The 71,780-nt window shown below is 36.3% G+C and overlaps 7 protein-coding genes and 1 long non-coding RNA gene across 8 annotated transcripts; 7 read left to right on the plus strand and 1 right to left on the minus strand.

The window, feature by feature from the left end:
• The first annotated feature begins 2,728 nt into the window (after positions 1–2,728).
• Positions 2,729–6,645, plus strand: LOC108197307 (protein NDL1). The gene is made up of 11 exons (XM_017364889.2): positions 2,729–2,919; positions 3,944–4,043; positions 4,163–4,260; positions 4,396–4,484; positions 4,656–4,716; positions 4,818–4,904; positions 4,987–5,064; positions 5,160–5,216; positions 5,339–5,394; positions 5,508–5,643; positions 6,079–6,645. The coding sequence occupies exons 1-11, from the start codon at positions 2,860–2,862 to the stop codon at positions 6,307–6,309; spliced, it is 1,053 nt and encodes a 350-aa protein (XP_017220378.1). The 5' UTR covers positions 2,729–2,859; the 3' UTR covers positions 6,310–6,645.
• Positions 6,646–8,673: 2,028 nt separating this feature from the next.
• On the plus strand, positions 8,674–19,073 carry LOC108197306 (wall-associated receptor kinase-like 8). Its single transcript, XM_017364888.2, has 4 exons — positions 8,674–9,395; positions 10,480–10,703; positions 11,367–11,555; positions 17,739–19,073. Exons 1-4 carry the CDS (start codon positions 8,719–8,721, stop codon positions 18,938–18,940), a joined length of 2,292 nt encoding a protein of 763 aa, XP_017220377.1. The 5' UTR covers positions 8,674–8,718; the 3' UTR covers positions 18,941–19,073.
• Positions 19,074–22,910: 3,837 nt separating this feature from the next.
• On the plus strand, positions 22,911–23,303 carry LOC108198038 (uncharacterized). Its single transcript, XM_017365818.1, has one exon. The coding sequence runs from the start codon at positions 22,911–22,913 to the stop codon at positions 23,301–23,303; it is 393 nt and encodes a 130-aa protein (XP_017221307.1).
• A 1,219-nt stretch (positions 23,304–24,522) lies between these two features.
• LOC135148427 (uncharacterized) lies at positions 24,523–27,184 on the plus strand. Its single transcript, XM_064083643.1, has 3 exons — positions 24,523–25,366; positions 25,821–26,203; positions 26,291–27,184. The coding sequence occupies exons 1-3, from the start codon at positions 24,523–24,525 to the stop codon at positions 27,182–27,184; spliced, it is 2,121 nt and encodes a 706-aa protein (XP_063939713.1).
• A 1,969-nt stretch (positions 27,185–29,153) lies between these two features.
• On the plus strand, positions 29,154–33,287 carry LOC108199022 (uncharacterized). Its single transcript, XM_017366787.2, has 6 exons — positions 29,154–29,363; positions 29,452–29,579; positions 29,667–29,993; positions 31,234–31,326; positions 31,560–32,057; positions 33,066–33,287. Exons 2-6 carry the CDS (start codon positions 29,508–29,510, stop codon positions 33,159–33,161), a joined length of 1,086 nt encoding a protein of 361 aa, XP_017222276.2. The 5' UTR covers positions 29,154–29,363; positions 29,452–29,507; the 3' UTR covers positions 33,162–33,287.
• LOC135148372 (uncharacterized) lies at positions 30,405–31,313 on the minus strand. Its single transcript, XR_010286510.1, has 3 exons — positions 30,876–31,313; positions 30,616–30,805; positions 30,405–30,514 (listed from the first exon to the last, which is right to left on the minus strand). It is a non-coding gene; the product is annotated as an uncharacterized LOC135148372 (long non-coding RNA).
• Positions 33,288–35,030: 1,743 nt separating the features above from the next.
• On the plus strand, positions 35,031–46,707 carry LOC108197509 (wall-associated receptor kinase-like 10). The gene is made up of 7 exons (XM_017365155.2): positions 35,031–35,161; positions 35,423–35,661; positions 35,991–36,188; positions 37,039–37,941; positions 43,446–43,968; positions 44,205–44,407; positions 45,081–46,707. Exons 2-7 carry the CDS (start codon positions 35,487–35,489, stop codon positions 46,382–46,384), a joined length of 3,306 nt encoding a protein of 1,101 aa, XP_017220644.2. The 5' UTR covers positions 35,031–35,161; positions 35,423–35,486; the 3' UTR covers positions 46,385–46,707.
• A 5,139-nt stretch (positions 46,708–51,846) lies between these two features.
• LOC135148428 (uncharacterized) lies at positions 51,847–52,695 on the plus strand. The gene has a single exon (XM_064083644.1). The coding sequence runs from the start codon at positions 51,847–51,849 to the stop codon at positions 52,693–52,695; it is 849 nt and encodes a 282-aa protein (XP_063939714.1).
• Positions 52,696–71,780: the final 19,085 nt, after the last annotated feature.

The following is a 71,780-nucleotide window of genomic DNA, read 5'->3' on the forward strand; positions in this document are numbered from 1 at the left end:
CTCTTTTGGGTTTAAATATTTGTAAATTATTCGGGTCAAAATGGATCGAATATTTATTGGGCCTTTTTTTTTTTGCCATCCCTACAACTCACACTAATAATAATACGACTCTATGCACAAATCAAGCACCCAATAAACTTAGACATCTATTTTCCACGTTATTTGATTAAAAGAAATAGAAAACAAAATTTGAGTTACATAGCACTAGTATTTCTAAATTAACAAATAAACACAAATTGATTAAATATCACCATCAAACTACAGGTACATCAAACATCCAAAAGCATTTACTTTTACTTTTTAAACAACAAAAAAGAGCCATGTGTGTTGGCTGATATCATATCATATTTTTTTATTTCTTCTGTTCCAACCATTTTACACTTTTCTTCTTGGGGATTTTCGTCTAATTATTTATCTTTCAAAACTTACTAAATATAGTTAATAGGTCTCATTATTTCCACACTTTTCATCCTTTTTCACACTACTTTTAATCCACCATTTCCCTTTTAAATACTAAAAATTTATGGGTCTCACCATTTCACCCATATTTACTTTTGTTTTCCACTATTTTATATATATTTTTTATCCTCCATGCCGAAACCATTTGTAAACAAATAGCTGGGACTGAAGGGAGTAATAATCTTAATTTTAACTCTTCAAGAGCATCTCCAAGAGGCTCTTCATTTAGGCTCCTAACTTGAGATTTGAGGAGGGAGAAGCAAAATGTTGCTCCAAGAGACTCTTAAGTGGCTCTTAAATCTTAAGAGCCTCTTGTTTCTCTCTCCTCTCTCCTCAAAGTTAAAAGCCACCACATGGCTCCTAACTTATTTTTTCACAATAAAAAAATTCTTCCCTCCAATCAACCTCCATCTTTCCCTCTCTTTTGTTATAGTGGAGCCCAATATATGAATAAAATATGAAATAGAGAAGAGATGTAGAGAGTATTGTTGGAGTTTACACTCTTAACTTTGTCCTAAATTACTAAGAGCCACATTTTTTATATTATATTTAGGAGCCAACAAATATGCTCTTGGAGATGCTCTTATAAATTAAATAAATTTACTAAATTTGTACCGATAAATAATGTACACACATTTAATTCACAACAAACTGGAAAGCTGTTGTCGGTACCTCGTGAACCTGTCCATAGATAGAAGTAAGTGAACAAATGAGAAATACAAAAATCACAAACAAAAGACAACCTCTATCAAATAATGTAAGGTGCCGGTCATCAATCATGGTATAACACGAGAACAATTTTTTACGACCATAATTAATATGGCAAGTATAAACTGATTTTCAACCATATCGCCATGCATAACAAACACCTTTTTGTTACCGAATAAATTTTTATTAACTCTTATTTCATTAACAATAATGTCCTCTTACATATATATAAAAAATCACAATCAATAAAAATCATTCAATAAAAATTAGTTGTTAATATATACTCATGTACATATTAGAATTGACCAAAAATATAAAACAATATTATTAATATAGTAAAATTGAAATTGAACATGGGGCGTTTAATCCCTTCAACTAATTAAATGCTACAATAGTTCGCGTTAATGTCGATTATTTCAAATTTTAGTGAAATTTAAATAAGTGCCATCAATCTTTTCCAAAATAAAAATCAATGCCACCAAAAAAATCCCCATAATGGCAGACTTTTCTTTGCCAATTAAAAAAAAAACTCATGCATTCAGCTTTTTCTAAACAATATTGGATTCTTATGATATATTATCACTCAATCATAAATTATATAGTAAAACTATTCATTTGGATAATATATAAAATATATTTTATTATCGATTATGATATTACAAAAGATGATTTTCCATATATTTTTAAATCCAACATTTTGAAAACACGTGCATCAATAAGCTCTCTCAACATACAAAATTAATTTACGTTTAGTTTACTTTAATCAAATTGCTCAAATTATTTAAAAAATATAAATCATTTTATTTATAAAACGGTTTGGCTAGTGTGTTCCCATGTGCACATGCTAAGCGCGGAAATTTTTGTATTTGGAAGATTTTGATTGATGTGGTTGGTGTATTTGTAGGGGGTCCACCATTATCATGAGATAAGAGCCAATCAAAATGATCCAAGCACAAAATTTTCCGCGATTAGCATGTGCCCATGGGCACACCATAGAAAAATCATTTATAAAATATGAATTAAGTAGATAAAGCAAAATTACAAAATTTAAAAGTTTGTTAAGACAATGTGGGTGTTTGTTTCAAACTTATAAGTCCGGCTTCTGGATTATAAGTTAAGAGCACTTATTCGTACCGTTTGTGTAATAAGTCAAGAAGCACTTATAAAAAGCTAGGAATGCTAGCTTTTGTTTCAGGACTTCTACTTATTTCCCAAACACTTTAATCACTTATAAGTCTTATCTTGCTTCTAACTTCTACTCTACTTATTTATTTTAAGCAAGAAGCACTTATTTTAAGCTCACCCAAACAGCCCCAATAACAGCCCTTGTAGACACATCTTTATACTCATAATGTTATATCTATGTTCACTCTTGCAGTGATGGAGAGTCGCACGCCGTTGTTTAATGACAAGAAAATAGTCGGTGGAGTTTCAAACAATATTATTCCACAATCTCTACATACAGTTGTCTCTACCTATATTTTCTAGAGAGAGAAACAAAGGAGAGAGAATGCATGGCTTTGTATATAAGCCATTGAAACTCAAGCCTTATTTCTAGCACCTTTCCAGAGAGAGAAAACAAAACATATCAACACGAAACAAAGAAGAGAAAGGAGAAAGTCTAGAGAGAGAAAAGTTTAAAGAGAGAAACGCCAGGCTTCGGCTGCATTCCGACACGAAGAGCCGACGGCCATGGCGGAGTCAAGAGATTCGGTTTCTGTTGATATGGAAACTATCTACCTTGGCGGAAAGGTATAAACCATTTGTTATTTTCTTGTATGTTGGTCGGTATTTGGGCCGAGTTAAAATAATACATATATGTTGGTATGTTTATGGGAATGTATGCATTATATATAGTATGTTGTGTTGATTGTGCAATGAATGTTTGTTATATTTTGATTTTAATTTGTAGAAATGATGAATTTTACAACATTGCATTTGGAAAGTTGTGTGTATGTTTCTTGATAACTAGCTTTGAGGAACGTAATGGCCTTGTTTTGATATAATCTTAGTAAGTTAGGGGTAGAATTATAGTTTTTGCTCCTTTTTTTGTTTTTCTCGAGTAGTAATTTGAAGTTAAATAGTGTATGTGGAATTAAGTTATCGAGTATTTGTTTTTTGATTCAGAATCATATTGCAGTTTGTGATCGAGTATTTGAGAATAGAGAGTTTTACCGAATTGATTGAATATGTTCTTTTTTGCTTGTTTTGTAACTTGTTGTGTTTACTGGTGATGTTTCCAGTCATGAATATGTAGTACTTGTCATTTACTTGTTCCTTCCTTTATGGTTGAAGAAGCCATCAGTTATTTTATTTGGTTATGTGTCGTTGTCGTTTTAGTAATTGGAAGATAATCTTATTGTTAAAGTGAAACTAACTTGTTAAGAATATAATGATTGAAAAGTTGGAAACATGAACATTTACTTATCATACTGTTTAAAAGCAGAGATTTCTTTGACTTAATCACCTGCTATAAGTTAGCAATATATTCTTACTTGATGGAGTAAGCTCCTCAATAAGGGATAAAGTCCAAATGGCATGTTTATTTCTGAAATTATATTTTGTCATCAGTTACTGTATTTTTCTAGCCTTTTTTACAAAGCAAAAATTAATTAGGCTAGTATAAATTAAAAATTAATTAGGCTTAAAATATGTTTCTTTACTAATACAGTTTTCATTAAGAATATCCTAACACATGGGCTATTAAAATGCAGCTTGGAATTGTATTTTTTCCGATGAATTTTTTTAAAATGTGTATTGTGCAATGTTTATCCAGGAGCATATTGTACGAACTGGCCGCGGCTCTGTGTCTGTTATTGTGTATGGAGACCCGGATAAACCTGCTTTGCTTACCTATCCTGATATAGCTCTTAATCGTAAGTGGTAATTTCCTTTATCGGATTTGGTAGTTTTCTTTTATGATTTTCCCAATATTATAAAAATTATATTTTGTTTTCATCAGTCGAATTTGCTTCAACTACATAAATGTATGCAGATATGTCGTGTTTCCAAGGATTATTCTTTTGTCCGGAAGCAGCTTCTTTGTTGCTTCACAATTTTTGCATCTACCATATTAGTCCTCCAGGGCACGAGGTCTGCATATTGCTTGCTTCCGAAATCCTTGTTACCCTTGACCTTTTCTACCTTGTTTTTAGTCATTTTCTTCATTCCTTGCTACTGAATGCCATTATTTACATTTTATATGCGCTTTTACAAGAGTTCTTGCAGTTGGGAGCTGCAGCAATATGTCAAGAAGAACCTGTTCCTTGTGTTGATGATTTAGCAGATCAAATCCTTGAAGTACTAAATCATTTTAGGTAACTAAATGACACCTTACTTTTGCTACCTTGTTAATGTATGTGTATTATTTTACTCCCTCAAAATCATCTAAGCATATTGGTTTTACACTTCAAAAATGCTATTTCTACTAGTGGAATTTGATATGTTTTGCTTGGTGTAACTTATTTGTTGAATCTCATATTGTTTAGGCTTGGTGCAGTAATGTGCATGGGAGCAATGGCAGGAGCTTATATCCTCACCCTATTTGCCGTATGTTTTTGTACACTGTAGTTGTAATCACCCATTTTTGTCTTTGTTTCCTCATCCTATATATGACTCTTTATTGACTAGTGCAAGGTTCAAAATTACAGATAAAGTACAGGGATCGGGTGCTTGGTTTAATACTTGTTTCCCCCTTATGTAAGGCACCTTCTTGGACGGAATGGTTATGTAACAAGGTATCGATTCAGAGTTCCGTCTATTGTAATTAGATTAGATTACAAAATCATATTAGTACTTCAAAAAAATTTGTGCATGTAGGTGATGTCGAATCTGCTATATTTCTATGGAATGTCTCATATGTTAAAGGAGTGTCTGCTCTACCGGTACTTCTGCAAAGTAATTTACTACTTGACAATTGTGTTCTATATCCTTATTTATTTTGATCTGTTCATTTGTGAATGGTGTGATTAACACGACCTTAATACGGCCAGGAACTTCGTGGTAATGCAGAAGTCCCAGAGTCCGATATAGTTCAAGCATGCAGAAGAGTTAGTGCTGGCCTCTTTAAACTCTTTTCATTTGAACTTAAATTCTTTTCTTAGTGTAAAACTTGTAAAGATTTTTTCTTTTGGTTACTTATATCATTTTTCTTGTTGATCTCTCTACCCAGTTGCTGGATGAGAGGCAGAGTGGAAATGTTTTGCGGTATCTTAAAGCAATTGATGGGTAAGATATCATTTTAGGTTGAATATCCCTTTTGCATCACTCTTTGAAGGGAGGACACCCACTTCTGTAGTCATGTTTCTTCTTTCCTAAACCTTCATTTTGTTAATGAGCAGGAGACCAGACATTACTGAAGGATTAAAGAGGCTAAGATGTCGAACTCTCATCTTTGTGGGAGACAGTTCTCCTTTCCATTCAGAAGCTGTCCATATGATTGCAAAGCTGGATAGAAGATACAGTGCGCTAGTTGAGGTATGTAATATTTAATGTCCATTACCATTCGTAATACATATATTTATTGTCCAATATATTTCAGATGAAGATAATACTACTCCCTCCGTCCCAAATTATATGTCCTTTTTGGGTTTCAAGAAGTCAAATGAACTAATTATTAAAAAAAAATTATTAATTATTTTAAAAAATTGAAAGGTACATTTAAAAATATATTAAATGTACTTTTCAGTGGTATAATTTTTTTTTAATTTTTTCCAGTTATATAATATATATAAATTTGGTCAAAATATAGTCAATTTCACTCGTCATAAGTCAAAAATTGACATGTAAAATGAGACGGAGGTGTATGGCATATCTTTAATTTCGTAAAAGAATTTATTATAGTAACTCATGAACTTGATGAAATATGAGTAAATGTGTGTATTTTAACCACTCCAGAACTGGTTTATGCAGGTACAAGCCTGTGGATCAATGGTGACAGAAGAGCAGCCACATGCAATGTTGATTCCTATGGAGTATTTCCTTATGGGTTATGGCATGTACAGGCCAAGCCAACTCAGTGGCAGTCCCCGGAGCCCCCTAAGCCCATCATGCATTGCTCCAGAGCTTCTATCCCCCGAAAGCATGGGCTTGAAGCTGAAACCTATCAAGACCAGGGTATCTGCCCACAATGCAGACAGATAAATGCATTAGTATTTATTCCCTCATCTAAAAGCTCTCAAATTCTTTTGGTACATATATATATACTGTCTTCATTCCTTAATCTTTTTCATTTATTGTATTGGTCACAAAGGGTAGATACTGTTGTAGATAAAAAGGGGGCTGAACATTCTTTAAACGTACATAGGAAGGGGATCGGGCTTCATTATTCGCAGTCAACAGTAAATATGTCACAGAGGCTGTCTGTAAAATCCTAATAAGACATTTGTTTATGATGTTGATGAGAGATTAATAATGCACAATAGCCATGTGATGCAGTTGACCTTATCTTGATCTATTGAAGCATTGAACTTTTGAACTACATACTATATTCACATATGTATAGAGCATGGATGTTGAACTGTCATGATTCTTCCTAAAGATAGAAGTATGGGGTAGTGGAAAATAGGGGCGGCGAAATCCGACACGACCCGAAACCTGACACGAACCCGACTCGAAAAAATACGAATTAGGGTCGGGGTTTTTACATTTCGGGTCGGGTTCGGGTCGGGTAATATATTACCCGAAAGACTTGGGTCGGGTTCGGGTTGATCCAGTGTACCCGAACCCGACCCGAAATATTTATATATGAAATATATTATATTAATTATATATATATATATATATTTAAAATTACATATATTTATATTTTATTAAGAATATTTTTTTTGAAACAATTTATTAAGAATAATTTTTTTCACACATAATCTCATTAAATTATTATTTATATATATATTTAATATATTATAATAAATATAATTAAATTTTAATAAATTTCAAGTCAAAACAGGTCATTTTCGTGTCAATCGGGTACTAAACAGGTCGGGTTCGGGTTGAAATTTTCAACCCGTTTCGGGTTCGGGTCGGATTCGGGTTGACCCAAAAATTGAATCGGGTAAGACAATCCGACCCGAACCCGACCTATTGCCCGAAATTGTCACTAGTGGAAAATATGAGGTGAAAGTTACAACTGTATTTGCAAGGCTAACCAGGTGAACTAGAGAACCTGTGAAGACAACAAGAATATTGTATATTTGTGGTCTGAGGTGCCATAGAATATTGACACCCCATTTTTGAAACCTTCATCAATAGAAACAACTTTCCAGGTGCACACTTTGGACTTTAGACGCAAGTAGAACTGAAAACTGAGATAATAATTCATAATTTTACAGAAAAAATGTATTTAATCCTTGCCAAAATCTATTTATAGATAAACTTGAAGAAATAAAAAAAAAGATCGATCTACTTTTTTTGAATTAATCCATTTTAAATTATCATGTGATCGTCTCGACTCTTGCCTTGGGTCTTGACATTCAAATTTAATATTCAGTTTTAATAAAATTATTTCAAGTTTTTTTGCAAACAGATACGAAGGAGGTCCTTATTTGCCGGACGGACGTCTCATTGAGTTTTTGCGATACATTTGCATAATTGCGCACACACATGTTAAGTTACAATAAGTCGATTTAAAATTGACTTAGAGCATCTCCAACCATTGAAAACCCTTGGGTAAAATGTGAGTTGGCATACTTAAAATAAAAAAATTTAGCCAACAGCTCGAAAAACACAACTCCAACCATGCTCAGCTGTTGTCTATAAATTTAGCCAACCTCTTGTGGATGGCTAAATTTGTCGAACCTCTACAGGTCTGTAAGAAATCTGTAGGAAGATTGCACATCATTTATTACTATATTGAACTGATATATTCTATTTTAACAATCTAAAATATTAATAACATACTATTTTTAAATTATAGCCAACTAATATAGCCAATACCTTTGAAGCAAAATGTCTTACAGGTTCGGCAAATTTTACATAATGTCTTACAGGTCCTATATAGCCAACGATTATAGCCAACGTCGTTGGAGATGCTCTTAGAGCCGAAAGTTAGTTTGAGATTTTTTTTTCTGAGTGACCTTATTTTTAAATTTTTTGTTGATAAAATTATGCATAAATTATAATTTACTCATAAATAACTTTTATTTTTATCGTTATATTTTTTATAACCCATAAACTATTATTAAAATAAATATTTTAACCTACTACTCCCTTTGCTCCAATCATTTCTTTAATATTTCCTTTTCGAGGGTATCTTATTCAATTATTAAAATTTCAGAAATTACCAAAAATATTTAATTGGTCCACCACAAACTCCACTATATCCATTTTATATACTAAAAATTAATGATCCCACCACTTGACCCATTTTCATTCTGTTTTCCATCCATTTTATATATTTCTCAACTCCTTTAAACAATTGACCGGGACGGAGGGGTAATAAGTCATAATCACAATCCGAAGCTCAGTCAATGGCTCATAGTGAATTGAGCATAGTTGACCGGAAGAGTTTTTGGTCTTTACGTACCAAAACTTGGTTACCACACACATTGTGAAATGGCTATCCATATATCCACACAAGTGATCGATATTTTCATGCATTATTCATCCAAAGACATGAGCATAAACTGGTCGCTACAGATGATGCTACTAGTCATGTTATTCATAAAGCAAGGATATGCGCAGAATATGCGGTCAGTAGCAAAGCCTGGATGTGAAGAACGATGCGGCAGCCTGTTAATCAGTTACCCTTTCGGAATGGGACCAAATTGTTCAGCTAATGAGGCAATGGAAATCTTTTGCAACAACGGAAAAGCTCATCTCAGGGACTATCACAATAACACACTGGAGGTGCTGGAAATATCAGTAAATAAGGGCACAATTCGCATCAAGCATACAATAACCACTGACTGTGCAAATAAGACGAATGGCTCAGATATTTATATACAATATCCATTTACATACTCGGCCACTGAAAATCGATTCGTTGCCATGGGCTGTGACAATCATGCTTTATTAGCATCAACTGAATCGGATTTTGTAGCTGGAGGGTGCGTGTCATTGTGCAATACTTCTTCAACAAAAAACGATAACACTTGTTTCGGAATAAACTGTTGTCAAACAAGTTTCAGGGAATTTTCAAATGGGAAAGACTTCATGCAGACTATACGGCCATTGTTAAATCCTGCCAGTTCCAGCCAAGCTTCAGCGAGATGCAGCAAGGGGCCGAGTAGGTAAGCCAGCCTGCTAAGTATTTGCTAAGGTTTCTAAACATTATAATCATTTGTATGTAATGAATTGATATACTTTGTGCCTATTTTATACTTATAACGTGTGTATATATATAAAGAGTTAAGTTCTATGTAGACAACAACATTGGATTGGAAAATTGGAAAAAGTATAATCTAGTCATCTAAATTTATTTATTTTTTGTCCTACCATATTTGTAAACATTCGACAACTTGGAGATTATGTTCTACAATATAAATATTGTAATCAAAATGTAGAATAATTAGTTTTATAAATTAAGCAGAACATTAATCTTAACACTTGTTAAAGTAGGAAAATATTATCGATTGATTGATAATTTTGTGCAAGACAACTTATAAATGATAAATTACATAAAAAATTGGATAATGAAAGATATTATTTTTGATTAAACTAAAAAATTGTAACTTGTACTCCAATACCCCAATGTTTTTGTTTACTCCATAGAATTTGACTCTATATATTAATAATTTTTTATATTGTTTACCTATTATAGCATATAAAGGTGGGTGTTATGGAATATTGATCAATATCTTGACCAGAAAACAATAAATATTACATAAATAATACAACTAACTTAATGTATAAAATAGTTTCCCGTGTCTTTCTTTTCCATGAAATATGCACCCGCTATCACTAAAAGTTTGAATAATAATAAAATTTGATTCAACAATTTTAGCATTATTATGTGGTTTACTTGAATAGAATGGAACAGAACGGAATGAGAAGAGAATAGAATGAAAAATTATATAAAAATTTTATGGATAAAAAAGAAAGTATGAGAAAACATTAATTAAATATGAGACTGAAAGCGCAAACATGAGAAGTGGAATGAACATTCCATTCCGTAGGTTGGAATTTTAGTTAAAATAGTAGCGGTGGAATGATTGAAGGAATTAAAATTATAGACATTTTCTCAAATCAACACCATGTTAGAGTACAAAATTCATTTCAATTTTTCTCCATTCCATTCCATGCAAATGAACACAACCTTATAATTTAATCTATATTTAATATGTGTATATATCATTCCTCCGCTCTTTGATGCAGGTATGGATTCATCGTTGATCAGGACTGGTTTGAACGGTTGAAAGATATCTATAGTGTGCAAATCAGGAAAACCGTTCCTGTGGTACTTGATTGGAAAAGATACTCAAATTGCCAGTTTCTCTTTCATCGAGATAAATGTGGACTACACACTTCATGCAAGGAACGCTTGTGTTCTTGTGATGAAGGATACGAAGGAAATCCTTATTTGCGGGAAGGATGTCAAGGTATTGCTTCATTATGTACAATTAATTTAATTCTAATCATAGGGTGGTACATCTAGAAGTTGATGATTACCGAAATATCATATTAAATGTGTATTTCATTGAGATCGTAAAAGTTTCTTTTTCATTTAAGAAATCGGAGTTTATTGATCAACTCGAATTTTCAAAAATTTATTTGAATCTTGAGGGCTCAATTAAGATTTTGAATTATATAACGAAATCTAGTGGTATTCAATCAGGATTTCAAACTATACTTAAAAATTTGATGAAATTCAATTGAGATTATTTGAAATTCATTAAAATATTATGGTATTCAAATGCTGATGGATTTTTTTGAACTTCATATAATGATGGACTTTGTGAGATTGTTCAGTGTCTTTTTAGTTTTTTAATATCCCAATAGAATTCATGAGATTTTGAAGAGTTGTACTTACATCCCAAAGCCTCTATATCAAATCTGCGATATTTTATCTAAAATCCGCATTGCATAAAATCAAAATCATATATAATCAATTAAAATTCATAGATTATATATAATCCATTAAAATTTATGTTTGAATAAAACCTCTAATTAACTAGTTTTTGTATAATCAATCTTTTTAGACCAGGATGTAATCAATTATTGCAAACTATATATGTAAGTCTGATAAGATTTTTTAATTTCAGATATCGATGAGTGCACAACATATATACCAGGATCCAACTTAAAAAGAAATAAATGTGAGCAGTCTTGTACCAATACACCAGGAAGCTACACTTGCTCATGCCATGATGGGTATGTTCTTGTTGGGAATATCAACTGCGTGAAATTAAAGGGTAATCATATTGTGAAGAAAGCTGCAATCATAGTAACAGGTACTTGCGCTTTACTAAATTTATAAAAATGTTCATGGTTTCATGTTGTAGGAAGATTTGGCACCGAAAAAGCGAACCATTGGAATTCTTCGTCTTAGCCTTTGAATTACCCTGGATCAGTCCTATACTAGGTCACAATCAACCTGTCCTTCTTTAGCAAATCAGTGAGGCTTTGCACAATTTTTTGAATACCTCATTATAAATATAAATAAAAATTACTTTCTGTAGTAATTAGCCAACCCAAGAAAGGATCTAAGTTCAGAAACTTTAGTGGGGGCAGGCCAATCAACAATGGCGATCTATATGAAACATACTTGTTTTTTAATTTCAGTTTCATTGATAACGTAATATCCTGACTCTATAGCGCGCTAGCGCGTAGAATAACTAACACGGTCAATTCTTATAGTACATTACCTCACTAAATTTTCAGATTTATTTTCACTATTTTTTTAAGAGTGATTGACACTTTGCACCCCTCATGTTTAGGCGCTTTTTCGATTTGGTCTCAAACAATTATTTTTGGCAGTATGCACCCCAAAGTTTGAAAAGCGCTTCGCTTTGCACCCCTTTGACCAATCTCCATTAATTGACCGTTAAATTTAACAGATTTCAGGTTTTCACTTTGCACCCCACAATTTTAAATTTTTTTCACGAGTGTTTTGAAATATTTTTTTTCAAAAAAAAAATATTTTCCTCAAGAGTGAAAAATATTTTCCTCAAGACGAGAAATTAGGTTGCCTTTGATCCTGTATATGCGGCTTTGGAGATGAAACAATGGTGGTTCCTGTGGTAAATTAGACGACGCAACTTTGACAAGCATGTAAAAGTTGTCAATGACACCATTAGGGTGTCCAGGGTTCCGCGGATGGAGGAGTGAATGGCAATAGTCAGGGGAGGACACTAATGCCATACTAATATTCCCAGAGAGGTTGGATCTAGTCATATCTGCCCATGCGACGAGAAATTTGTTGATTGAGTAAGCATCAGCTACGCAATGATCAAAGTTGCAGCCTGGCACTAATCCCCCACACTTCATCTTTGTCACCGGGTATTCATTGATTTAATTAGGAGCTGATAAAATGAATAATAAATTAGATCAGAAAAGAATAGAACGACACTAGTACGACACTAGTACTTGACTCAACCCATTCTTTACCATGCTTATCATCATCTCATTGACGTAATGGAGGGTACTAGATTAACTACTGTAGGTGGAAAGAAATTAAAATCATCACAAATCTCCCTTGCTTTTCTTTGCAATGAAGTAGAAAGAGAGATTGAAAATGACATGAAGGAGATGCATGAGGGATTTCACTTCAGATAAAACCATTTGAATCACACGCATTGTAAAAAGTCTGTTACAACTTACAATCACCTGTCGTGCTATTATCAGGCATTGTTTTGGTTGTTATATACTTATATCTTTTGCTTGTCGGAGTACCAAGTCGACCAGTTTGTCTGTCATGAGCTTCAGCTATGCAATCTTTGTAAATTGGTACTGAGTTTCTCGAACTGACAGGCACTTCCCCATGTCTTGTTACAACATTCTTCAGACCTTTTACCTTTATATACTTTAGTATTGTTCTTCACCAGGAGATTGTAGAATTTGAAGCCCTTTATTACGTGACAGGTCAAGGGATGTTCCAATTCTCAGAAGCCTAATTTGGGGGGAAAAGTTTTGAATACTAATTTATATTTAGATTACACTTTCATACTAATTTACATGGCAACTCAAGTAGCTTGACAATCCAAAAACATGTTATCGGTTTCAAGTGACCAATAACATTTTGGTATCTCAAGATGTGCTCATTATCCATCAGCCTTCACGTTCACTGACTGGGATACGTTTTCTTCCTCCTCAAATTGGGTGAAGAAAGATGATCCTGTTGTTAAGCTATCATAATTCAACTCACCTGGTTTTGCTATTTTCTGCATTCAGTTTTCACATGAAACAACACAGTAGTTAGCAACATAGTAAGTAGCTGTTAAATGAGAGTGTTGAGACTAGTGTGCAAATTTTCATACCATTCCTGGTCAGTTAACATTTCTTTTGTCAAGCCAAACTCCCATAGTTGTTCTTTTGTGTGATGCATTAATAAACTGTACCTGTTGTATATAAAATATTTCCTCAATACTGAAAAAAAATATTTCAAAACACTCATAAAAAAAAATTAAAATTGTGGGGTGCAAAGTGAAAACCTGAAATCTGTTAACTTTAACGGTCAATTAACGGAGATTGGTCAAAGGGGTGCAAAGCGAAGCGCTTTTCAAACTTTGGAGTGCATACTGCCAAAAAAAATTGTTTGAGACCAAATCGAAAAAGCGCCTAAACATAAGGGGTGCAAAGTGTCAATCACTCCTTTTTTAACGTAAAACATAAATCTCCAAACAGATAATAGCTTATTCAAGAAAATTTTAAATAATGCACCACTTATATTAATTCAATATGATAAGTGCATATCTTAAATATGTTTAAGTAATTTTATATAATAAATAAATTGCGAGTTATTGAAAATGTAATACAAGTGAATTTAATAATATTTTTCTTAAAACACATACAATTCTTGTTGAATACATGTCATGACTACATTATAATAACATTAAGTGTCATACTGAATCTCTTAGATATTTTACATGTTTGTCTCGAACATGTTAGGAAGTCGAAATATACTTGTAATAAAGCGACATGATACTATAATTATTTTTTTTTCTTACAACATCAACATCACCATCAAGGTTATAATAGATAATCAAGAATCATTTTAGTTGTTTTATATATCAGAATTCGAAGAAATTTTTTTGGAAGCTATGAAGTTAAAAATGTTATCAGTTCTATGTCAAAAAATGCGGATTTCTACCATCAAGGTTACAATAGATAATCAAGAAGCATTTTAGTTTGTTCATATATCAGAATTCGAAGAAATATTTTTGGAAGCTATGAAGTTAAAAATGTTATAAGTTCTATGTCGATAAATGCAAATTTCTTAAATATCGAAAAGTCAAAAATAGCTTACCACAAAATCAACAAAAATATTGTACCATAAACTTTGAAAGGTATTGTACATCAAAGTGGCTTTTCAACAAGTATTTATGTCCACCACAAAGTTCATAAAAAACTCACAACATCTTACTATACTCTATCGCAAACTCTCAAACCACATGACGCAAATTTAAGAAAGCTTGTACAGGACTCACCTATTGGAAACTCAATTACATTTATCGTAAAGTTTTGTAGCAAACTCAAAAAAGCTTGTAATGAAGAAGAACTATAGACCGGAAAATAACCCTACCGTTTAAATAATTTGTTGACAAGTCAAAAATCAAATTGTAGAGAAGAATCCACAACATAAATAATTAGTTTGATTTTGGACGATCACGGAGATAAACAACCGTAATATTTGTACGCATCATTGATCAACTTGAAAAGCACACAAAAGATGAACGATTAAGGATTAAAAATGGACAAAGAAAATAACCAAAAGATGTTGTGGTCAAAAGTAGAGACGTCCTAATCGGGTAAGGACAACATCAACATATCTATTTAGCCTAATTAGGAAAATGTATTGAAGGTGTGTACTGCTGTATGAAGAAACATTTCTCCATTCTTAATTTTTACATTATTTTTTAAGAACACCTCTTTATAAAACTCTTCAAGAAGTATAACTGAGAATACATATTTCTATGCTCAAATTTTAGCTTCTTGAACTTAATAAAATATTAATTTTAAGAGGACATTTGGATGGTGAGCGGGAATGATAATCGAGAATGGGAATGAGAGATATTGAAATGGATATCCCGGGGATGGTTAATGAATAATTTACCCATCAAATGGGAATGACGTTCCCATTTCATTCAGCAAAACTATTAAACCAAATACCAATACATGGGTTTGAGATTCCGATTACCGTTAATCAGACTCAGTAATCATGAACTAAACACCCCCCGAGTTTATGTTTTTGTGTTTTCAATTCTCTGAATTAGCATGCAAATATAAAATTATGTAACATACTTATTAAATTTCAAGTCAAAAATCAAGAAATCTTAAAAGTTAATACAATGCTAAACAATACATTCACCCTCTTTTATATTGTATACCATTTATAACAAGTGATATTAGAGTAGATGATGAACAAAGATAGGTCCAAGATCATGTAAACGATGAGTTCACGTTATAGAATTGGTTGAAGGACTCTCTCACAAGCTCATGGATTTGAGTCAATTTGTAGACATATATTTTAAAGTTTTTTTTAGCTAATATGTGTATTTGATCTCTTAAATGAAAATTAGGGGACTTGTATTTATAGAGTTAAGAGGAGGAATCGATATTCTCTAGAAATTATGAGTTAAAATTAAAGTTAATAAATGAGCAACTGGAACAACCTTTGATTGAAAGGTCAAAGAAGAAAGAAATGGAAATAGGATGATCACATAAACCTCACAAGTGTACTCCCAAAAAGACATAAGGTGATCACATAAACCTATATGCGTCTTCCCAAAAGAACATAGAGCCGTTGATATGGGAAACATTATTACTTAAAACAGGTATATAATTCTTTTAATACAGATTAGTAATAGTACAAAATAATGGAGTTTAGATATATTTGTTGCTTATAAGGTGGTTGATATTATTGCTTCTGTACAAATAAACTGTCATACTGTCATAGAGAAATGTAGATTAAAGGTTGAGAGTATTAAAATGTCAAAAAAATGTCAAGAGAGAAAAAGAAATTTAATGATTTATAGCAAGAAGAAAGAAATGATTAACTATACATATCGGAGATGATGATAGTGACTAGGATGGTGTTGAATATAAGGTGAAGATAATAAAAAATTACTCCTTCAGTCCCAAAATACATGTCACTTTTGACTTTTAACTAGTCAAATTGACTATAGTTTGACTGCAATTTATATGTATTATATAATTGCAAAAAATTAACAAAAAAATGTCATTAGAAAATATATCTAGTTTATTATAAGATATAACTTTTTATGTTTAAAAATAATAAAGAAATAATTTTTTATATATAGTCAAAGATGAGTCAATTTGACTAGGTAAAAGTTAAAAGTGACATGTATTTTGGGACGGAGGGAGTATTACATTACTCATAATAGGAATCCTTATATATATATATATATATATATATATATATATATATATGCACTTGCTCAAATAAGAACTTTTCTTAAAATCAGAACCGTGAGAACTTTCTTAATTTATCAAAATCTCATTCATTTGAAGGGCCCCGCCAGGGGCACCTTCACAAAAAATGTATATCATTAAGGTCTCCACCTAGCTAGCCGAAAAAAAAAATCAAAAAAAAAATCATTGATGACGTGGCAGTGGACTTTTTTTTTGATTTTTTTTTTACTAGCTAGGGAGAGACTAGTTTTATATACATTTTTTATATTGGGTACCCACTAGTTTGCTGTTTAGATTAGTCAAAATATGATAAATTAAGGAAGTTCTCACGGTTCTCATTTTAAGAAGTTCTCACTATAGTAACCCTCTATATATATATACCACCAAAAAAAAAAAAAAAACCCTCTATATATATATATATATATATATTGGCACGCACGTGTGATGACTTGTTAGTACTTGTGATTCATAGTATATATCTATATAAGCATAAGAATTAAGTCTTGTAACACAAGACCAGACTTGTTAGAATGTTTTCCACCTTATAAAGAGATACAACCAGTAACACTAAAATTTATAACTTAATACTCCCTCCGTTCCTTTTTAGTTGTCACATTTCTATTTATGTTGGTCAAATTGACTAAGTTTTGACCAAGGATTATAAGCCACTCTTTCATTATTTTAAAAAACTGAAAATTACATCTTAAAGTAGATTAAAAGTTATTTCCGTTGACATATTTTTTTATTTTTTCAATTGATAAAATATTAGTAAGTCAAACTTTGGTCAATTTGACCGACACGAAACCAAATGTGACAACTAAAAAGAGACAGGGGACGGAGGGAGTATCAAGCAGACAGTTGTTTATATTTGAGACCAGGAAGCTATGTTTGTAAAACTATTTTAATGTGCGCCTACATTTTACTCAAATATCCGAATGCAAAGATATTGTTGTAACTTGAATATATTCCTACAAATCTACAATCCCTGTACTCTGCTTTTGGATGTAATCTGACCTTAATCTCCATTATGATTGGTACTGCAGCCACTTGTGCTACTCTAGGGGTGTTGTTGGCTACTACATGGTGGTTGTACAAAGTAATAAGACGAAGAAAACTACGTAAACAGCTTAAGAAGAAGTTCTTTGAGAGAAATGGTGGTCTGCTATTGCGTCAACAAGTATCTTCTAGTGAAGGTAACATGGAGACAAGCAAATTATTTACTTCAAAGGAGTTAGAGAAGGCAACTGACCGCTATAATGTAGATCGGATCGTTGGACAAGGAGGACTGGGTACTGTCTATAAAGGAATGTTGACAGATGGAAGAATTGTTGCCGTGAAAAAATCCAAGATAGAAGATGAAAGCAAACTTGAACATTTCATTAACGAGGTTGTTATTTTATCACAAATAAATCACAGAAATATTGTAAAGCTATATGGATGCTGCTTGGAGACAGAGGTCCCTTTACTCGTTTATGAGTTCATCCCCAACGGAACACTTATGCAGTATATCCATGACGATAATGAGTACTTTCCTCTTACATGGGATGCCCGTGTACGTGTAGCCACAGAAGTTGCAGGAGCTTTATACTATTTACACTCTGTTGCATCAATTCCAATATATCATCGAGATATCAAGTCAACAAATATACTTTTGGATGAGAAGTACAGAGCAAAAGTGGCTGACTTTGGAACATCAAGATCAATTTCTATTGATCAGACTCACCTGACAACTAGAGTACAAGGCACATTCGGTTACTTGGATCCTGAATATTTCCAGTCAAGCCAATTTACAGATAAGAGTGACGTTTATAGTTTTGGAGTAGTTCTTGCGGAGCTTTTGACAGGAAAAAGACCAATTTTGGTAGCTAGACTTGACAATGAAGCACGAAGTCTAGCAACAATTTTTTTAATGGCAATGGAAGAAAATCGCCTAGAAAAAATTCTTGATTCGCGGATTACCGATGACGGAGCAAAGGAACAGATGATTGGATTTGCTAACATTGCATATAGATGCTTAAACTTGAATGGGAGGAGAAGGCCAACAATGAAAGAAGTTGTCGCTGAGCTTGAGAGTATCAAAAATACACATGGATCAGCAACTGTTCGACAACACTCTAAAGAATTTGAATATAAAATAAATGAACTAAGCGGGTCTTGGGTGTCGGACTTGACTTCAACTTCTTCTCGTTCCACTGTATATAAGAGTCTCTCTGTAGATACTGAGCCTCTGATGACAAACCAGTGATACCAAGATGCTGAATCGAAAGCATTTATAGCGACATCATGTTCTATTTGAACATTCGAATAATGTAAATCAAGTATTGATGTATGAACTGATTATGAGAATGAAGGTAATTAACTACACTTGGTTATCCTCACGCAACTTGTGTTTTGAGGGTTGCATAAAATCTTACAGTATGAAAATTGTAACTAATAAAAAAAAAAAGGAGACCTAAAACTCAAAGATCAAAAAAAGACTAACCTATAGATTCTAAAAGCTGCTTCCTCTGTGGCGGTACTCTCATATTTCAGCAGACGTTGCTGATCTCCAAAAGCATAAAATAAATCAAATGAAACTACAATTATTCGCTCTACCTGCTGATCTGGTAATGACTAACTGAAGCAAACTAACAGGTTCTGAAGGAAACTGAAATCGAGCCTTCTGCAGGGTGGAGCAGTGCTTAGAAAAGATAGAGTTAATATAACAGCAGGGTGCTAGTCTGCTAGACATCGGCAGACTAACAAAATTGATTGAGATTGAGCTAGACTAGCAGTCATCTTCTTAAGTAGCACCAATTTCTACTAATTTACTACCAATTTCTAGTTAAGTAGTACTTCCAAGGTGCTGGAGATGCCAGTTCCTCGCGATCCTTTCTGCTTGGCAATCTGAATTGAGCCTTTTTGAGCTCATTCACTGCTTGGCAATTTCATACGGTATGTGTAATGGATTTTATATCAAAGTGCCCACTATGCCAAAAACAACTATTATGTGACCACCGATCCCTAGGGGCACTCATTTTAGCTAATGGAATCATCATATATATCACTATTTTAAGTTTTGAGACATAATAAATCACAAAACATAACCGAATATGTGTGAGCCATATGGATGACAAAAATAAATAGCGATTATAGTGGTTTAACTTTTTCTAATTTATTATTCTCAAATACATGTTAATATAAATTTATTTCAGAATGATATGTTTTATTTTAATAAAATTGTTATGTTTTTATATAATTTTTAATGAAAAAGAAAAAATATCCAGTACCATCATATATAATTAGTTTGTTTGTAGGGTCTTTGAACTCATGAAAACTTAAAATTCTGAATTTATAATTATTTTAGACATTTAATAGATAAATGTTATATGTGTGACGCTAGTTGGAGTTCTTATATGTCTAAATATTTGACATATTAATATAAAAGTGTAATAAAACTTTTATGATAATCTTAATTCAAAATTAATTTGTTACTAAACTTTTTTCTACAATATGTTATTATTATGGTGCATTAGGCGGAGTTTGCCTTTGCCATAATCATGTTATCACGACCTTCTTCGTCTTTAATACAATCTTGTGAGCAACTCAACTCCGTATTTATATAAATTCTTAAATATGAAAGGAGTTTTTCAAAATTATTTTATAAATTAAATTATTTGTGTTTTAAAAATTAAAACGAATAGTTTGCCCGAGATGTAATATTTTGTTGACAGAATTGTGATTACATTGCAAAATCCTCGCCCATATAAGAGTATTCATAAGTTGTATGATAATTATTATCTAATAAATAAAATTATTATTAATAAAATACTTATATGATAATGATGAAATTTTGATATTTTGATAATTCTGGTGTTTCAGATATATATTCTGCTAATTGGTTTTGATTATTAGTAAAGAGCATGGATTAGGTGAAAGTATCTCTCTTTTCAAAATCATATTTCTATTTTATTTTATTTTTTGCAAGGATTTTCAAAATCATATTAGTTAGATAAAAATATAGATCAATTCAAGCACGCCCCAACATTCAAATAAATTCTTCCTTCACAGAATATCATAAAAATTCTTCCTTCGTAGAATATCATAAAGACGTTATTATGATAATAATTTATTCCCAGATCTTATTAAAATTGAAATAATATTAAATAAAAATAATAACAATTATAGAAAATTATTCAAAACACTATCTTCTTGAAAGTGTTTTAAAAATACTATCATTTTGAACTTATTTTCAAAATTACTACTTCTCAAATTTTATTTTCAAAAATAAGGTTTGCAACTTTCACTTAATTTAAAAAAAAAAATTGATTTATAGGATGAATTTAGTTGATTCGAGTTTATTCAGACAATGATAGACTTCTGTCTACGGTATAATCACAATCCATTGAAAATGAAGAAACAATTAATTGTTGTGTGTTGATGCAATGTAATGTAAGAGAAGCTTGGAAAGTGAAACTCTTGTATTAGTGTTCTTTGTTCTCTATTAATTGCATGCCCAAGAGCTAGATATATAGAGTAAGTAATGTACCAAAAGTCTATGTTACAAAAATAAACTGTCTGCTACTTATGGTATTGCTAAACTGCCAACTATAATTGTCACAAAAGTCTAGTATAGCTGTTAGTATAAAGTAAGAATATGAACATAACAATTGTCACAAAAGTCTAGTATAGCTATTAGTATAAAGTAAGGATATGAACATGACAATTGTCACAAAAGTCTAGTATAGCTGTTAGTACAATTGTCACAAAAGTCTAGTCTAGTATATTTCAACACCCCCTCAAATTGTGCTACCTCCAGATTCCGTTCCGGTGCCTCCTCCGTTGTGTACATGTGTCTTGCGGTGTTGCTGCTGGATGGGAGCCTACAAAACAACACGGAAGGGGGGTTTGAGCCCCGTGATGCCTCCAGCGTTAGAATAATTACGGGCATCGGAGTAATGGACGAAAAATAAGCTATCAGAGAATGTGAGGGTGAGTGTCTATGGTGGCTGCTGTGTATGGCTGCTGTAGTATTTAAGCTTTTTAAGTGAGTGCATGTTTGTAGAAATGAGTGTGTGGAGAGAGTAATCCTTAAACCTCTCTTCCTTGGTCTATTTTTAGGCCAACGATTAGGGTTTAAGATAGTGTACCTTGAATCCTGGTCATACACCTGTAGGGGTTGGACCCCCTACACGTGTCCTGGTGTCAGCGGGAGAATAGTATTTTGGAATGTTCCTGAATTTGTCTCAACCGTCCAATAGTTGACCGTTGGGTGCTATCCCTATCACCTGGGATGTCAGTCTGTTGCTTGTCCAGCAAGTGTCGGTTTGTACTCATATGGTCACCCGGGCGAGGGGGTCAATTGGATGTTTTGTGTCCGGGATTCTACCCAGGTTAGGATCTCTGTCCGAGTTAATATGTACCAGCCCTGGACCACTAGTCTACCCGGGTAGAAGCTGCTAGGGGGTCCGGATTCCTGGAATCCGGATTATATCCTATCATTTTCCCCCCACTCCCTTATACAGGTTTGCTGTGTGAGGGAGTAGAGTTTTTTCGTTTGCCCCTTAACCGGGTAAGTTGAAAAGTTGTGCTTTGCTCCCCTACCCGGGTAGGTTTGGGTGATGGGTGCATTTTTGCTTTTGCTCCCCTGTCCAGGTAGATCTGGACAAGAGGTGAAGCGTTTTTTTCCCCTGTCCGGGTGGATCCGGACAAGGGGTGAAGCTTTTTGCTTTTGCTCCTAGACTCGGGTTCATCCGAGTCGTGACGACCACTCGAGGATCTAGGGACGAACGTGATATGCCCATAACTAATTATGACTCTTCCGACTCGTAGCAAGATCGTGATACCCCTCCCCGGAGGAGAAGAGATACTGATCATAGCCGAGGCGACAGGCGTCGCTCGAGGCAACACAACCGTGAGTCTCATAGACCTACGAACCCAAGTTATGACGAACGGATCCGAACCTTTGACGAGGAAATTGCTTGAATGAAAAGGGAGATGGCAAATCACCAACCTCCTGAACCAAGGGACGAGAATCCCCATCGTTCAAGTATGAATCAAATCCACTTATTACCAGCAGGTGACCCCAACAACCCCGTTCCGCCGTATAATGAAGAAATCATGTGTGCAAGGATCTTCAAAAAGTTCAAGCTTCTAATTATTAAGGCTTATGATGGCACGGTGACCCCGCTAACAACGTTCGAATGTTTATGAACGTTTTGTTGCTCCAACCAGTCATGGAGGCAATCAAATCCCGAGCTTTTCCTCAGACCTTGAGCGGGATGGCACAACACTGGTACAGTCGCTTACCCCCAAATTCTATTCCTTGTTTTGGGGATTTGAGCAAGGCCTTCAAAGGACAGTTTGTTGGAAGGAAGACCCACATGAATCATTTCACCAAAGAGGCCTCGAAGGTCCCGGATCTAGATCAGAAGGTAGTTATGATTGCGCTCCAACAAGGTATTACAGATGACAACTTCCGTCAGTCTTTAGCCAAGAGGGCCCCTGACAATATGAATGATTTACAAGAGAGAGCTGAGAAGTATATTAAGGCGGATGAAAGTTTGAGGAAATCACAGAACAATGAGGGACCGAATACCAATTCCAAGAAACGTGGAAGTGATACGTAGTACAACGCAGATAATAAGTACTCCAAGACAGAAGACGGTGAAAAATCGCCTGCTAAAAAGAAACTAGGACCAAAGTTCGCTGAGTATGCTAGGCTTAATGCCCGAGGAGTCAAATCCTAATGGAGATCGAGAAGGATGAAAGTGTTAGATGGCCGAAGCCTATAAGAACCGACCTAGAGAAACGAAACAAAGATTTGTATTGTCGATTCCATAAAGATACGGGACATAAGACCAATGATTGCCGGCAATTAAAAGATGAAATTGAGTTCTTGTTTCGCAAAGGAAAGTTGTCCAAGTATACCAAGGACGGGGATAAGAATCATCGGGACAATGACAATCGCGAAAGAGACAATGATGACAGGAGAACTCAGCCTCGAGGGCCTGTGATTAATGTGATTTCTGGAGGACCTACAGCTGCCGGTACCTCCAGTAATTCAAGGAAGACATATGCAAGGGAAGTAATACGTATAGTTGGAGAGCCCTCGAAGAGGGAAAAGATTGAGTATGCTTTAGCATTCGAATATTTAGATCTTGAAAAGGTGAAATTCCCCCATGATGATCCTTTATTAATTACCACGGTCATTGGGAACTCATATGTGAAAAGGGTACTCCTCGGTGGACATTTTGTTCCATTATGCCTATGAAAAAATGGGGTATGCTGATCCCCAACTACACACCTTCAGATATGCCTATATACGGTTTTAATAACGCATAAATGAAAATCGAAGGTATGATCCAACTACCGGTGATAATGGGCACCGAGCCTAGACAGGCCACATGCATGTTGAACTTTTTGGTTGTTAAAGCTTTGTCAACCTACAGTGCTATCATTGGGAGGACATGGATACATGCTTTTATAGCAATTCCATCCACTTACCACTTGAAGATCAAGTTCCCGACTAGGAACAGAGTGGGAGAAGAAAAAGGAGACCAGAAAATGGGCAGAAGTTGTTATGTAGAGGCATTGAAATCTGGAGGAGCCGGGGGGCAAGTAGTACCCATAGAGGACCTCGATGTCCGAGGAGAGGAGGAAAGGAGAGGCAAGCCGGCCGAGGATTTAGTTCCTATCACGTTGTATGCCGAGGAGCCTGATAAGGTCACCTATGTTGGGGCATTACTCCAGGAAGACTTGAAACAAGAGCTTGTGAAATAATTAAGGAACAACCGAGATGTGTTTTCTTGGACAGCAGCTGATATGCCAGGGATCCATCCCCTATTCATGACTCATAAATTGAATGTGAACCCTGAGAGGAAACCTATTAAGCAAAAGAAAATAAATTTTGCTCCCGAAAGACAGGAAGCCATAAAAAAAGAAGTCGATAAGTTGTTGGAAGCAGGTTTCATTGAAGAAATTCAATTTCCAGAATGGTTGGCCAAACTGGTCATGGTAAAAAAGGCTAATGGGAGGTGGAGGATGTGTGCAGACTTCACCGACCTAAACGACGCTTGCCCAAAGGATTGCTTCTCACTTCCAAGTATAGACACGCTGATAGATGCTACCGCTAGTCTTGAGATGCTAAGCTCCATGGATGGTTTTAGTGGATACAATCAAATCCGGATGGACATGGACGACGTACCCAAGGTATCATTCATCACTTACTTTTGTGTATTATGTTATTTGGTTATGGCCTTTGGACTTAAGAATGCAGGAGCCACGTACCAATGCCCAACAAAGAAGATGTTTAAACATCTGATAGGTAAGACTATGGAGGTGTATGTAGATGATATGTTAGCGAAAAGCTTGAATAAAGCGGATCACCTTGAACATTTGAAAGAGGCTTTTGAAGTCCTGAGGACACATAAGATGATGCTAAACCCAGCCAAGTGTTCCTTTGGAGTTGGATCTGGGAAGTTTTTAGGTTTAATGGTCTCCAAGCGTGGGATCGAGGCCAACCCCGATAAGATAAAAGCTATCCTGGATATGGAACCACCCAAGAGCATAAGGGACGTACAGAAATTGACGAGAAGGATTGCAGCCTTGGGAAGGTTTGTGTCTAAGTTAGGTGATAAGTGCCTACCTTTCTTCAAAGCATTAAAGAAGGTTAAGGATTTCGAATGGACAGGTGAGAGCTAGGTGGCCTTCGATGAGTTAAAGAAATATATGGCAGAGCCACCTCTTCTATCGAAACCCATAGACGGTGAAGTCTTGTGTGTATACTTGGCCGTTTCTGAACAAGCACTGAGTGCTGTCTTGGTTCGAGACGAGTTAAAAATTCAGAAACCAGTAACGTTAGCAAGGTTCTACACGGAGCAGAGCTCAATTATTTGTTGATCAAAAAGTTTGCTTTAGCCATGATCACAGCCTCGAGGAAGTTAAGGCCTTACTTTTAGTCTCATAAGATAGAAGTTTTGACAGACCAACCGATTCGTAATGTTATACATAGCCCGAGGGCTAGTGGGACATTAATTAATTGGGCGGTTGAGCTTGGGGAGTTTGATAACCGATACAAGCCACGAACATCGATCAAAGTTTAGGCTCTAGCTGATTTCCTCGTTGAATGCACCATTGACAACCAGGAAGTCGGGGGCAGGAGGATAAGGTAGTGGAACCTACTAAGGAAGAGAAACCCAAAGAATATTGGCTACTATTTTTTGGCGGAGCTACAAAAAGAAAAGGTAGTAGTGCAAGACTTGTGCTTCAGAGCCCTGATGGCTTTATTGTGGAATACGCTATTAAGTTGGACTTCCCAACTACTAACAATGAAGCCGAGTATGAAGCATTGATAGTTGGACTTGGTTTGGAAAGAACCCTGAGGGTAAAGAATTTGAAAGTCTGTGGGGACTCAAAACTCGTGGTCTTTCAAGTGAATGGTGAGTTTGAAGCTCGTGAAGAAAGTATGTCAATAATACTTGAGATTTTTGAAGACTCAGATAGCGCAATTCGAAGAGTGTCTGGTAGAGTATATACCAAGGGAAGAAAATACAATGCCTTATCACAATTTGCATCCTCAGGCAATGAGGTTTGCTCATGAAGTGTTTATTATCAGGTTCTAAGAACCCCAAGCATCAATGCAAAGTTAGTTGCTCCGATCGACACAGGAGCCACATGGATGGATGGGATTAAGCTGTATTCTGAGAATGGTCACCTGCCACCAAATATCGATGAAGCACGGAAGTTGCAGGTAAGGGCCCTTAAGTACGTACTTATTGAGGGAATCTTGTATAGAAAGTCGTTTGTAATCCCTTATTTGAGATGTTTGAGGCCGGATGAGGCTCGGGAAGCCCTTAGAGAGGTTCATGAAGGTGTATGTGGTCAACACCTCGGAGGAAGGGCATTGGCTCATAAGGTCACTCGCCTTGGATTTTACTGGTCGGACATGCTAAAGCATGCTCAAGACTATGTGAAGAGGTTCAATCGCTGTCATAGGTTCGCCCCAAGTGTACGACAGCCGCCTGAGATGTTCACATCCATTTATACTCCGATCCCTTTTGCCATGTGGGGGATGGACATTCTTGGACCATTTCCGTTCGCTAGCGCACAAAGAAAGTTCTTGTTAGTAACAATCAACTATTTTACAAAGTGGATTGAGGCCAAGCCGCTGGCCAAGATAACCACCAAGCAAGTTGCACAGTTCGTATGGGAGAACATTATTTGCAGATATGGATTACCTCGAGTCATGATTGTGACGGATAATGGAACTCAATTCAACAATGTTGAGTATAAGAGTTACTGTGAAGATTACTCAATTGAACTTCGTTTTACCTCCGTTGCCCACCCTCAAGCTAATGGACAAGCTGAGGTTGCCAATAGGATAATCCTCAATGGACTAAAGAAAAGAGTTGAGAAAGCCCAGGGGTCATGGGCTGACGAGTTACTCTCTATACTTGGCGTATCGAACAACCTGGTAAGGTTTCGACTGGAGCGACTCCCTTCCAGTTAGCTTACAGAGTTGAGGCAGTGGTGCCACTTGAAATCACACATACTTCCTCCAGGGTCCAGCAATATGAGCCAGAGGCCAATGAAGAAGGTATGAGACTTGCACTCGATATGATTGATAGAATCCGTGACGAAGCTCATGCTAAAATCGTGGAAAATCAGAAGCGAGCTTCCTATTATTACAACCTTCGGGACAAAGAATGATTCTTTCGGGAAGGAGATCTTGTACTTCGAAAGATTGAAGCCTCGGGTGTGGGCCCTAAGTAAAAAATGGCCTCAAATTGGGAAGGCCCATATCAAGTCAAAAGTGTTACAGGCCATGGCTCGCATAAACTTCAGACTTTGGAAGGAGTCGAAGTTCCTCGAAGTTGGCATGCGACCAACTTAAAGATATATTATGTTTAATATCTATTCCAAGTTAGTAGAAGTAGTAGTTACCACAGAATGAAGGTCATGTAGACCACTGTCACTTAGTTGATTTCCGAAGATAGTTTATCCCTTTTACTATAGCAGTAATAAAGTCCCGAGGATTATTTTTCTACAACTTGATTATTCTCAAGTTTCATTTACTTGTGTTTTCTTTGAAGAATAGTCTATGAAATCCTAAGTTATGGACTAACATTTATAAAAAGCTCGAAGCTAATTAGCAAAAAAAAAAAAAAACTCGTAGCTAAGAAAAAAACTAAGTAAAAGCTAAGTTAAAAGCATGATATACGACAGGAATAAAACTTAACCTAAATAGATAAGTTAAAAAGTTAAAAGTTAACCCCGAAGGGCACTAAGTGAGAATTCAAATAAATACAAGCATGAGCCACGCATGGCGGAAAAATATCTAACTATCTAGGCCATCGTCAAAGATGTCCTCATCCACTTGATCCTTGCCCTGGAGTTGGCCCACTCCTTCAGCATCTTGGGCCTCCGCCCCAAGATCTTCCTTGTCTTTCCCGGGATCCTCGATCACGAGGTAAGGTTTTGAATCTCCCCATCTTGGGAGTCATTTGGATGCGAATCTAAAAGATCCTCGACACCCATCGGGGAAGAAACCTCTTTCCCGGGAAGCTGAGGAACTGGGAATCGCTCCAAAGTGACTCCATCGATTTGGGAGCCGAGTTCCTCGATAATATTCTTCCAGCAAGAATTGAAAGTCTCAAGGAAGCTTGCGTCGTACTCGTCAGACAGAAGGTCCTCGAACTCCTGCGAAGCTTTGTAGTTTGTAATTGCCTCTTTCTTGACCCTCTCCAACTCCGCCTCCAAGGTGCGGACCTTCTCCTGCTCGGCCACGAGCTCGGCCTCTACCTTCCTGAACCGCTCGAAGTTGGCGGTTGAAGACTCAAAGTAGCAATCGCGGTCATGCTCCGCGATCTTCTTCTCCGCCCTCACCGATTTCAAGTTTGAACGGCGGCTTGTAGGTAGGTGTTCATCTGCGAGATAAAGCCATAAGTAAAAATTTTAAGTAAAGAAGCTTAAAAACGGGAAAATGCAATATGCGAAAAGGGTTGGGCCTTACCGTAGCCACGGTCTGGGCCCCCAGCAACTCAGTTTAGAGGTAGTCTGAGGACTCCACCACTTGGGCTTTGTCCCTTTGGGTGACCACGTTTCTGTACCACTCCGCAGCGGCCCTAGAATCCCCCACCACTGTGTCCTTACACAAAAGGCCCCATCGGACCACATAGGGACTTGGGTCTTTTTCAACGGTAGTGGGCCGCGGGGTAAGAGGCCAGTGTCACTTATGTTCTGTGTTTGTGTAATTTTTACAATTTGTAGAAGGAGATTTATTAAGAATGTTGACCTGCTTACTTATTAAATATGCAGGTTGGCAGGTCAAGTTTTTTGTTAGTTGTATTCTGGGTTCTTATGGCAATGGGAGCTGGTACCAGCGGTGGTGGAGGGGGCAAGGGCGGGGGGAGTAAAGGGTGCAGGGGATGGGGAACCAGTAGTGGGGGTCGCGGGGCTGGTGGGAGGGGAAATGATAGTGCAGAAGGAAGGGATCATGGGGCTGGTAATGAGGGATCTGATAATGATGAGAAGAATTCGGGGGATAATGGTAGTGAAGGACAGGAGAGTCGTATCGTAGTACGAAATACATATGGGAGAGCCAAGCGTAGCTGCTCTGTTGGTGATTATGGTAAGGTACCAGCCACGGAGGCAGAAAAGCAGACCGTCCATTTCCTGAATGGCGCAAAGTATGTTATATTCCATCTCATTTATATGTAACACGCACACACTATACACTTGTTTAATATATTCTGATTGTAATGTTATATATTACAGTATTAGAGATAAAAGGAAGAAAAATACTTTACGTTATATTATGAAAGTGAAATGGAATGAAGATACACATGAAAAAAAAAGGAAAGGAACGTGAAGCCTTCTTTGACTCATGCCTCAAAAAATTCAAGGTTGTATTTACTCTCTATGTCTCAAACAATTAGAAGTTGTATTTAATTACATGAACTGCATGTGTGATCTTTACTGTTTTTTTCTAGGACTATTATGTCTATCAAAAGGGACTGAAGCCAGGAGAGGGGGATAGAGCTGCTAAAGAGTTCATGAGCAAGAAATTGAAGAGTATCCCTTATGAGGAAAAGAGTCGGGCTGATTTATCAGCTGAAAACGCAAGGAAAAGGGGACTGAAATCAGCTACTCGGCGTGATTTCAAGCCTCATTACTTCAACAAACGCACCTTGGATAAACTGTGTAATTATTGGGAGAGCGAAGAGTTTCAAATTAAGTCAAAAAATGGAAAAGAAGCCCGAAAGAAGATGCAACACATCCATCACAGCGGGGCCAAGTCTTTTGACGAGAGACGTGAGGTATGTTTTGCTTAACTTATCGTAGTTGATATTTATTGATTGCTATCCTGGAAAAATATTATCTTGTTTTTCTCTGTCTTATTTTGAAGATGTTCACTGCTCTGTTGAATCCTGTTTTGCGAATGTATTACAGAGTGTCCGAACTTCCTAGATAAACATTTTGTATGCTAATGAACCGTCTTAATCAGACCACTCTGATATTCTGGAATTCTGATCAAGAGTTGTTCAGTAGTCAAGCTTTATGTAATTGCTTATGTCTTGGAGCCTGTGTTCATCATCACTTATTTATTGTTCTATTTCTAGTTTTATCTTCTTCTCTGTGTACATTTTAATCATGTTGCTCTATGTCACTCTTTTTATTTCTCGTCCTACAGTATTCAATGCTGTGAACTGAAAACATTTTATTTCATCCGGTATCAATTTTGAACATAAATCACTCAATTCATTGAAGAGAAGCAATTCCCAGCTTCTGCAGTTTCTCTATCGTGGGCTTGAAATCGACTCCATTTCCAGCAGTAAAACTGTATAGATGATTGATAGAATTGAGGAAGTAGACTAAGAAAGAATTTTCTGTCATGCAAGTCCGTTGTGCATAATACTTATCAGAAAAATAGAGATTCACCTCTTTGGATAATTGTAGTTCGGATAAAGTTTCTTCACGAACTCCCCTAAATCCTGTTTATAGAATGAGTGAGCTGAGCATATGTATCTTCCTTCGGCTTCAGGCTTTTCATATGCCAATAATAATGCATCGGCAACATCACGCACATCTACATGCCACCCCATATTGTTTGCCATTTCGTTTGTCCCTTCTGTGATATCAAAAGGAGTCACGGTCAGCATTCTCATTATTAATAAATTTCATGTCTATGTATCTGTTACCTTTCATAAGACGAATGAGGCTTAAGCTACCGGCATTCGTTGTGCTCTGAAATAAATTTTATTTGTTAAACAGTTTTCTTTCTTCCCTGATTCAGAAACTTCTTTTATTTAACTGATTTATACTTTATCAGCTATAAATCTGTCAACTAACCGAACAAACAGAATCGGTCTTAGGTGGTAAGAAATTTGACGTTCTCAATTTACGCAAGGGATTGTTATTGAATGGAATTGTCTTGCTCAATATTGTGGATTTCAATGTTTAGTACCCCCTCTGTTATTGAATGGAATTTTCTTGCTCAATATTGAATGCAATTCACATGTTCATGGATATTAAAATATATTCTACTTTGGCATACAGGAGCTCGAAGAAAAAAACAATAGGAAAATTTCTGAGTTGGAGTTCATATCCCATGTGTACTGCCTTGACGATCCGAAAACTCAGAAATTGAAGGTATATTAATACTATGCTTATTAAATTGATATAGCTTGAGTTGCTTTTTCGCTGCATAAATTATGTTATAAGTAAATGCACTTTTAATTATAAAAGAAAATCTACATTTAAATAGATGTCCAAGTTATTGGATTTGATCTTAAATATGTAGATTAATTTGTCTATCACAAATGCAGCTCTTTTAGTTATTTAATGGATTAATTTTTATTTTTTCAAATATTACATATTTTTAGGAAGATATTGAAAAGGCATTGGCTTCACTACCCACAGAACCAGAGGATGAGGAGATGGCAGATCCTCCACCATCACCGAATACACTCAAAATGAATCAGCGAAGGAAGGCATTGAGCTTAATAATACAAGTGAGGCCTCCGAAAAAGGTAAAAGCTATCCTTTTCCCTCGACATTCAGTGACAGAGGTTCTCGGAGCCTATGAGGCAGCCAAGTTTGCAAGCACCCAGCCCAAACAGAATTCTACTCCATCACAGCTGTCTAATGATTCAGTGGATCTTGTCGTGGGGGTTTCAGCAGAGGTGCATCGAATGGTTCGTTCTTTAGAGATGAGTGAGGTCCCACGTAGCTTTTTAAATGAGCAGATGCATCGCCTAGCTGATGAGGCCTTTCCAGATCATGATGATCCGATGCAGCAAGAATTGTGGAGTCAGTATATGCGCTTGGCAACGGATTTTGTTGTGGATGCCCTCAAAATGAACGATAAGGTCATTTTAGAGGTAATGTTGTACATCATACTTTCTTTTTCTATACCTGCTTCATACTTTCTTTTGATTAAACGTGCTTCGTTGCTTTTCGTTGTACTTTTTGGGGAAATCTTGGCAAAAATAAGTGTTAGTGATCCGATTTAAAAGTCATAGCTGGTGCAACAGATGTGATATATTGATAGATATAGGTGATGGGTCAAGTGTGACTATGTTTGACTTTGTTTTAGTTTAGTATCCAAGGATTATAGGCTGGACCAATTCTTTGCATGCTGATTGATTTGTAGGGTTGGAATTTGATCTTGATTAGGCCATACTTGCACAGTAGACAGTAGTCCTTAAGGTCTGCTTATACTGAATATGTTTGATTTTGTTTTGACACTTGGTTTGGTTAAGTAATGCACAGTGATCAAAATCAGCAACATAGTCCCTCCGGTTAAGTCACATTCATGGATTTTGCTCAAATTACAATAGGAGCTCTTAAAAATTTCCTGCATTTATATACTAGTTTCATTGGGGGAAATACAGTTGGTCCATATTTCTACTTAATTTTCTGCATTTCTTGCCTTTTGTCGTCGTTCATAGTTTTCTACTTAGTTTTCTTGTATTTAAGTTGCTAATTTTGATATCACTGTTTTCAGTGTTTTCTACTTAGTTTTCTTGTATTTAAGTTGCTATTTTTGATATCATTCTCTGTTGTACTGTTGTAACCACCACCAAGCAGTTATGCGCTGTACAAATATAAGCTGAAAGTTCTGATCGAGCTAATTAACTAGGCAGTTGTCTTTAACTAAAAAGACTGCAGTTTTCCATGATAGAATTGGTAACACTGAGTACAAACAACCATATAATTTGCGAAATTAAGTCTGCACTCCACCTGTGCTATAATTTTCACTAGCCTTAATAAAACAAACTTTAAAATAGTCCTTATACTGGAAATTAGTTTAAATAATAGTTTTCTCAGGCTTCAAACAAGAATATTAAAGTGATGCATAATTAATCTTCAATAATAATTGCGTGCAGGGTACTAGTATTGAAAAAGCTCCAATGGATCGCGACATCTCAGGAAACCATGATGATGAAGACATAGACGAAGATGCAGATCAATTTCCCTTGTAACTGATGCAAGGTTTATGAGTGACTAACTCATCTTTTGAGGCTAACTTTTTGAAACTCACTTAGACTTTTAAGACTCAAATGCTCATGTGGATGTATGCATATAATGTTGTAAGTTGTTAGCCTAACCTTGGTGATACAATTTCTAACTGCTGTAGTAATTAATTTTGCAGCGTAGAACTTATTCTATCAGTTATGAATGATATCAGTAGTTATGAATGGTGCACAATCAAGTTTGTTTACAATGTTTATCTATAGCAAGGTCATGGCGTTTTTTTTGGTAATTTTAATGATAAATTTGGCTGTTTTCGGTCGAATTAAACTTATTATATTTGAACGAATACCGTCAAAATTATAAATTTGACCACCCCAACAGCAGTCAAAATTATAAATTTGAGCACCCAACAACAGTCAAAATTATAAATTTGACCACCCAACAGTAGTCAAAATTATAAATTTGACCACCCCTAACATCAGTCAAATTTATAAATTTGACTGCAACATTCTAGTCAAAAATATAAAATTGACCAACTGAAATAAGTGGTCAAATTTATAAATATGACTGGATATAAGTGGTCAAAAAAATAAATTTGACTGAGTTGGTCAAAATAATTGAAAAATAGGCGGGAAATTTGAATTTTCGTGAAAATTTGAAGTTCGAAAACAATAGTCAAAATTGGCCGCAAACGGTCAGAATTGGCGGTCAATTTTAAACGGTCAAAATTAACCGGTCATTTTTATCTGGTCAAAATTAACTACTTTTGACCGAAAATGACTAAAATCCACCACGCTAAGACTGGCCGCTGACCCGGTCAATTTTAACTAAAACCCGTGTTTCTAGTAGGATCAAAGGGTTTCGGTTTCCCTTCTATAAAAATCTTTTTTTGTTAAGATCTAAAATATTATATTTGTTTCATTTTTCTAATTTTTTACATCGAAGATGAAGGAGTTTGGCGAGATTTACTTCTTTTATAGATATAATCTGATTAATTATTAAATATATTTCTTCTGATGAATAAAAGAATAATATTTAAATTTTTATTGAAAAAGAAATTTTTTAAAATAAAATATGAAATTATATTCTTTATATCTCTTGGAATAAATTTTCCATGATTTGGGAATCCTTTTTAGGTGGAGTTAAGACTCAAAGTGAAGTCATTGACTTGAGGATTTCTGAGTCTTCTTGTACTGAACACTATCCGGTCATGATATGAGCAGAAATACAGGGTGACCACACAACCAAAATAGAAATATCAACTTTTCGAGCAGAGTAAAACAATAACAGAGATGGGTGGAAAGCTGTTGCTCCAGATGATAGTGCTACTCATGTTATTGTTGATACAAGCAGCATTTGCACAAAATTGGCCGGTAGCAAAGCCTGGATGTGAAGATACATGTGGCAGCCTTAAAGTTGTGTACCCATTCGGAATTGGAAAAAGCTGTGCATTCGACGAAAATTTTGTAATATTTTGTGACAAGTCTTTTAAAACACCTAAACCTTTCCTCAGGGACGAGGGTTACGGTGCATATATTAATATGGAGGTGCTAAATATATCATTGCCAGAGGCTGGTAGGGTACGCCTCAGCTATCCAATAACCACGGAGTGTACAAATAGAAGCGATTACTTCAACCGTGAAATTACTTTACCACAGCGATTAAGATTCTCAAATACTGAAAATCTCTTCATCGGCATGGGCTGCAACAATGTTGCTTTATTAAGATTCGGATACGGTGACGATGAATCCACTGCTGCAGGGTGCGTTTCATTCTGCAGCAGTGATTCTTCACTTGAAAAAGACAATAGTTGTTTTGGGATAAATTGCTGCCAAACAAGTGTTCCGAATTTAGGTCCTAATATCTGGCCATCATTTGCGCTGATGGGTCCTGCAGAGATATGCAGCATTCCACCAATATGCTCAAACTTCTCCTACCAATAATTCTAGTATTGTTATTCGGAAATATATCTCAATTACTCGCCTGGGATTGGATCCCAAATTGACCGGTTAGTGTGAGCTTATCTATGCGGTTATGTTTTAGCAATTCGTTTTCAATATTGTTTTACTGAAATTTATATATATATATATATTATAATTAGAAAAAGTAAAACAATTATATCCTTTAAATATATATATAGTCTATTTTAAAATGAAATTTTCTCTTTTACAAAATAATAAATAAATCTTTCTTAATGTTTAGTCAAAGATTGGTCAGGGACAGAAGGATTAATGATTAATAGCCATAAATTAATCGTCTCTTGATGCAGGTATGCTTTCCTTGTTGATAAGGAATGGTTCACACAACTGAAAGATATCTACAGTGTGCAAACTATGGAAAGTGTTCCGGTTGTGCTAGATATAATTGAAGAGCTCGCGCTCTGTTTGAATGATACGTTTGGGGTCGAAGATAAGTATAAATGTGGAGTGAATGCTTCATGTAACAAAGGCTTGTGTTCTTGTACAATAGGATTCGAAGGAAATCCTTATTTGCCGCAAGGATGTCAAGGTGAAATTTTGCAACAAATTTGATTACTTGAGGTCATACATAGGTGACCTGTAATTTAATGCTAATCATACTGCTGATCTCTGCAGTCAATCATGAATAGAAATACACATTTAGTTACTATTACTAAATCTGTTTGTCTAGTGGTTCATTTTGATTTATATGGTTGTTATATATGCAGGTGTTCACCATTATTAAAAAGTAGGATCCGATCAAAAAGAGTTTAATACATAGAATTTAGTGCTTAATACTTAATTGATTCTACTTCGGCTAGGATGTAGTTCACTCTTGTAACTAGCAAATTTACATCTGATAATATTTTTTGATGTCAGATATCGATGAATGTACAAGAACACCAAATAGAACCATCAATGGTCATATATGCCATCATATTTGTACCAATACACCAGGAAGCTACATTTGTTCATGCAGAGATGGGTGGGCTTTTAACACTAATCCAGGTTCGGAAGAATTTTGCGTGAAGATAAGTGGTTTTCAGAAGGTCAAGAAACCTGTAATCATAGTAATAGGTACTTGCGCTCTTCTACTGGACATAATTACAGACTACGTAACTTTAGTGTGCAAATTTATATTTTCTAAATTTGACATATTATGAGTAAAAGCAAGATTATTTCCTTGTCTACAAGATGGTAGATCTTAATTAGTACTATTTCGAATGACATTGGTCATAAAGGTGTTGGCTAAACTGGATATATAAGACGTTATAATATGAAATTTGCTAAATCGGTAAGAATAAGCTTTGATGATGTTGGATATATTGGTTGGCTATAATTTAAAAATAGGAGATTATTAATATTTTATATTATTATAAATAGAATAGATAATTTCAATATAATAATAAATGATGTGTGATCTTTTCTACAGATTTCGAGGTTCGATAAATATAATCATCGAGAGCTTGACTAAAATTATAGACAAGGAGAGAGTATGGCTGTAGTGTAATATTTTCAAAATATTATCTATTTTTTTATTTTTGATCTATCAATTCAATTTTTAGCTATAGGTTTTTGATGGTTAAATTGCTCTAACAGGTAGTCTACAAGAATAGGAGGATAAATCTAATTAAGCATAAGAATAAACTTTTGGTGCTTAAAAGTTTTAATGTTTCAGCCTGCATTTACGCAAATTTTTATATATATGTAGGAGGCAAGGTGGAAATTCAATTTCTCATATAAATTTCATGTATATTTGGATGATTAAGGGGTTTAGTCGAACTGGTTATCTACTTTCGGTTGTTGATCACCTTCATTTTTAAGCATGTTCCCTCGGTTTTCTTTGCTAAGCTTTTGACTGTATTCAATATATCTCTGTTTTCTTCGGGATATAATCTGACCTCTTTCATTATTATCGGTGGTGTAGTCACTTGTGCATGTCTAGGGACGTTGTTGGCTACTGCATGGTGGTTGTACAAAGTCTTGAGACGCAGAAAAATACGTAAACTCCAGCAGAAGTTCTTTAAAAGAAATGGAGGTCTGCTATTAGATCAACAGGTATCTTCTAGCGAAGGCAACATGGAGACAACCAAATTGTTTACTTCAAAGGAGTTGGAGAAGGCAACTGACCAATATAATGTAGACCGAATTGTTGGACAAGGAGGACTGGGTACTGTCTATAAAGGAATGTTGACAGATGGCAGAATAGTGGCAGTGAAAAAATCCAAGATCGAAGATGAAAGCAAGCTCGAACATTTTATTAATGAGGTTGTTATTTTATCACAAATAAACCACAGAAATATTGTAAAGCTACATGGATGTTGCTTGGAGACAGAGGTCCCTTTACTCGTTTATGAGTTCATCCCAAACGGAACACTGATGCAGTATATTCATGAGCAGAATGAATACTTTCCTCTAACATGGGATGTCCGTATACGTTTGGCCACAGAAATTGCAGGAGCTCTCTATTATTTACACTCTGCTGCGTCAATGCCAATATATCATCGAGATATTAAGTCATCAAATATACTTCTGGATGACAAGTACAAAGCAAAAGTGGCAGACTTTGGAACATCAAGATCAATTTCAAATGACCAAACTCACCTGACTACAAGAGTACAAGGTACATTCGGTTACTTGGATCTTGAATATTTCGGATCAGGTCAATTCACAGATAAAAGTGATGTTTATAGCATTGGGGTAGTTCTTCTTGAGCTTTTGACAGGACAGAAACCAATCTTGCCAGCTAGACTTGACGATGAAGCACGAACCTTAGCAACACTTTTTTCATTGGGAATGGAAGAAATGTTAAAAATCAAACCCGTTTTAAGTTAATATAATATGTAATAGTACAAAGGTCACAAGCTGGTGATAAGGTCGTGATGCAGCAGCTTGGTGAATTGTGGTGTTGTCAACATGCTAGTCAGATATGTATTAATGAAACCATGTAGATCAAATGAAGAAGCGTTGCTGTCCAAGTTTGAAGTCGAGGAAAAAGGGTGGGATGCATGCATGGGGAAAAGAAATAGACAGTATGACGCAAAGAAAGAAGGCATCTACAGCTATAAAATGCATGGAGTCATTGAAAGTCAAAGACGGTGGCTAAGGCTCACCAGAAGACCAGGAAGTTGTTTGGTGATCCAAGGCATGAGCTATATAGTAAACATGTAGCCTATAAATAGAGTTTGTTTGTTTCATTTGAATTACACCGAGAAAACAAAATAGAGAGAAGGAAAATAGAGCTGAAGCTCTCTGTGAGAAAAAGAAAGGTGTAGCCTGTTAGAAAGAAAAAGTTGTAGTATTGTGTTTCTATTACAAAAACAAAACCCGGCTGCTATTATATATATACTATTGTGTGTTTAAACTATAGCAAGTTTTAAGTTATATTTTGGTGTTAAGCCCATTCACGTTTCCAACAAGAAAACCGTATATTAGATATTCTTGATTCACAGATTAAGAATGAGGGCGGGATGGAAGAGATGATAGCGTTTGATAACATTGCTTGCAGATGCTTGAACCCTAATGGGTGGAAAGGGCCAACGATGAAACAAGTAGGTATATGTATATTGTAGATCAGGATTTGTGGCTTGGTCGATTGGTTTATGGCGTTTTGAAGGGAGTTAAGGTGGAAGGAGACACACACACACTATGGCAGATTTTTGCACTATAGAAGACTAAGGAATTGGATGTGTCATGCTTAGGCCCTCATAGGCCTGAGTCTCCTGGAGTTGGGACTTGGTATATATAAGTCTCCAATAGCCTTAGAAATCATAAAAACATTGATTTAGATAGATGCACACACACATTTCAGGGTACACCCCAGAACAGGGCACTTTGTGGTCATGTGCACTTTTGAGTGATCAAAACCTTGTCATTGGTGAGGCCTTCATGGGGCCTTGCTTTAGATGAGTTTAATGAAGTCTTAGGAATCTTAACAAGTCATTATAATGGTTAATTGAGTTAGTTAAGTGAGTTGCAAGTTAGTAAAATCAGGGCAGTGTGCACAACAGACTAGGATGCTCTGTGCCAACTTGGCATGGAGGCCTAGGGAGGCCTGAGCAAGGCCTTGATGTCAAACCAATTGCACAACTTAGATTTAGGTCTTAGGTATACAGAGGAGTCAAAATTTCACCAAGGCACAAGGTGAAAGCAATTGTTTTTGCCAAGGCCCTCCAAGAGGTGCCAAACTGCCTAAGCAGAATAACCACTAGAATGCATTAGTTTTTAAAGGTTATTACAAGTAAGGCCTTTGCGTCACACCACTTCACAAAGTTAGTTTAGGATCATATCAACCTGTAGAATTAATTTGGAGTGAATACCTTAAGTTGAGATGCCTCATTTCCACTAAAATACACAAGTGTTACACATAGAGTCACACTTTAGAACTAAGTTAGAATGCATTGCATATGAGTATGTCATCAGTGAGGCTTTGACCTCATATTGAGTCCATGAGTTAGTTTTAAGTCATATTAGGTAATGCAAGTCAGTTTAGGTCAATGCACTTAGTATAGATGCATCATTTTTGCCAAGGCACACAAGTGTGGCCAAGGTGAGCATACTAGTAAGCCAATTAGGATGCACTTCATTTGTGAGACTTGTAAGGAGGGGCACAAGTGTGACTTACTCTTATTTAGTTAAGTTGAGGTCAGTAGAGTGTAATTAGGAAGTGTTGGTCTTAGATCTTATGTGTTATTTGACTAATTGCTTAAGTGACTTAGGTATAATTAGAGATTATTAAGTGATAATAGCTAAGTAATAAAATGCCATGCTTTACTTGTTATGTGCATTACTTGACAAATATGTGACTTGTTATTTAAGCCTAAGTGTATATTTATATATGTATATATATATATATATATATATATATATATATATATATATATATTTATACACGAAAGGGTAGTTAGCATTATGGTGACGAGGATACTATTAATTATAGGTGCAAGTACGAGGTCAGGCAAGGAACCCCTAGAAGCATCCATACAAGAGTTCAGTAAGCTTAGTCCAGGCAAGTGAAACTCTCCTTTATACTTGCTTGATAATTGTATACCCTGAGAATGCATTGTTACTGTTTATTTAGAACTGAATCACCTTATCATTACCTTATGATCAAACTTCAGAGTTCAATAATACCCTTAATACATGAATTGACCTTTTCATATAATATCACCCTAAACCCACATGAATATCTTCTAACAGTCCCTAGATGCATAATGAGAACTTGATTACCTACATTAAACTGAATTATCTCTTTTAGAACCCTGATCTTAATAACATTCCCTATTTTAGAAAGATCACTTATATTTTGAAAACACCCTTGCTTAATGACTTTTCTTTGATCAAGACCCTTTTTATTGAAATTGAATTGATTTGAAATGACCTTAAAAATAATTGGATAATATTTTTTATTTAGGACTGAGGCGCCAGTCTATTATTTTATTACAGCATCAGTACCAGGGAGCCTGATGTTTGTATTTGGCCAATGTGTGCCGAGGATCCTCCCTGGTTGAATCACTTTATGTGGTTCGGAGCTTGGTGTGGGCTGATCACCCCTCAATGCTCGTAGCACCGTGTGTTTCCAATTCCAATAAAATTGATATCTCACTTTGCACCTTTACTTGTGATTATACCATGTGATATCCATTGTTTCTTTTGCACTTGTTTATACTACAAATTGTGAACTGTTATATACTGCTTTCACTTGCTGAGCTTATTGCTCATATATTTGTTGTTTATTATAACCCTTCAGTGAAACCCGAGAATGGCACGATTCAAGCAGACCGCCCGTAAGTCCACCTCAGGATCGGGGATTGCGTACCGACGTATGATGGAGCAAGTTGGGAACTCGTAGTTCCCTAATTTCATCTTTTGAGACTTTTGGGATTTTAAAACTTGTAGTAATGACTAGACTTAATTTGGGTTGTAATATTTAGATGTTGTTCATACTCATTCCTTGTGATTCCGGGATTGTGGATTTTAGATTTGTAGCTTTAATATTTTATAATTCTGTAGTTTATTTAATTATCGTATTATGCATGCTTTAGTCGGTTATTATGGTGGGTCCGTCACAACAAAACACGATATTCTGCTGCTGTACATGTAATATTACAAAAAACGAGATTATGTTGCAGTACATATCTAGCTAAAATAATATTACAAAACACGAGATTCTGCTGCAGTACAAATCTAGCTCATATAATATCACACAACACGAGATTCTGCTGCAGTACATATCTAACTCATATAATATCACACAACATGAGATTCTGATGCAGTACATATCTAGCTCATATAATATCACACAACACGAGATTCTGATGCATTACATATCTGGCTCATATAATATTACAAAGCACGAAATTCTGTTGCAGTACATATAAACAATAATAAAATATCAAAACATGCACACTCCAGCTCTTCGTATTTTGGAGTTATGTTGCATCACACTACCGAGATATATGAATTAAATATTGAATGTATTTTTATTATTAAAATGATCAAATATAAATTAAGAATGTGCATTAATTCAGGACATGTATATTAAAATATGTACTATATTTAAAAACATTCATATATTTAATTTCACACATTCAAATTACTTTCATTTAATGACTATTAATATGGTTCTATGATTTTAAGTTTAAGCGTACTATCTAGAACCTGATATATATATATATATATATATATATATATATATATATATATATATATATATATATATATATATATTAAATTATATTATATATTATAATACTATATCCAATGTTACAAGTCTTAGATGATTATGTCATATTATGTTCAATCTATTTATTTTTTAAACCTTTTTCTGTTTATTAAAGTACTTAATGTATAATTTAAGTTGGCCTGAGATTGTATCGAGTTTTATTCGAGCGAGGCTGAAAATCGAGTTATCATCCAAACAATATAAAATTAGCTAGAAAAAGAGTTCGAGTTTAGGTACTCAACCTAAGTCCAAATCAAATTGATCAAGTTTTAAGCCTATTAAATAAATAGTCACATATAATCTTTTAAAGAATAAATTGTTAAATATTGATAAACTTCCATCATAACATAGTCATAGGGTATCAAATGATTGATCGAGCGACTGATGATCATAGTATCATTCAATGGATAATTGATAGATTGTTACAACACATATATGTGTAGACCGGTTATAAGAAGATTAAGAGGGAGGGGGAGAGAGAAAGAGAAATAAATGGAGATAACAACTATTAACTAATATGTGTATTTGAACTTTGATTGACTCGTATAGTTAAATTTTTATATGTGCATGTTGTTGAATTCGATCATATCATTATGGATGATCGTAGCTTGTGAACATATTAAATCAATTTCTAACTGTTCACCCATTTCATAGATTGAAATATATAATTCGCGTCTAAAAATTTTACCTTTTATAAACAGGTTCTAAAATATATTTACTATCTTCAATTAGATATTATTAATTGTATTATTATTTGGTTTCAAATGAAAATTATACTTAAAAATTTAATAAAAACATAATTATATAATAAACAAATAAAACTATTAAGCGGAATAGATAATAATTTATATTTTATAAATGATGGCCCGTGTCTCGAACGGGCTTCTCCGCTAGTTAAAATTTTAAACTCCTTCAAACCCCGCTCCACGACCACCTTTTGAACATTAAGTACAACTAAGATGATCAGATTTTAGACATTTTGTAGCTCCCGTTGATATAAATGTACCTATAATCAATATCTAAATAACGCACATAATACCTATAGTTGAATTTGCAATAAGCTCCAAGATATATATGCATAAAGTGCTTAGACATCTTTTTCATTTTCATACTTCGCATGGACTATTGTTGTGTTTTCTTGTTTGGAAGTTTCGTCAACCTTTCCACAAGGAATTCAAGAGACGTATATATGGCATATCTCGTAAATATTTCTAAATTCATCTGGTTTTTTCTAAAATGTTTGTTTATGAATTTGCATGCCATTTTCGTCCATTGACAATGTCGTTTTATTATTTGAACATTGTGGTATGATATAAGTGACACGTAAGTACATCAATTAACGTGTTTATGTAAGTTATTGCAAGGGAAATCTGTGATGATTGAGGTCAGCCTCTGGATTTTGCCACGTTGCCCCTAATTCTTGTTTGTGTTCTTCTTTTGAACGAGCAAACTAGTTTTCCTTTGAATTCCAAAACACGCCAATCAAATAAAGAAAACGAGGAACGAGTATAAAAGTAGTTTCACTCGTAGAATGCAGAACGCGTCAATTAAAGTTGATCCACTGAGGTTGTCTTATAAAGTTAAGCTGATAATCATAAAACAACTGTAAGAGAGACCAAATATCATTATATCTTCAAAACTGTGGAACACGGTAGAGCTGGAGATGGGTGTAAAACTGTGGCTACTGGCAACGCTAGTTTTATTCTTCATAAAGGATGCATTTGCACAAAATTGGTCTGTAGCACTTCCTGGATGTCAAGAAAGTTGTGGCAGCCTCGTAGTTCCTTACCCATTCGGAATCGGATCAAACTGTTCAGCTTCCAAGGTGTTCGAGATACATTGCAACAACTCTTTTAATCCTCCAAAACCTTTCCTCAGGATGAGCACTTTGGATGCATACACTTATCTGGAGGTGATGGATATATCAGTACTAGATCCAGATAAGGGAGCCACGGCTCGCGTCAAATATCCAATAACTAGAGATTGTATAGACAAGAGTGATGAGGATCCGGTAATTGATTTACCATCCGGCTTTACATTCTCAGACACTGAAAATCGATTTATTGCCATGGGCTGTGACAATCTTGCTTTACTAACATCCGGATTATACCCTGAGGAGTTTACAACGGCTGGGTGCGTATCAATGTGTAATACTTCTTCACCAAAATATGACAACAGTTGTTTTGGGATAAATTGCTGCCAATCAAAATTTCAGTACCCTTTATTAAACATCCGGACATCTCTAAATCCTAGCCGTTCTGGCCAAGCATCAGCAAGATGCAACGAGGGGCCGAGGTATGTACTTCCATGACTATTCTCAAACTTTTGTTTCAGGCATAAACCATTCCTCTCTCTGCCACTTGATGCAGGTATGGATTCATTGTTGATCAGAACTGGTTTGAAGGGTTGGAAGATATCTACAGTGTACGAAAAATGAAAACAGTTCCTGTTGTGCTAAACATAGATTCTTTAACATCTGAATGTGGAAAAAATGCTGGATGGGCAACACAAAGCTTGTGTTCTTGTCAAGAAGGATACGAAGGTCATCCTTATTTGCCTCGAGGTTGTCAAGGTGAGTTTCTGAAATAAATTTATCACTTCAAGTCATATATAGGAAATCCAACACAGATAAGATTTTTCAACTTCGAATATGCATCTGATAAGATTTTTTTAATGTAGATATCGATGAGTGTTCAAGAACACCATGGGGTATAATGACCAACGGCCCCAATCAAAGTACTTGTCATCAAACTTGTACCAATACACCAGGAAGCTACAATTGCTCATGCAGAGATGGGTGGGTCTTTAATACAAACCACATATTATGCTATAAGATAAATGATGATCACAAGGTCAACATCAAGGAACCTGTCATAATACTAGGTACTTGCACTCTAATAGTTTTACCGAATTTTTCATGACTACCGCGTGTCGTTGAAATTTGAAAGGCCTGGTATAATTACACATTAATAAACTTTGCTGGAATTCAGCTGTCACATGAATTCTGATGCTGGCTCAGCCGAGTCTTATTTGTGTATAACTGTAGGATAGTCTAATTAAGCATATATGTCGAGCTGATCATGATGCTTTATAAAAAACAATAATGAGTATCTACATTTACACAATTTCTAACTTCTGCATGCGACAATATTCTGGTGGTCTAATTAAAATTCAGTTTCATATTTGAATTGCAAGTATGGATGATTACGGGGAATATATTGGTTATCTACCTTTCTGTTGGTGATCATCATCATTATTTAGCATGTTTCCTTTATCTTCTTCCTCAAATTATTGTCTATATTCCACATCTCTGTACTCTTTTGAATATAATCGGACCTCTTGCATCATTATCGGTACTGCAGTCACTTGTTATGGTCTATGCGTGCTATTGGCTAATACACGGTGGTTGTGCGAAGTAATAAGACGAAGGAAAATACATAGGCTCAAGGAGAAGTTCTTTAAGAGAAATGGTGGTCTGCTATTGAAACAACAAATATCTTCTACCAAAGGCAACGTGGAGACAACCAAATTGTTTACTTCAACAGAGTTGGAGAAGGCAACTGACGAGTATAATGTTGACCGAATTATTGGACAAGGAGGACTAGGTACTGTCTATAAAGGCATGTTGACAGATGGCAGAATAGTAGCCGTGAAGAAATCCAAGATAGAAGATGAAAGCAAGCTCGAACATTTTATTAATGAGGTTGTTATTTTATCACAAATAAACCACAGAAATATTGTAAAGCTACATGGATGTTGCTTGGAAACAGAGGTCCCTTTACTCGTTTATGAGTTCATCCCCAACGGAACACTGATGCAGTATATTCATGAGCAGAATGAATACTTTCCTCTAACATGGGATGTTCGTATACGTGTGGCCACAGAAATTGCAGGAGCTCTCTATTATTTACACTCTGCTGCGTCAGTGCCAATATATCATCGAGATATTAAGTCATCAAATATACTTCTGGACGAAAAGTACACGGCAAAAGTAGCAGACTTCGGAACATCAAGATCAATTTCAAATGACCAAACTCACCTGACTACAAGAGTACAAGGTACATTCGGTTACTTGGATCCTGAATATTTCCGATCAAGTCAATTCACAGATAAAAGCGATGTTTATAGCTTTGGGGTAGTTCTTGTTGAGCTTTTGACTGGACAGAAACCAATCTTGCCCGCTAGACTTGACGATGAAGCACGAAGCTTAGCAACACTTTTTTCATTGGCAATGGAAGAAAATCGTATATTAGATATTCTTGATTCACAGATTAAGAATGAGGGCGGGATGGAAGAGATGATAGCGTTTGCTAACATTGCTTATAGATGCTTGAACCCTAATGGGAGGAAAAGGCCAATGATGAAACAAGTAGTTGCTGAGCTAGAGAGTATTAGAAACACAAATGAATCACCTTCAGCACAACAACACTATGAAGAGGACGGATATGAAATAAATGAGCCCTGGGATTCAGATGTTACTTCAACTACAATGAGTTCCACTGTATATCACAGCCTTACTGTTGATATAGAGCCTCTTATGACAAACTAGTGAAAGTGAAGGGCAAGTGCTTATAACGACATCAGATGCTGTTGATCTCCAAATACTATCCAAGAGCCGCTTCCTCTTACGGTGCACAACTTTAAAAGTTTATACGCAAGGACAACTAATTCACATAGAAATGCAAATTAAGGGCCAACAATATAGAATTTTTAAGGAGAGTGTGTTTTATATTGTCAAATTCTATTCAAGTTAGTAATATTGTAATACTGAAATTAAGACGATGTCAACTTGTTCTAAATTTCTTTACTTTGTTCAGATATTCATCTCTTTCTGTATCTCAGGGTCTCAAATATTACATGAATGAGTAGTATATTGTAAACAATGCAAAATAACTCATAATCACAGTTTATCTTGGTAAAGTAAGATATTATTTTAGCAGCACTCAATTGTGGGTACTATACTAGAGACTACATGATTTGGGGTTTGGTATTTTTGGGAGTAGCAGGAGATATTGAACAGAGCTTCTTGCTGGACAGACCGGTTCTAAAGCTGTCATTCTCTCTCAATCTTCTTCCCAAAAACTGGAACTAAGCCTTCTGTAGGCTGGATTCGTTGAGAGAAACACAAAAAATAAGTCACTTCTTGTTTACAAATATAACTTTTGGACGTATAAGTTCTACTCATATTTATAACTTATTAAGTATAAAATCGCCTTTTGTCAAGTTCTTACTTATTTTTGAAACTCTCCTGCTGAGCTAGATATAATAGAGCCTCTCACGAAAAACCAATGATGGCCAAGACCTTCTAATTTAAAATATCCGAAAGTGTACATATAGATTATTAATTATTAATTATATAAGTAACTACTAATAATATATATATATAGGGTAACACTCCATAGCATACCCTCTTATATGGAGTTACGTAGCACACCATTATAAACATATACATAATATATATTCTATTATATTTTTTTATGAAATATAATTGCAAATTTTGATTATTAAACCGAAAACGAAGTTATATAATTTTTTTTATTCCAAAGATCATCTAAAATTATGCAATATCTCAACATGATTCTATAACAGAATAATAATTATCCAGAATTATTCTGTTGTAGAATCAGTTTCGAAAATATACTTTTTTTCATCAAATTTTAAGTGTTAAATTAATTAAAATAGATATATTTTATAGTATTCTATATTAGAATCACGTTTTATATGTATTTTATAACAGAATTTATAATAAAATTGATAATTTATAGTGGCGCACTATGTAACTCCATATAAGGAGTCCCTCTCTGGAATGTTAGCCTATATATATATAGTATGACATATATTTATTTGTTTGTGTATTATTCAAATATGCCTTGGTAAAATGCTGCTTATTACCTAGTTTAATATATTCTTTATTCTAGTTATAACATAAAAAGCTGTATTGAATCGACTCGGTGTGCCTGAGTCTCTACCAAGTTAATAATTTGTTCAACTTCAAAACAACAAGCGAAGATGGTTTCTTTTTTTTTTTTTTTTTTTGACAAACAAATGATTTTATTAACGGATATCACTCATCGGAACCCAGCCGGGACAAACCCCCAAACTGTCAACTACAATCTGACTGTGAAACAAAAAACGAGCTAACCAAATAGCCGTTTTGTTTTCAGATCGCTTAACACATAGAATATTTAAATTCTTTGATCTAAAAAGTAATACAATGACATATAGAGCAATCCAACCTACATCACCTATGAAACTAGTAGCATCACAATTGACCTTCACATAAGCTTCATCTGTAGCCCAACGTTCAGAACTATCAGTTATATTGACTGATATTGGAGCAACAAAGACTCCCAAAATATGAACAATTTTTTGTTGTGAAAGGTGAGCTTTTGCGATATCCACCGTCATCCCAGAATCGATGCGCGTCTTACAGATGGAATAACCAATATATTTCTGTTTAGCAGGAACGGTTTGACATGGAGAAGAAAGCTGCTTTGGCTTTGCGTTTCTTGATTTTTCTTCTGTTACAATTGCTGCCTCAATAATGTTCTGCTGTCCGGTATAATGCTTACTAGTAATTACGATCTATTCATATTAATGTGTTACTTATATAACATATGGGCTTATGTACACATTATATCAGGACTAGCTTACAGGCCCCTGTGTAGCTTCAGCACCGCTCGTTTTGAAGTTTTCTAATACAGTTTATGTGATCATCAAGCATGCATCAAGAAGTTTTTATCTGCTGACTAATTTTTGTCTTGATTAATAACTTACAAGTTAGTAATGTAGATGATTTTGTATTTAAATATGTCTGATTCAAATTTTCATCCACAATTCACATACAGATATGTATCTTAGTCAATGGTAATATGGCATATCTAAGAGGGCTTATGATCAAACCTGGAGTTCCCACTAGTAGATAAAAATCGGTGATCTTCATTTTAAATTTTAATGGTTTTAGAAATAAAAATAGTTAACATTAACACTTTTTTTTTTGACAAATGCAAGAAGATTTCATTAACTTGAATATAATACAGTCGGGACAAACCCCCAACTGTCGATACAACCAGGTGGTAAAACAAATAGCATGCTAAAAACAATTAGATGATTTTTTTACTGATCATTTAACAAATAGAATTTAAAAATTCTTGAAGCTAAGAACGAAATCAAAGACATCCCAAGCGATCCAAATTGCACCAAAATCTCTGGAAACAGTAACATTGCAATTGACCATATCACATTAAAACTATTAATAGCCCAATGTTCAGAAACGCCAATCGCATAAATCGAGATTGGAGAAGTGGCGCAGCTATCTACATGCCAGATACCAGCTATAGACTTGCCGAAGGCACCCCAGCTATCTACATGCCGGATACCAGCTATAGACATGCCGAAAGTGCAAAACCGTGAATGATGAACACTCTTTGATTGTCAAAGGTGAGCTCTTGCAATAATCACCACCGTCTCAGATTTGATACAGTTTTTGTAGATCACCAAATATATCAATAAACTCATTTTCAACTGATCCAACACGAAATAAACCCAATCATCACTTAACAAAGACATAACAAACACTCCAAAAGGAAAGACACAACCACACACTCCAAAAGGAGAGACACACAAACACCCAAAAGATTGGGTTTTATTGAAAAGAAATTAACGAGAGTAAAGATAGATAATAAAGGGGTTGGGGCTTTCCATCGGAGAAAACCAGTGGAAGCCCCTGGATTTACTTGAAAAAAGACAAACCCTAATGGCGGAGGAAGATAGGAGAGCTTCAAGGCTCTAAAACGCATACTACGTTATATTCGAGGCATTGTACACAATGGCCTGCATTTATCTTCCTCACCAGCTTCTATTCTCGTAGCTTACTCTGATGCGGATTGGGGAGGCTGCCCTGATACTCGCCGTTCTACTTCTGGCTTTTGTATATTTCCTGAGGACAACCTTGTGTCTTGGTCCCCTAAACGACAAGAAACTTTGTCCCGCTCTAGCGCTGAAGCTGAATACCGCGGAGTTGCAAATGTTGTTGCAGATCATGTTGGTTACGGAACCTGCTCATAGAACTGCATTGTCTTATGCAACGAGCAACTATCGTTTATTGTGATAATATCAGTGCGGTGTACATGTCTCATAATCCTGTGCAACACCAACGAACTAAGCATGTTGAGATGGATATTCATTTTGTGCGGGAAATAGTAGCGCTTGGAGATATTCGTGTATTACATGTTCCATCTGCCTACCAATATGCTGAAATTTTTACTAAAGGGCTTCCTGGTCCCTTATTCACGGACTTCCGTTCCAGTCTCAGCTGTCGGCCATCTCCTACTGCCATTGCGGGGGAGTAATAGGATATGTAAATATATAACAATATTTTGTTCCTATAATTACTCCATGATGTATCATGTATGCCATAATCATTCTGTGATTGTATTACTTTCCATGTACTGTCTTGTAACTATATATATTCAGATTAATAATGAAGGTTTGACGGCGAGCAACCAACCAATTCTTACGGCATCCAAAAATTATCGATGTAAATCCTAGGATTCCTCGTCATATTGAGGCTCACAGGTGTGACGTGTGAGGTTAGAGTTACGAAAAACTTGATGATGATAATATCTTTGGAGATAAGCGAATTTGAGGACCGTTTTCTGGTGGTCAAAATTTGCCTTTCTCTGGTAGTGCAAAAAGTGATGTACATGTATAAACTGTTAGAAAATAGAGTTTTAAGTTCATAATTTTATTATGTTCTTGTTGTTAATTCCATAATCTAATGATTGGAAGTTGTTTCTAGATATTAGAACTTAAACTTTCATGTATGGGTTTAAGAATTTTCTTAATGAAGTCCATAAGAGAAATGAAGTTGAAGTTAGTGGCCTGAAAGAGCTTGAAAGAGAATGTTGTTTGTCCCACATTGAAAGAAATAAAGGGGGTGTTGGCTTTATATAGTATAACACACATGGGTAGTGCATAACTACTAAGGTGTGTTATGGTGTATGGTGTTCTCACGAGCCCACGCGCGCGCCGCCGCCGCCCCCCGTCCCGCCACGCCTCGGCTCGGCACGTCACGACACGACACGGGTCGGGTCGGGTCGGGTCGGGTCGAAGGGCAATTTGGGCGAATGTCTCGGCGTCTCGCGTACGCGAGGCGACCTGGGCGAGGATTTTATTTCGTATTGGTTTAATATAATATTTTAATTATAATTTATTTATCAGTTGGGTTGGGTTGTGTCTGTTGGGATCAATTGGACTGGGTCGGATTGCATAATTGGGCTAAGTCAGATACAATGAATCTGGACTTGTAACTGATGATATATATTCAGAAATTAAATATATATATATATAAACGACTGGTTTAATGTGTGGATTAATATATCAACTGTTACATTATAATAAATCGTCAGTTTTGATTTATTTTAAATGTGCAGTTTAATTCATATATCAATTCGGGGTGGTCAGTTACACTTAGCCTCTACTATAAATAGAGGACTAAGCTGCTGAGTTTCGTACACCACACCCTACATTCTCTTCCTCCTCTCTGCTCTCTCTCCCAAACACACAAGTCAGTAGTTGGTTTTCCGACGAGTGAGGAGTCAGTCGTAGTTGAGCTTTGGAGGTGCTGCTTAGCCAAAGCTCGGAGCTGTTTTATCCGGGAGGAGGTGTTGCAAGCATCCCAACGCAGCAGGTGGGGGCAACTATCTCTTCATAAGCAGTCAGGTCTTCGTATAAGGCCTAACGACTCAGCTGATCTTTTGTGTTCTTTGTTGTATCTGTTGTTGGCTTCTGTTTCATTATAAGTCTGCACAAGCTATTGTTACGGGTACAAATTCTATTCTTTCTTTCTTCTTGCAGTCACTGATATGCATGCTTTTTACCTTCGCGTTTTGTTTCAAGTTGCTTGGCCTTGGCTTGTATAATATGATATATAATTGCCTCTATGTTGCTCTAATAGTCATTATTTCCTACAATCTTGAAGAGATAGTCTGTTATATAATATTTAGCATAATGTCGAGCGAAACTGTGGTTCCCGTTGTTGGTGCTGGTATTAGTTCTGGTGCATCTGTTGTGGCCATTGATTGGACCACTTACAGTTTTCCACAAGCCATTGAATTAACTGGCTTGCCAGAGAAGTTCAATGGTGGTGTAGGCTTTTCTCGGTGGCAGAAAAGAATGAAATTGTGGTTGACTGTAAAGGGTCTATGGCCTGTTGTGGAGTATGAGAAACCAGTGGTGGATCAAGAGAAGGCTGAAACTATTAAGGGCTTTGCGAAGTGGACTGAGAAGGATGGTGTGGCCAGGGCGGCCATTTTGGCTGCTCTCACTAACACATTGTTTGATGTGTATTCTTCTGATGCCTACTCTGCAAAACTCTTATGGGAGAAGCTGGACCAGACACATAATACTGACTCTCAGGGTCTTGAGAAGTATTCTGTGGCTAAGTTCCTTGAATTCAAGCTGGTGGACAACAAGTCCATGACTGAGCAAGTGCATGAATTCGAGATGATAGTGCATGCTTTGAAGGAGTCCGGAATGGACCTCCCCGAAAAGTTCAAGGTTATGAGTGTGATTGAAAAACTTCCGAAGTCTTGGGAGGAGTTCTCTCTCTCCCTGAAAAGACAGAAAGGAGAGATCACCTGGACCAACCTTATGCTGGACATCTCGGTTCAAGAACAACACAAGTCCAAACAAGGACATGTGATGCCAACTGAGCCCGGGAGATCGAAGGTAAATTTAGCAACTGAAGGACAGAAAAGGAAGGATGTTGCTAAGAAAGTTAGCACTAATAAACCTAAGAGTGACAAGGACAAGGCCAAGAAACCAAAGGCAAACAAACCGTGTTGGTCTTGTGGGTAGGTTGGGCACTGGAGTAAGGACTGTCCTATAAAGAAAGCGAAGAAAGCTGAGGTGGTAGCGCAAGCGAATGCTGTGCTTGGAACTACAAGTGGGCCCGTAGTGAACATGGTTGTTGGTGAGGCTACGGCTTCTGAAACCAACGCAGACCGGTATGTTTCCTACAACCCTGTATTATTTTCTACCTATCTGTCAAATGAATGGTTGATAGATACTGGAGCTAATGTGCATATTTGTGCTGATATTAGTTTATTTGTATCTTATCAACAGAGTCATAGCTTGACGGTGACGATGGGGAATGCTAGTGCTGCTCAAGTACATGGAATAGGAAACGTAGACCTGAAGTTCCCTTCTGGACGTAAACTATCCCTAACTAGAGTGCACTATGTTCCCGACATGCGTAGAAATATAATAAGTGGAAGCTGTTTAGTTTCCAATGGCTTTGAAATCTCTTTCAAATGTAATAAAGTGGTTCTTATTCACACTGGTACATTTTTTGGCAAGGGTTACTTGTCAAATGGTTTGCTTGTAATAAATGTTGAACCCATTTTGGGTACATTGAATAATGTTATTCTTCCTTCTGTGAATTGTGTTGAATCCTCAAGTTTATGGCATGCTAGACTAGGTCACTTAAACTTTGATGCTCTTAAGAATATGATGAACCTAGAGTTGATCCCAAAACATACCATAGAAAAGAATTCTAAATGTCAAGTATGTGTGTCAGCTAAACAAATAAGGAAACCTTTTCATAACATTGTTAGGGATTCAGACTTGTTAGATTTAGTGCACACTGATATTTGTGAATTTGGTGGTGTGTTGACTAAGGACCAGTTTAGATATTTCATTACCTTTATAGATGATAGTAGTAGATATTGTTATGTTTATTTACTTAAACATAAGGATGAAGCACTTAGTAAATTCATTATATATAAAACTGAAGTAGAAAAACAAACTAGTAAGGTACTTAAACGTTTGAGATCTGACAGAGGTAGTGAGTATACAAGTAACTCTTTTAATGAATTTTGTGAAAACAATGGTATAGTTCATGAAGTTACTCCACCATACACACCTGAGTCTAATGGGGTCGCTGAGCGAAAGAATAGAACATTTAAAGATATGATTAATAGTATGCTTATTAACTCTGGGTTACCTAAATACATGTGGGGAGAGGCTCTAAATACGGCTTGCCATATTTTGAATAGAGTTCCTCTGAAACACATGGATAAAACACCTTTAGAGTTATGGAGAGGCGGGATGACTAGTCTTAAGTATCTTCGTGTGTGGGGGTGCCTTGCTAAGGTGCTTGTCCCTGAACACAAGAGAAAGAAACTAGGTCCAAAGACTGTTGATTGTATCTTTCTGGGCTATCTTGAGACCACTACAGCTATGAGATTTTTAGTAATAAAATCTGACATAGATGGTATAGTGGCTAACACGATAGTTGAATTTCGTGATGCTACATTCTTTGAGGATGTCTACCCTATGAAGACTGGTATACCTCAAGAGACCTATGATAAGGATCCTACTAACACATCAAGTTCTATTCCTGATCATGTGGAAAAGATGACACATGTGGGGGCGGAACCTGGTAGTAGTTCTACTCCTAATGAAGTAGAGGAACAAAGGAGAAGTAAGCGTGCAAAGGTTGTTAAGGATTTTGGAAGTGATTTTATCACTTACAATGTCGAGGACGAACCTTTAACTTTCCGACAGGCTATGGACTCTTCGGAGTCTAGGCATTGGAAGGGTGCTGTAAAGAGTGAAATTGACTCTTTTGTTTCTAATGGAACATGGGAGTTGGTTGATCTCCCTCCTGGGTGCTCTACTATTGGGTGCAAGTGGGTCTTCAAGAGGAAGTTAAAACCTGACGGCTCAATAGATAAGTACAAAGCTAGACTGGTGGCAAAGGGGTTTAAGCAAAAAGAAGGAATTGATTACTTTGACACATACTCTCCGGTTGCTAGGATGGTAACAATCTGTATGCTTATAGCATTGGCTTCGGTCCATGGTCTTATCATCCATCAGATGGATGTAAAGACGGCTTTTCTTCATGGTGAACTTGAAGAGGAGATTTATATGGATCAGCCTGAGGGATTTGTTGCATCTAGCAATGAAAGGAAAGTATGTAAGTTAATCAAGTCTATCTATGGCTTGAAACAAGCTCCCAGGGATTGGCATAAAAAGTTCGATGATACTGTATTGCCATTCAGTTATATAGTTAATGAAAGTGATAAGTGTGTCTACACCAAAGTTAAAGGTAGTGAGTATGTCATCTTATGCCTATATGTGGATGACATCTTATTGTTTGGAACCAATATTGAGATTATTAACGAGACAAAAGCATTCTTAAAAAGGCACTTTGAAATGAAGGATATGGGGGAGGCTAGTGTGATTCTTGGAATCAAACTGATTCAGTCAACTGAAGGAATAACCTTGACTCAATCTCATTATATAGAGAAATTTATAATTGAGAAATATGGTTATTCACAGTGTAGAATCGCTAGTACACCCTATGATCCTAAAGTTGCCCTTGTCAAGAATACTTCTGGAGTACCTGTGTCTCAGTTAAGGTATTCTCAGATTATTGGGAGCTTGCAGTATCTTGCTAACTGTACTTGTTAGGTCCTATAAATTCACTATATAAGATGATATAGTGATCACAATCTTTATCACAGTATAACAATATAAGAGATTGAAAACAATAAACTCTTATTCACAAAGCTTTAATGGTTACAAAAACTCTCTCAGTGATTTATATTGTATCACTAAGAGCTGCTAGGGTTCTTAACAATGTACTCGATAACTCAACTCATATAGAGTAACCCTATTCTGTGTTTATATAGACACAGTTACAAAATCAATCTCTGATTTGATATCCTATAAATCAGCTATGAATTCTATCAATCAAAGATTGCTACAGTTTTCTGTTTAGTTTCCATAGTCAGCAAATCACTCCTCAGCTTCTATCCTTCCTTGAAGTATATCCGCTTCTGAGCTCTTTCCACGTGTAAACTCTGATGAGTCTTGACTATGTAAACTCTGATCAGACTTTATCAAACTCTGGTCAGACTTTACTAAACTCTGATCAGCTACATCAAACTCTGATCAGCTTCCAGCTTAAACTCTGATCACTCCTGTTCTAAAACAAACTTTAAGAACATTAGTAATCATCAATTATATCTAACAATCTCCCCCAACTTGTGCATAAATAAGTTATGTGCAAGTTAACAGATAATTGATGATGTCAAAACAAATAAGTCAAATGCAACAGAGTTTAGCTAATTATAACAGAAAACTTTTCAAACTTACAGAAACTTTACTCCCTAACTTCATATACACCATGAGCAGTCTTTAAGTATCCTCTGAGAAGTTCTTTTTCTGTTTCTTCAAGAGCTGCTACCATCTGTCTCTTTACATCTCTTAGCTCTGGATTTGAAACTCCAGTTTGATAAATTGCAGCTCTGAGATCATAGATCTTGTTCTTCTTCATGTCCTTATTCAGCATAATGTGACCTTTGTCAGACTCTTCATTGAAACTCAGAGCACTGACTCCAGCTACTGTCTCTATTTTAGCTGAATTTTTCTTCATCTCAACCAGCTGTCCTTGACTGTTGAAGTATTTTGGAATAAAAGGTCCAGCATTTTTGTTTCCTGTAATACCCATCTTTCTTCTGATTTGATCTTTAAGCAGGTTGGAGATGTGTTGACATGACTTGTTTTTCACTTGAAATATGTGTGATACATATCTCAATTCCTCCCAGTGTTTAGCATAGAGATCTGCTTCAAGTACTCTAAACACTGTTCCATCAGACATGAAGTAGATAATAATATTATCTCCTCTGTCATTCTTCACCAGCTGGACTGAATCAAGTTTGTCCATTTTTTCTTGCAATGCTCCAGTCTTGGGAGCACAGAGAGATGAGGGGTCATCTGGTCTTGATCCTATACTCTGATCAAATTTTTCATATTTGGATCCCAGCCCTCCTTTGTCTCTTCCTGCTTTACGATGAGAGATTGGTTGAATTGAGCCCTTTTCAAAGCTTATCTCAGTCATCAGTCTAGGCTTTGCAAATCCAGCTAATGGAGTAGTTGTTGGTTTGAACACAGCTTGAGCTTTGTCAGAGGTTGTGTCTTTCTTTGCATCCTTATTAACTTGAGCTATGTCAGAGGTTAATCTTTCTTTTTGAGGTTCTGCAACATGAGCTTTGTCAGAGATTGCAGCTTCTAATTTCCTTTCCTTTACAACTTGATCTTTGTCAGAGGTTGTAGACTTCTTCTTATCCCAGCCTTTCTCAAGGTGCTCATCTACTTTGCTTTTGCCTTTGGATGTATATTCATCTTCAGAGTATACCTTTTTGATTGGTAAACTCTGATCAGCAACAGTAGCTTCCTTGATCAATATCCCTTTTTCTTTTGGCTTAGTAGTTGATTTTGCAGGCTTTTGAATTTTTCCAGAGTTTATAGCTTCAATATGTTCCTTTTTCAGCTCAGCTTCCTCTGCAGCAATCAACTCCAAATCCAATTTGGCTTCTGGATTTTCTTGTTCAAAGACCAATCTAGCAAGTTCTTCATCAGTCAATGGTCTATCTGATCCAGCCACTGGTCTTTGCTTTGACCCAGATGTGACATTATGTGTTGGCACTGGAACAGACTTTTGCTTAGATTTTGAACTGTCAGAGTTTGAAACTCTTCCACCAGTCCCTGCTTGAAATCTCTTGTGCTTTGTGAAGTCATCCACATCATCATCATCATCCTTCTTCTTTCTCTTCAGAGTTTGAGTAGTAGACTTGCATTTGACTTTAGCTACTCTCTCCCCCTTTTTGACATCATCCTCATCAGGAATCAGTATAGAAGTTATCAGAGAAAGTGAAGATTGGATGGCTTCCAGCTGCTTGGACATCTTCTCTTGAGTAGACTCAATGATGGTCATCCTCTTGTCCAGGGATTCATTTGCAGACACCAGCTTCTGAACATTATCTTTCAGAGGTAGTAGAGTCCTTTTCTTCTCCATGTCATTTGTCTCCTTGATATTAGCCACTTCTGTTCTGAGACCATCTATTGATTTAGATGTCTGGGCATGAGCAGGATGAAATGTCTTCAGATAGAGAATTGTGCCTTTGAGGCTTGACATAACATCAGAGTTTGAAATTTTATTCTCTGCCATAGATAAGAATTCTTCAGCTTTAGTTGGCTCCAGAGAATGCTGGTGGCTCAGCCAGAGTTTATCCCATACTTCATTTGGTGGATCAACCTGAAGATCCCTGGGAAGTGGCTCAGAGTTTGTGTTCAGAGTCTGCAGCCTGTCATGATATTGACTGGTAGACTCCCACTTTTGTTGTAGATGTGACAAAGGAGCTTCATCATCATTGTCATCATCTGAACTGTCATCATCCTCAATATCATCTTGTGTAGATTTCTCAGCATCTTGAACAGGATCAGGAACAGACTTTGCTTTATCTGACTCAGTAATGGGAGCAACAGAGTTTGGCTTAATAGATTCTGCACCAGTCATTTCAAGGGACTGTAGTGCTTCCATTGCAACCTTATCAGATTCTTCAACTACAGTATCTGACCTGTAGTTTTCAGGAGCTGTATCATGCACAATGGCATTCTCAGGAATCTTCATTGGAGATTGAGGAATTGGAGTTTGGGTTCCATGATCAGATATGGGAGATTTGGGAGTTGCTGTTTCAGCTTCAGCTGTAGCTTGCTCCTTGCACACAATTTCTTCATCTACTTCAGATGAAGTAGAAGATGCTGTAGGAGATGTTAGAGGAACAGCTTGGATAGGAAGCACCATCAGAGCTTGAGAATGTTCAGCAACTGGAGTTGATGGTGTTTGCTCTTCCTCAACTGTGAAGTCTGTTATTTCAGTGATTGGGACTTTTGCCTTCTCAGGCTTTTGAGCCCTTCTTTTGAATCTGGCTGGCTTTTGTTGAGGACTGGTCTGAACAGGTTCAGAGGTTGGTGCAGGAGTAGGTTCCAGATCATCATATTCATATGTTGCAACAAGCCTCCTTCTTTTCTGCTTTGGAGGAGAAGCAGCTTCAGTGTTTACTGGAATCTCAGAGTTTGCTTGAACCTCAGAGTTTAAATGAGCCTCAGAGTTTACTGGCTCATCAGTGTTTGTCTGCACATCAGAGTTTGCTTTCAGAACATGTGTAGCAACAGAGGTTCTTGTTCTTTTGGCAGTGGAGGAGGCTGCATCAGACTTTGCAGCCCTCTTGGACTTGGATGCAGATGTCCTGTCTGCTTGAGAAGAGACTGGAGATTGTTGATTTGCTGGAAGCATGTTCAGTCTATCTCTTATTTGAGCTGGAACTTGTAATGGCCTGAGAACTGGCCTCTTTTCATCTTTAGAGATGAGATCTTTGAAGGCCCTTTTATGCAGCTTAAAAGGTTTGATCTCATCATCAAATGCTACCTCTCCAACAGATGCATTGAACAATAATTGGCAAAAGCGGGAAAAATAGACAACTTGACGATTTTCATGCATTCTTTCACCAATATTTCTAATAATTAATCTACCATAATCGAAATTAGTAGAATAGATCAGAGAATACCCAATTTGCAACATATCCATGGGTATTGCATCCCAGTTGGTGGATTTCTTCTGGAAGGCTCGGTTATGCAGTCGAAGAAGAAACTCCACTCCTTCCTGAGTCCAGGACGCTTCAATTGGCCCAATTTGTCCAGAGAATCATAGTAGCCCAAGTCAGTCATCATGGCTCTTAGATTTGCATCGCCATTTGTGATGTAAGTGGAATGCTCAGGTAGGTTAAGAGCTTGACGGACTGTGCCTGGAGTGACAGCATACTCCTCCCCTTCATAAGAGAATACAATGGATGGAGATCCATTTGTACCACCATTATCATAGTGACCCGTCCTCCAAAAATTGATAATTTGGCTTCCAGAGAGTCTGGCAGGAGCTGTAAGGGCTGTGGCTAGAGCACTCTGTGCCAAGAAGCGCTGGAAGGGATGATAATCCCTTGGGGCTTCAGTAGTGTCAAGAATGGCTGCATAGTTGTTGGGGACAAAGTCCACACCTGCATGGGTAAATGTAGTAGTGGCCATTATAACAGAGATTGTGAGTAGAGAAAGGTGTTTGAGAAAAGGTGTAGGAGAAAAGATTTGAATTTCAGAGAGAAGAGAGTAAGAGTTTGTGAAGAGAGTGTGTGTAAGGATTAAGTGTATAAGTGAATAATGAGCAATATAATCTGATGTGATAAACTCTTCAGATTTTGTGTAGCTGTACACGCATGGCTCTTTGTTCTCTTGGACACCTGTCAGATTTTAACTGGTAGATGAGAGTTAGTGGGATTGAGAAAAGAGAGTAATAATCATGAGCGCAGTAAAACATGTGCAGTTATAAATGCTGATTACACGTTCTCCTATTAAAATGTTTTTCATGTAAACCTACTAACAATACATCCGTTTAGAATACTCCCTTCATATTCTCTGAATATTTGAACTCCTGTAATGTAGAAGAGTTTAGAAAATCAAGATCAAATCTCTCGAATTTTAAACTCTGAGATTTACATCAAAGAGAATTAATTCTTAATACCTCAGAATAAAGACATAATTTATAGAAAATTCATCGAAAAATCAGAGTTTGTCATAAAATCTATAGCTCAATAATGTGCTTGTGAAAAAATGTGTGTGGTTTAACATATTAAATCAGAGACTAGAGAATTTCACAATTTCGTAATTATAAGGTAGACAAAAATAATTTATTTAAACTCTCAAGACATAGACAACAGACATACTCTGATGGAGAAATATGTAAAATAAACTAACCCCCTTTTTTTTTTTTTTTTTTTGCCAAGGACGCTTTTCAGTGTAAATGAATCACGACCTTTAAATATATTTTTGCAACAGTATTTCTCCAGTAATCAGAGATTGTGACAGGTCACCATAGATTATAAAATCTTGACATTTACTTAATACCAGTAAATGTTTGGGTCTTCCCTGTAACGCCTGTAATATTTGACTTATATATATTACAGTATTTCATTTTGGTGATATATAAAATTTCGTGTTTTAATTGCCAAACTATGTGAATTTGACTCGTTTATCGTTACATGACTTTCGTATGTCGTTATAATGTACTTATATGACTTTTGACGAATAATTCTCGCTACGCGATTAAATAATATTACTAGTTGCGACGGTTTTGACTTTACATTAATAAATGTGATCGTTGCCGTTACCCGATTAAATAATAGTTGAGATATATGCGATTTAGTGATATTTGATAAATTGCGAGTAGCCGATAAACTTTAACTTGTAAAATAGCGTTTCATTGTATATATTCTTCTCGAGATTTTACGTGTATTATATTCGTGTTTTATATTTATGTGAAATGTGACTATTAGAGCTCTACTTGTAATATTTCTTTTAAAATTCATTTCTTGTCCAAAATTTGTGAAAATTATTTTATTAAACTTCTAAAATCTCATATTATTTGTGATATTAATTTCATGATTTATCGATTTGTACTTTATTTACTAAAACTCATTCTTTTAATACTCTTTTAATCACACTTTTATTAATTATCAAAAGACTACATTACCCTTGCATGCATTTTACACCAATACTTGAAGAGAGGACAAGCTAGTCATTCTACACTCCACTACCACTAGTTGGTCAAGTCAAAACACAAGAGAACAAAATATTACATACTTCCACACTTCACTCATTCATACACACCAACTAAAATCAAACCCACTTCTCTCATCTCTCTCTTCTCTCTCCCTCACCTCTCCTCTCGGCTCTCTCTCTCTAAACCCTCCTCCATTGCCGATTTCTTCATCTTCTTCAAGGATCAAGCTTGTCTTGCCAAGATCTTCATCACCCACACTTGTATCTTCTCTCTCAAGGTTAGACTTGGCTTGCATGTGTCACTTGGAACCGGAATGGGGCTTTAGTTCTTATGGACTTAGAGTCACCATTTCAGGGGTTCCTAGATGATGAGCTTGATGTGATTTTGGTGGAGGTTATACCTCCATTTAGCCGAAATACACTTGCTTCATCACCTTCGGCAATGACCCTCAAGGGAGCCGAAGGAAATGGGTTGTTTTCATGCCTTAAAATTCGAAATGGTGTGATGTTTTGATATGGTTTCAAGAAGTTTTGATCCTTTACAATGTGTTTTACAAAGTTTTAGACCTTGCATGTTATGATTTATACAAGAACCATGTGAAACTAGTGATCTTAGGCCATGATATTCGAATGGGTGTTATATGTGATGATTTGGAGCTTTTAACTTGGTGTTTGATCAATGCATGTTTCGGTTTTTGCCATAAAATGATAATGTAGATGGTGTCTTGATGTATTATGTTTAGTTTTGATGATTAATAAACTTGTATGTATGTGCATTGGCTTGGAAAGTGCTTAAAAACTGCTCCTGAAATTCTGCTCTGTTTTTGCTCTACAAATGCCTCGGTTTTATGCTTATATGAGGTTGGATTTTGTGATATCTTGCTTGGAGTAGCTAGTCAGTAGGTATATGTATATTGTAGGGTAGTATTTGTGGCTTGGTTTGTTGGTATATGGAGTTTTGGAGGGTGTTAAGGTGGAAGGAGTCACACACACACCATGGCAGATTTTTACACCTTAGAAAACTAGTGAAGTGGAGGTGTCATGCTTAGGCCCTCATAGGCCCAAGTCTCCTGGAGTTAGGACTTGATGTATAAAAGTCTCCAGTAGCTTTAGAAGTCATAAAAACCATCATTTACATAGATGCACACACACATTTCAGAGTACACCCCAGAACAGGGCACAATTGTGTCATTTGCACTTTTGAGTGTTAAAAACCTTGTCAATGATGAGGCCCTCATGGGGCCTTGATTTAGTTGAGCTCAGGGAAGTATTAGAAAGCTATTTGAGTCATTGGATTGGTGTAGTGAGTGAGTTTAGTGAGTCTCAAGTTGTTAAGTTCATGGCAGTCCACACAGCATGTCAGGGTGTTCTGTGCCAACTTGGTATGGAGGCCCAAGGAGGCCTGAGCAAGGCCTTAGTGTCATTCCAAGTGCACAACTTAGATTTAAGTCTTAAGTATCCAGTAGAGTCACAATTTCACCAAGGCACATAGTGGAAACACTTGTTTTTGCCAAAACCCCCAAGAGGTGCCAAACTGCCAAGGCAGAATGGTCACTTTGGTACACTAGTTTTTAAGGACCTATATAGGCAAGGCCTTTGAGTCAAACCACTTCATAATATTAGTTTAAGATTGTGTCAACATTTAGAAATTGGTTTGGAGTCAATACCCTAAGTGGAGATGCCTCATTTCCACTAAAGAACACAAGTGTCACACATGGAGTCACATTCTAGTACCAACTTAGGGTGCATTGCATTTTAGTGTGTCATCAGTGAGGCCTTGACCTCATATTGAGTCCATGAGTTAGTTTAAGTCAATTCACTTAGTGTAGATGCATTATTTTTACTAAGGCACCCAAGTGTCGCCAAGGTAAGCATACTAGTGAGTCACTTAGGTTGCACTTCACTTGTAAGTCTTGAGTAGTGGGGCACAAGTGTGCCTTACTATTAATTTGTTAATTTGAGGTCAGTAGAGTATGGTTAGGAGGTATTGGTCTTAGACCTTATGTGCTACTTGATTAAATGCTTAATTGACTTAGGAATAATTAGAGATTATTAAGTAATATAAGTTAAGTAACTAAGTGCCATGCTTTATTTGTTATGTGCATTACTTGATGATTATGTTACTTGTTTTAATTAAGTTTAAGTTTATATTTTATATATATGTATATACATTTATACGCGAAAGGGTAGTTAGTGACGAGGATACTATTAATTATAGGTGCAAGTAGGAGGCCAGGCAAGGAACCCCTAGAAGCATCTATACAGGAGTTTAGTAAGCTTTATCCAGGCAAGTGAAACTCTTCCTTTATACTTGCTTGATAATTGTATACCCTGTGAATGTTGAATTACTGTTTACTTAGAACTGAATTACCTTATCACCCCTTGTGATCATGACTTTGGATTCCAATAAAACCCTTAACACTTGAATTACCTTTTCATGTGATATTACCCTACACCCACATGATTATACTCCAATAGTCCTTTGATGAATAATGAGAACTTGATACCCCACATTAACCTGAATTATCTCATTTGGAACCCCGATCTTAATAACATCCTTTACTTTGAAAGATCACTTGTATTTTGAAAACACCCTTGCTTATAACTTGTCTTTGATCAAGACCCCTTTTTGAAAATGATTTGATTTGAAATGACCATTAAAAGGAATTGGATAATAATTTTATATTAAGACTGAGGCGCCAGTCTATTATTGCAGCATCAGTAGCGGGGAGCCTGATGTCTGTTTATGGCCAATGTGTGCCGAGGATCCTCCCTGGTTGAATCACTTTATGTGGTTCGGAGCTTGGTGTGGGCTGATCACCCCTCAATGCTCGTAGCGCTGTGTGTTTCCAATTCCAATAAATTGATATCCCACATTGCACCTTTACTTGTGTTTATACCTTGTGATATCTATTGTTGCTTTTGCACTTGATTATATTGCATATTGTGAACTGTTTTATTACTGCTTTCACTTGCTGAGCGTTATGCTCATATATATTGTTGTTGTTATAACCCTTCAGTGAAACCCGAGAATGGCCCGTTTCAAGCAGACCGCACGTAAATCCACCTCAGGCAACGGGATTGCTTACCGCCGTATGATGGAGCAGGTTGGGAACTCGTAGTTCCCTAGTTAATTTCTTCTAATCTTTTGGGATTTAAAACTTGTAGTAATGACTTAGACTTAATTTGGATTTCGATTTGGTTGTAATAACTTTAGATGTTGTTCATACTCATTCCTGGTGATTCCGGGAGTGTGGATTTAGACTTGTAGATTAATATTTATAACTCTGTAGTTTAATTATATTCATCGATATGCATGCTTTAGTCGGATATTTATGTTGGGTCCGTCACAGTTGGTATCAGAGCGACAGGTTTGAGTCACTGAACAACATAGGATAAATGAATATAAGATAGGATTTAGAGGTTAAGATGAACTTAGATCATGTGGGATTTGGGGCGTTAGAATCTTTTAAGTTTTCTCACCCTTTTGACTATAACCGCGTATATATATATATAACTATTGGCAGGCATCGTCATCTTCTAGTCCCGGATTTCCGACTACTGTTCCGTTCCCGCTTTACGAGCAGATGGTGAGGCTTACTGACCGACTCGAGGGCCAGAACACGATTCTCCAGCATCGGATTGACCAGCTGTACCGTGAGGACTTTGATGATGAAGGCAACCGTCCCCGTTTGATTGCTAGGGTCGAGGAGATCATTCGCATGGCCGAGGACCGTTTGGCAGCTATTCCACCCTACCGCGAGCGTGAGAGCCGTATCACTTTGACCGCCATTACTGACGAGCTCCGCCGTGTGATTAGCAGTCTCCGTGAGCCAGTTGCCAGTCCATCAGCTTCACCAGCATCATCACCATCCCCCTAGACTATTCCTTAGTCTATTTTATTTCCGTTATCATGTTATCCGTACTTTGACTTTCCATTTCGTACTTGTACCCCCGGATTGTTTCGGGAAGACTTTTATTTGCACTTTATTCCGTTCGTACTGTTCCGTACTTATCATTCGAACTAATGTTTAATCTCGCACCTTGACTATTTATCTCATTTTGTCATTACATATATACCATGCTTAGACAGAAATTGCCATGTTAAACCTTTAGAACTTGATCATGTTTAAACTTTTCCAATATACCATGATATGACTTTGACCGAATAATTGTACCTTTGCAATGTGATACCTTAGACTCTAATAATACACACACATACCATGATGCCATAATAACAATAATAGACCGTTACCATGTGAATAACTCTTGAATAATACCTTTGTACCCAATATTCCCTTTGATATAACTTGTATGCATATATTGAACTATGAATAAGCTTTTCTTGTCTACATTCAGAATCATGCCTCCTCGAAGAACCCGCAACACCACCAATGAAAATACCGAAGAACCACCACCAACCTTGGCTCAACTTATGCAACTTCTTCACCAACAATCTGTCACCCTTGCTCAACAACAACAATCACTTCAACAACAACTCCAGCAACAACAACAAGCACCACCACCACCTACTACTTTCAAATCCTTCCAAGCTGTGAAACCACCCGAGTTCCGAGGAACTCAAGACCCTGTTGAAGCTCAGTCCTGGCTAAAGGAGATGGAGAAGGCTTTCACCTTGGCTGTTGTAACTGATAATAAGAAAGTTGAATATGCCTCTTATTTTTTGAAAGATGAAGCAAACTACTGGTGGGAGTCAGCCCGTGCTTTAGAAGAAGGTGAGGTTATTGCTTGGGATAGATTCAAGAGGATATTTCTAGACAAGTACTTTCCAAGGTATTTGCAAACACAAATGGAATTGAAGTTCTTTGAATTGAAGCAAGAGGGAATGACTGTTGGGGAATATGAAAAGAAATTTACAGAATTAGCAAGGTTCGTGGGAGATTATGTGGACACGGACGAGAAAAGAGCGAAGAGATTTCAACAAGGATTGAAGCCTTGGCTACGAAGCAGAGTGGCTGCTTTTGAATTGGCCACATATGCTGAAGTGGTCCAGAAGGCAATGGTGATTGAAGGAGAAAGTGATCAGAACCAGAAGGAGAAGGATAACAAGAAGAGAAAGTTTGTGAGTAAAGGTGAAGGTTCGGCTCAGGGGAGCCAAAGTGGAAAGAATTTCAAGAAGTTTGGAGTTCAGAATCAAGGAGGTCCCCGAGGATTCAAGAAAGGTGATAATAGGAATGTGAGGAAGATTCAAGGACCGAGTGGTCAAAGGAGTCAACAAGCAAATTCAGAATGCAAGTTCTGCAACAAGAAACACACGGGAAGTTGTAATAAGGCTGATATTGTCTGTTTCAAGTGCAACTCGAAAGGTCATTATGCAAACGAGTGCCAGAACCCGAAGCCTTCTGTTACATGTTTCAAGTGTGGAAAGACCGGTCATATGTCAAGAGATTGTAAAGCTCCTGGAACCAACAAGTTGATGCAATTGGCAGCTACCCCTTACAATCAAGGAATGACATCTTCTGCTCTGATTCTGCAACTACCTTCTACTCAAGTCTTTGAGTCTGCAACTCCTGTTTACCATCCCTCTTATCCGGCTCAAGGAAGGACATTCAACATGAATATCAAAGATGCTATTCAGAATTCTGAGGTTGTGGCAGGTACGCTTTCTGTCAACAACAACCATGCTAAAGTGTTATTTGATTCTGGAGCTACTAGATCTTTCATATCTGAATCTTTTGTTGGCAAGTTGAATTGTGGAATTGAACCGTTAATTGAACCCTTATCTATCATTGTTGCTAATCAAGAACAAGTATCTGTTAGAAGTATTTTCCCCCGATGTACTATAGAGATTTCTGGCTTTAGTTTTCCTGCTTCCCTTATACCTTTTCGATTAGGAGAATTTGATGTTATATTAGGTATGGATTGGTTAGCAGAAAATGGTGCTCAAATAGACTGTAAGAAGAAGAAGGTAATCCTTAAGTCTCCTCAAGGCAAGAAAGTAGAGTTTAAAGGGCAGGAACAAACTAAGACATTCTTGACAATAATTGAAGCTAAGAAGTTGTTAAGACAAGGTTGTGAAGGTTATTTGGCTCATGTGATTGATAGATCTAAAGAGACCCCGAATATAGAAAGTATTCCGATAGTTAATGAATTTCTTGATGTATTTCCTGACGATCTTCCTGGTTTGCCTCCCGACCGTCAAATTGAGTTTTCTATCAACTTAGCACCCAGCACGGAACCAGTTTCAAAGCAACCGTATCGAATGGCGCCGGCAGAAATGAAGGAGTTGGCCAAGCAATTGCAAGAGTTGTTAGATAAAGGAGTTATAAGGCCGAGTGTATCCCCGTGGGGAGCTCCAGTTCTTTTTGTGAAGAAAAAGGACGGAAGCATGAGATTGTGCATCGACTATAGAGAACTGAACAAGTTAACAATCAAGAATAGGTATCCTTTGCCTCGAATCGATGACTTATTTGATCAACTCAAAGGAGCAACTTACTTTTCGAAGATTGACTTGCGTTCGGGATATCATCAATTGAAGATTAAGCCGGAAGACATTCCGAAGACCGCTTTTAGAACTCGGTATGGGCATTACGAGTTTCTAGTTATGGCATTTGGATTGACAAACGCACCAGCCGCCTTCATGGATTTGATGAACCGTGTATTCAAGAAGTATTTAGACAAGTTCGTCATTGTATTCATCGACGATATTCTCATATACTCGAAATCTGAAGAGGAACATGCTGAACATCTGAGGATAGCTTTGGAAACATTAAGAAAGGAGAAGTTGTATGCAAAGTTCTAAAAATGTGAATTTTGGCTACGAGAAGTGCAGTTTTTAGGACATATTGTTGGAAGTGAAGGTATTCGAGTGGATCCAGCAAAGATAGAAGCTGTGATGAATTGGGAAAGGCCGAAGACCCCAACTGAAGTTAGAAGTTTCATGGGATTGGCCGGATATTATCGAAGGTTTGTGAAGGATTTTTCGAAGATTGCAGTACCGTTGACAAGATTGACTCGGAAGAATGAGAAGTTTGAATGGACCGATAAATGTGAAAAGAGCTTTCAAGAGTTGAAACAGAAGTTAGTCACCGCTCCAGTTCTAGCTTTGCCAGATGATCAAGGAGATTTTGTTATCTACAGTGATGCGTCATACAAAGGATTAGGTTGTGTCTTAATGCAACACGGGAAAGTGATAGCCTACGCGTCAAGACAACTCAAGCCACACGAACAAAGATATCCGACTCATGACTTGGAATTGGCAGCAATTGTGTTTGCTTTAAAGCTTTGGAGACACTATCTTTATGGCGAGAAGTGTGAAATATTCACGGATCACAAAAGCTTGAAGTACATTTTCACGCAAAAAGAGTTGAACATGAGGCAGCGAAGATGGTTGGAATTGATTAAAGACTACGACTGCACGATTAACTATCATCCCGGAAAGGCGAACATGGTAGCAGATGCGTTAAGTCGCAAAGAAAGGTTGAATACGTTGACCATGGCTCAAGAACTATCACAGGAATTTGAGAAGATGGAAATTGAAATTCGAGCTCCTAGTGCACCTACAGAAATGATTTGTACCATGACTTTTCATCCTGAATTGATGGAAAAGATTAGGAAGTGCCAAGAAGAAGTGATGAATGAAAAGATGAATGAGTTAACCGGAGAAGAAATCTGCACACAGAAAGACAACCAAGGAATCTTGAGGTTTTCATCAAGAATTTGGATACCAAACGTGGAGGAATTGAAGAATGAAATCTTGAAGGATGCTCACAATTCAGAGTTTTCTATTCACCCCGGAAGCACAAAAATGTACCAAGACTTGAAGCAAAACTTTTGGTGGCCAGATATGAAGAAGGAAATTGCTCAATGGATCAGTAAATGCTACACTTGTCAAAGAGTAAAAGCTGAACATCAGAAGCCAAGTGGATTGATACAGCCGTTAGAGATACCAGAATGGAAGTGGGAGCACATTGCAATGGACTTTATAGTTGGATTGCCAAGGACGAAATCTAATCATGATGCTATTTGGGTAATCATTGATCGATTGACCAAGTCGGCTCATTTTCTGCCAATTAACGAGAGATTTTCAATGGACAAGCTGATTCACATGTATTTGAAAGAGATTGTTACTCGTCATGGAGTTCCAGTATCTATTGTGTCAGATCGAGACCCTCGTTTTAACTCGAGATTTTGGAAGCAATTTCAAGAACATTTGGGAACCCGACTCAAGATGAGTACTGCCTATCATCCACAAACGGACGGACAAAGCGAGCGTACAATTCAAACTATTGAAGACATGTTGAGGTCTTGTGCTTTGGACTTCAAAGGAAATTGGGACGAGCATTTGCCTTTGGTTGAGTTTTCGTATAATAACAGTTATCATGCTAGCATTGGAATGCCCCCGTACGAAGCTCTTTATGGAAGGAAATGTAGATCTCCGATATATTGGGATGAAGTTGGAGAAAGGAAAGTAATTGGTCCAGAATTGATCCAACAAACAAAAGAAGCAGTAGATGTGATTCGAAGCAGATTGATTGCAGCTCAAGATAGACAACGAAAGTATGCCGACCCGCACCGAAAGAATGTTGAATATGAAGTAGGAGAAGCTGTTCTGTTAAAGGTGTCACCATGGAAAGGATTAGAAAGATTCGGAAAGAAAGGGAAATTGAGTCCAAGATTTATTGGTCCTTTTGAGATTTTAAGCAGAATTGGGAAAGTGGCGTACGAACTAGCCTTACCGCCTCAAATGCAGCACGTTCACAATGTTTTCCATGTCTCATTGCTTAAGAAGTTCAACCCCGACACCAAGTGCATTATAGAGAATGAACCAGTTGAGATAGAGCCCGATTTGTCTTATATCGAGCAACCGGTTAGCATTCTAGATAGAAAGGATAAGGTGTTAAGGAATAAGACAGTTCCTTTAGTTAGAATTTTGTGGAGGAATCCCAAAGTTGAAGAATCAACGTGGGAATTAGAAAGTGATATGTTAGATAAGTATCCTCATTTGTTTACTTAGATTCTGGGGTCAGAATCCTTTTAAGGGGGGAAGGATGTAACGCCTGTAATATTTGACTTATATATATTACAGTATTTCATTTTGGTGATATATAAAATTTCGTGTTTTAATTGCCAAACTATGTGAATTTGACTCGTTTATCGTTACATGACTTTCGTATGTCGTTATAATGTACTTATATGACTTTTGACGAATAATTCTCGCTACGCGATTAAATAATATTACTAGTTGCGACGGTTTTGACTTTACATTAATAAATGTGATCGTTGCCGTTACCCGATTAAATAATAGTTGAGATATATGCGATTTAGTGATATTTGATAAATTGCGAGTAGCCGATAAACTTTAACTTGTAAAATAGCGTTTCATTGTATATATTCTTCTCGAGATTTTACGTGTATTATATTCGTGTTTTATATTTATGTGAAATGTGACTATTAGAGCTCTACTTGTAATATTTCTTTTAAAATTCATTTCTTGTCCAAAATTTGTGAAAATTATTTTATTAAACTTCTAAAATCTCATATTATTTGTGATATTAATTTCATGATTTATCGATTTGTACTTTATTTACTAAAACTCATTCTTTTAATACTCTTTTAATCACACTTTTATTAATTATCAAAAGACTACATTACCCTTGCATGCATTTTACACCAATACTTGAAGAGAGGACAAGCTAGTCATTCTACACTCCACTACCACTAGTTGGTCAAGTCAAAACACAAGAGAACAAAATATTACATACTTCCACACTTCACTCATTCATACACACCAACTAAAATCAAACCCACTTCTCTCATCTCTCTCTTCTCTCTCCCTCACCTCTCCTCTCGGCTCTCTCTCTCTAAACCCTCCTCCATTGCCGATTTCTTCATCTTCTTCAAGGATCAAGCTTGTCTTGCCAAGATCTTCATCACCCACACTTGTATCTTCTCTCTCAAGGTTAGACTTGGCTTGCATGTGTCACTTGGAACCGGAATGGGGCTTTAGTTCTTATGGACTTAGAGTCACCATTTCAGGGGTTCCTAGATGATGAGCTTGATGTGATTTTGGTGGAGGTTATACCTCCATTTAGCCGAAATACACTTGCTTCATCACCTTCGGCAATGACCCTCAAGGGAGCCGAAGGAAATGGGTTGTTTTCATGCCTTAAAATTCGAAATGGTGTGATGTTTTGATATGGTTTCAAGAAGTTTTGATCCTTTACAATGTGTTTTACAAAGTTTTAGACCTTGCATGTTATGATTTATACAAGAACCATGTGAAACTAGTGATCTTAGGCCATGATATTCGAATGGGTGTTATATGTGATGATTTGGAGCTTTTAACTTGGTGTTTGATCAATGCATGTTTCGGTTTTTGCCATAAAATGATAATGTAGATGGTGTCTTGATGTATTATGTTTAGTTTTGATGATTAATAAACTTGTATGTATGTGCATTGGCTTGGAAAGTGCTTAAAAACTGCTCCTGAAATTCTGCTCTGTTTTTGCTCTACAAATGCCTCG

This window comes from Daucus carota, chromosome 8 (genome assembly GCF_001625215.2).
Source record: "Daucus carota subsp. sativus chromosome 8, DH1 v3.0, whole genome shotgun sequence".
Taxonomy (NCBI): Eukaryota; Viridiplantae; Streptophyta; class Magnoliopsida; order Apiales; family Apiaceae; genus Daucus; species Daucus carota.

Coding starts and splice junctions, on each gene's coding strand:
- LOC108197307 (XM_017364889.2), top strand. CDS start 2,860: ATGGCGGAGTCAAGAGATTCGGTTTCTGTTGATATGGAAACTATCTAC. Junction 5,065..5,159: donor TCTACCGGTACTTCTGCAAA/GTAATTTACTAC, acceptor TAATACGGCCAG/GAACTTCGTGGTAATGCAGA. Junction 5,644..6,078: donor GATACAGTGCGCTAGTTGAG/GTATGTAATATT, acceptor TGGTTTATGCAG/GTACAAGCCTGTGGATCAAT.
- LOC108197306 (XM_017364888.2), top strand. CDS start 8,719: ATGGCTATCCATATATCCACACAAGTGATCGATATTTTCATGCATTAT. Junction 9,396..10,479: donor TGCAGCAAGGGGCCGAGTAG/GTAAGCCAGCCT, acceptor TCTTTGATGCAG/GTATGGATTCATCGTTGATC. Junction 11,556..17,738: donor AGCTGCAATCATAGTAACAG/GTACTTGCGCTT, acceptor TTGGTACTGCAG/CCACTTGTGCTACTCTAGGG.
- LOC108198038 (XM_017365818.1), top strand. CDS start 22,911: ATGGAGGCAATCAAATCCCGAGCTTTTCCTCAGACCTTGAGCGGGATG.
- LOC135148427 (XM_064083643.1), top strand. CDS start 24,523: ATGACTCATAAATTGAATGTGAACCCTGAGAGGAAACCTATTAAGCAA. Junction 25,367..25,820: donor TAAGGATTTCGAATGGACAG/GTGAGAGCTAGG, acceptor ATTGACAACCAG/GAAGTCGGGGGCAGGAGGAT. Junction 26,204..26,290: donor TTCGAAGAGTGTCTGGTAGA/GTATATACCAAG, acceptor GTTTATTATCAG/GTTCTAAGAACCCCAAGCAT.
- LOC108199022 (XM_017366787.2), top strand. CDS start 29,508: ATGAAGATACACATGAAAAAAAAAGGAAAGGAACGTGAAGCCTTCTTT. Junction 29,580..29,666: donor CATGCCTCAAAAAATTCAAG/GTTGTATTTACT, acceptor GTTTTTTTCTAG/GACTATTATGTCTATCAAAA. Junction 29,994..31,233: donor CTTTTGACGAGAGACGTGAG/GTATGTTTTGCT, acceptor TTTGGCATACAG/GAGCTCGAAGAAAAAAACAA.
- LOC108197509 (XM_017365155.2), top strand. CDS start 35,487: ATGGAAAGTGTTCCGGTTGTGCTAGATATAATTGAAGAGCTCGCGCTC. Junction 36,189..37,038: donor ACCTGTAATCATAGTAATAG/GTACTTGCGCTC, acceptor TCGGTGGTGTAG/TCACTTGTGCATGTCTAGGG. Junction 43,969..44,204: donor GAGGAGTTTACAACGGCTGG/GTGCGTATCAAT, acceptor CACTTGATGCAG/GTATGGATTCATTGTTGATC.
- LOC135148428 (XM_064083644.1), top strand. CDS start 51,847: ATGTCGAGCGAAACTGTGGTTCCCGTTGTTGGTGCTGGTATTAGTTCT.